Source organism: Vigna unguiculata, chromosome 2, assembly GCF_037176805.1.
Source record: "Vigna unguiculata cultivar grain cowpea cultivar isolate G323 ecotype 2 chromosome 2, ASM3717680v1, whole genome shotgun sequence".
In the NCBI taxonomy this organism is placed as follows: domain Eukaryota; kingdom Viridiplantae; phylum Streptophyta; class Magnoliopsida; order Fabales; family Fabaceae; genus Vigna; species Vigna unguiculata.
The window spans coordinates 3,465,906-3,537,994 of NC_140793.1; the positions used below are offsets into that span (position 1 = coordinate 3,465,906).

At 36.1% G+C, this 72,089-nt stretch overlaps 3 protein-coding genes and 1 non-coding gene across 4 annotated transcripts; 2 read left to right on the forward strand and 2 right to left on the reverse strand.

Moving 5' to 3' along the window:
• The first annotated feature begins 507 nt into the window (after positions 1-507).
• On the forward strand, positions 508-579 carry TRNAE-UUC (transfer RNA glutamic acid (anticodon UUC)). Its single transcript has one exon. It is a non-coding gene; the product is annotated as a tRNA-Glu (tRNA).
• Positions 580-1,918: 1,339 nt separating this feature from the next.
• Positions 1,919-13,234, reverse strand: LOC146888212 (uncharacterized). The gene is made up of 4 exons (XM_085670002.1): positions 11,587-13,234; positions 10,623-11,532; positions 5,071-5,631; positions 1,919-2,007 (listed from the first exon to the last, which is right to left on the reverse strand). The coding sequence occupies exons 1-4, from the start codon at positions 13,141-13,143 to the stop codon at positions 1,919-1,921; spliced, it is 3,117 nt and encodes a 1,038-aa protein (XP_085526128.1). The 5' UTR covers positions 13,144-13,234.
• Positions 13,235-14,512: 1,278 nt separating this feature from the next.
• LOC146888213 (uncharacterized) lies at positions 14,513-23,025 on the reverse strand. The gene is made up of 4 exons (XM_085670003.1): positions 21,378-23,025; positions 20,414-21,323; positions 14,857-15,424; positions 14,513-14,525 (listed from the first exon to the last, which is right to left on the reverse strand). The coding sequence occupies exons 1-4, from the start codon at positions 22,932-22,934 to the stop codon at positions 14,513-14,515; spliced, it is 3,048 nt and encodes a 1,015-aa protein (XP_085526129.1). The 5' UTR covers positions 22,935-23,025.
• Positions 23,026-36,422: 13,397 nt separating this feature from the next.
• Positions 36,423-37,094, forward strand: LOC146888214 (uncharacterized). Its single transcript, XM_085670004.1, has one exon. The coding sequence runs from the start codon at positions 36,423-36,425 to the stop codon at positions 37,092-37,094; it is 672 nt and encodes a 223-aa protein (XP_085526130.1).
• The last annotated feature ends 34,995 nt before the right edge of the window (positions 37,095-72,089 follow it).

Below are 72,089 nucleotides of genomic sequence, written 5' to 3' on the forward strand. Positions count from 1 at the left end.
TAACACACCATTTTTTTTAATATTTTTTATTTTTTATTTTTATTTTTTGAATTTTTTTATATATTTTATAAATAAATATTAAAAACATATTTAATCATATAAATATTTATTATTTTTTAATTTATTAATTAGTATTTTTAATTGGATAAACTAAAATAATTATTAAATTTACATGTTAAATTATTCTATTATAACTAATAATTTGAACTTAGTTTGTAAGTGTTAATGATTTAAATTACAATAGTATTGCATATTTACATCTTTATAGAAATATAATATAAAAAATTTAATCTTTTAAATTATTTTTATTTTAAAATATATAACTTTTTAAAGTGGTTACTATTTATTTTATTTTTACATGTTATAACTCTTTTTTCTCAAATTAATGAGTTTTATATATTTTTTTTCACAATTTAAATCAACTTTTTTTAAAGCATGCTTCAACTATTTATATTATACAATAATAGTAACAATGTTTGAGTGGTTACTTTTTATTTTATCAACAAATCCGTTGTCGTCTAGTGGTTAGGATATTTGGCTTTCACCTAGGAGACCCGGGTTCAATTCCCGGCAACGGAAGTAAATAAAGTTTTAAGGTTATGCTTGAATGTGAGTAGTGATAATGTAATCCTAAAATTATAGAAATTATCATGAAACATGAATTGGTTGATTTGTTTGTGCATTAACTTTGTAATGGAGTGGTTGTGGGTTCAAACCTTGTTAAGAATGAAATTAAAACTCTCTTTTTGCCAAATTTTACCTTGACTTGAATATGAAAGGGTAGAGAAAATCCTAGAGCAATGATTTCTAGGTTAGGAGGTTGTCCTTATGTGTTATGATTTTGAGTCCTGTTGTTATCATTTGATTCTTGCGTGTAATGAATTTACGTGCTCTATGTGATGTGATTTAGAGGTTTGTTTTTTTGATGTTGTTTGAACAATCTCTTATGCCTATGTATGAATATGATGAGGGTTGTGTACTATATGGTTTTTTATGATTCAATATCAAGTTTTAATGCTCTTACGCATATTAATACACATATTAATAGTATTGCATATTTACATCTTTATAGAAATATAATATAAAAAATTAATTTTTAAATTATTTTTATTTTATTTTTTATTTTAAAAAATAAAATATAAAATGGGACAGTGAGCTGGAGCGAACTGTCTTGTCTTTGGCTCGCTATTTTGGCTAATTAGATAGGTTTCACCAAAACAGACTTAAAGGTTGAATATTTCAACCGACCTGTCCTATTTTGGTCGTGACCACCCCAAAAATAATAACTTAGTTCCATCTTAAATGGACAAAATATCACTTGCATTCTTATAAAAAAAGAAAGGACAAGGAAGAAAGACAAGTATAACATGAAGTATAAATAATATGACAAGTTACAGAAATATAATGAGTACTTGCTTTAGCCAATGAATAAAGTGTTATGCAAATTAAAGGAGTTTAAAGAAATATATAACTATGATATTATAAATTTTTAAAGTGGTTACTGTTTATTTTATTCTTACATGTTATAATTCTTTTTTTTTTTCTCAAATTAATGAGTTTTATATATTTTTTTCACAATTTAAATCAACTTTTTTTAAAGCATGCTTCTACTATTTATATTATACAATAATAGTAACAATGTTTGAGTTGTTACTTTTTATTTTATTAACAAATCCGTTGTTGTCTAGTGGTTAGGATATCTAGCTTTCACCCAGGAGACCCGAGTTCAATTCCCGACAACGGAAATAAATAAAGATAACTATTTTTGTCATTGTCTCAAAGAGTAACGAGGTTTTGTTCCATTGGCTATAATGACAAATCATTTTTTCAACACACCAAATGTTGTGTCAATGATATTTCCAATTGATGAATGACAATGATTAAAGAACATAATCGCTATATATTGAGCTCTTCTTGATTACTCTTTCAAGTGGTATCTAATGCCTCTATATGGTGTAATTATGTCTCGTTTCAACATAAATCCAACATCCCCAAGGAAGTACTTTCCTACAATGATCGAATGTTATAGCCATTAAACCTAAGTTCATACCAACAAACATACTACCAAAAAATGAAACCCAAACCTGGTGGTATGATCAATGAATCCTCCCTAATTAGTCCATCCTTTAAAATTCTTGAATCGAAAGTTGTTCCCACCCACTATAAGACCTGAGAAATTTAAATAATTAAATAAATAATTATTTAATAAATGAGAGAAGTAGGAGCCTTTATGGCATTTAATGCAATTTGATATGACAAAGTATTAGCTCAAATGGTTAAAACTACTTGGTTGTGTGAGACTTGGGTTCGAGTCTTATATATGCCAATTATATGTTATTTTAATATGTGTATTTATTTAAGGTTATACTTGAACGTGAGTAGTGATAATGTAATCCTAAAATTATAGTAATTATCACAAAACATGAATTGGTTGATTTGGTTGTGCATTGACTTTGTAATGGAGTGGTTGTGGGTTCAAACCTTGTTAAGAACAAAATTAAAACTCTCTTTTTGCCTAGCTTAAGCGAGACAGGCTTGATCGCTTTGGCGAAGGCTTTTAGCCTGAGCGAGCATAGTGTAGTTTTGTGTTTTAAAGCCAGGCGGTTTGCACAAGAAAAGTCACTTGGCAGCGCTTAGGCTGTGCCAGGCAATATTGTTGCAGGCGTGGGTTTTATGTGTGTTGTTTGTACGCATTGATGCGTACTTGAACCAAGAGATGTTGTGTCATGAGTGGGTAGGTTCATAGATGGTGATGAACACGTGATGATATGAGCAGAGAGGTTTATATCTAGTTACTCTCGTCTGGGGATACGAGCGAGGTAGGTTCATATGTTCTGTGCTCACACTTGATAGATGCTATGTGCGGGGAGGTACGTAGCTGGTGGGATCACGTGTGTTGGACTACGAGCGGGTAGGTCCATAGAGTAGGACTACGAGCGAGGAGGTTCGTGGAGGCAGGACCACGAGCGGGCAGGTTCATGTGAGCATCATAAATCCTGAATCCAAGGCTAACTGTTTGTGTGTTGTGAAGGTTGAAAAGCCTTGGGGATTAAGGTCTTGGCCAAGAACTAACTAGAATTAAACAGTTGGGTGTATTGTTAATTTTATTAACTTGTTTTATTAATTATTTATAAGCTCACCCTTTCTGCTTGTGCTTGGCGATGATCGTGTAATTCTTTACACGGGAGCAGATGATACTACAGGTGATGCAGTTGAGACTTAGAGACGAAGAAAGGGGCTAGCTTAGGGTTTGAGCTAGGGATTTATTTATGCTTAGTGCTATCTTTATTGGATTTTGGAAATTGTAATGCTTTATTACTATTATTAAATAGTTTTTGGCACGTTGTATAATGTCTTAAATTTCCCGCGTTTTGGGAATAATAAAACTACGCCGTATTGATTTCAATTATTATTTGTTTGTTTAATTAAGTAATTTCCAGTAAGGATGTTACACCCACCTAGTATGTATGTGAATTTCATGTTAAAATCACATCCAAATACATTTTGAGTTGGCCAATCTTTTCTACCTCAAAATCAGGGTGCCTTCAAGTATGGTTAAAATCGACTATTATTTAGGATATATGGATCAGCCTCCATCCTTGATGGTTGAACTAAAAACTCAGACTCCAACATTAAAATTGTGTTCAACACATTGTAAAAGTTTCTACTGATAGTTTATCCGAACCGATGAAAAAAAATGATACACTTCAATTCTTGATGTTGTGTCCAATGATGTGTAAAAATTCAACAACTTGTTCTTCTACGGTTGATTGAAGTGTGATATCGCTGTCGTTGGGCGATCAAATTACCACTACTTAAGCAACTTCAGTATTGCCAGTTTGTAGTGAAGAAAATAGTTAGGGTTAAGATAACCCTGAGTCGTCTCACAACGAATACGGAATTGATCTCAAATATTTGATTCTCAAAAATGCAATTTAAAACTAGCAACTATAAAAATAGGGAGGTTTTGATATGCAAAGAAAATGACACGGAAGATTTGTAAACACAGTAATAGTAAATAGGTCAATTCCACTGCTTTTTCTAAATAAGATTCTTCATTGGTTATCTAGAGATTATTGTTAAATTAATTATTGTTGTTGATTTACAAATAAATCAATGTAAAGACTCAATTCATTTGTTGGCATCCTCACTTTTAATCAAAGTACAGTCTCAATTAAAAGTGAGAATTATTAGATTGTCCATAGTAAATTCAATCAAAGTATAGTCTCAATTAATTTTACTATGCCTAATCATGTCTATTCCTTTGTTTCTTTACCAAATAGAAAACTTAATTAATCAAAGTAAAGTCTTGACTAATTTTAGTTAAAGTAATTACCTCTAATCAAATTAAAGTCTCAATTATTGGCAAAAACTAATTTAATCAAATGAAAGTTTCTAAACAAAATCAAAGTAAAGTCTCAATTTAATTTAAAAACCTTTTAACTCATATGATTAGCATGCATGTAGATTTAAAATCATTATTTTCTATTCGATTAAGAAGCAAAGGACATAGATAAACAAAAACCACAACAATATTCAAAATAACAAAACATATAAATTCATCTAACCTCAGAATGCATTTAAGAAATTACAGTGGAATCAACCCTAAAAGCTTAGCCCTCCATGGCTTTGATGGAATACATGATGATATGAAGGAAAGAAAATAAAAGAAAGAATGAGAGATGTGGTGGAGATGGTATCTGCCAAAACCAGAGAGTTCTAAGTGTCTAAGCTGTAAGTAAAAATTGTCAGTCCTTCTGCTCTCTTAAGTCTCTTTATATAGGCTTCCACTGGACTTTGGGCTTTATCTGTCAGTTGCTAAAATCTTTTATTTTTATTTAATTAATTAGCAACTTAATTCCTGTCCAATTTCCAATTCTACCCCTCTTATTTAAGCATTTTTACAACATTGACCAGAATTGACTGCTGACTTTGACCAGTTGACCAGAGTTGACCAGTTGACCAGTTTGACTGTCCTATCAGACGCTGACACGTGGCAGTGCAGATTCTCTCTCCAGAATTAGGGTTTTTGCAGATGCAATGGAGATGGAGATGGCAATGACGGCTGACGGCGCGGCTGCTCCGGCTTCTTCTCCGGCGTGGTGGTGTTCGCTGCTGCAGCGGTGGCTGTGCAAACAGTGGAGGCGAGAACTGGTTCGTGCAGATGCAGATGCAGGCGCTGGTGGCTCGTGGTGGTCGGACGTCTTGGTTGCAGGTCTGCGGTGCTCGCGAGAAGATGGAGGTGTGGAGATTCTGCAGATTCGTGGTGGTCGCGGCTGGTAGATGCTCGCGTTCGCTGCTGCCATGGAGAAGATGGAGAGGCATGGTGGTTGCGGCGTGACGGCGCTGGTTCGCGCAGATGGTGGTGCGTGGTGGTCGGCGAGGACAGGTGAGGAAGATGGTGGCGCAAGGTGCAGATTCGTGGTGGAATTCTGCGCGAGAAGATGGTCGCGATGGCTGCTGTAATGGTGGCCGGCGAGGTGAGTTGCGGGAGAGATGGAGGAGTAAGTTGGGACGCGATGGTGTTGCGAAAAAGCTCACGGAGAAGATTACGTGATGGAGGTGGCTGGTGGCTGCCATGGCTGCTGGTGCGTCGCGGTGGCCGGAAGAGGTGAGGAGGTGCGGCGGCGGCTGCCATGGTGGTGGAAGGAGAGAAGAAAATTAGGGTTAGGGTTTCATGAGTGAGATGGAGGAGATGATGACGTGGCAGAATCTGATTGGTTAATTTGGTGAGGGTAGGATTATGACACGTGGCTTGTTCTGGTTGGCTAATTTTAAGAGGTGGGGATTGCCACATGGCATGATCTGGTTTAGTGGAGTTTAAGTGGTAGGAGGGGTGCAACTTAGTGAAAACTGGGGGTGCAGAACAGGTTTTTGTGGTCCACTTGAGGGAGGAGTGTGCAAATAAAATCTGGGGGTGCATTTAGCTCCTGATTTATTCTTTTTCAGAATTTCTTGATTTTGGACTTATTTTGTAACTTTGAATATTTTAAAATCACACTATTAATTGACCAAAAATAAATTCCAGCTGCATTAACAAACGTTAGAATATCCAATAATATTTTATGCAACTAAAATCAATTTTTACGCCACTTTTACCAAACTTACTCAATAAATCCAATAATCACAAATCCTAATTAAATCAATCTTTTAGCACAGAAAATTCAATTAAATCCCCAAATTTAAATATTAAATGAGGGCAAAAATTTGAACTCATTACACACCCACACTTATCCTTTTGCACTCCTGGGCAAAATTGAATAATTTCAAAACTTTTTTCTGAGGTCTTTTATTCCATATTTTCAGTGGATTAAAGAAATGAATACCAATGGAAACAGATCAAACTTCTAGAAATCATGTTGTCATGCATAAACAAATGGATAAAATTCTGTTTTTCACACATGAGTTAATCTTTTGAGTTTACAAGATAATCAAATATGAAAGAGAAACACTCAAGTTAAATATATATTTTCTCACCAAGATTCGCTCAAGTGTTTTGGCTTGTGTTTTCACTCAAAATACCATGCAAGTAAACACTCTCAATGCTTAGCAAGACTCTAATATTCACAGCTTTCAGATAACATGCATTCAAAAATCATGAGGACTTTTCACAGGTTATAATGAGGGCAAGGCAAAGGTAGGAAAAACTTTAGGATTTGTGTGTTTTTGAAATAGTAAGGAAGAAAAAGTTATGGAGCATAGTTTCAAAAACAATCTCTCTTCTTCTTCTTTTTTTTTTCTTTTATCCTTTGTTGCTCTTTTTCAGACAACAAATCATTTTTCATTTCAACACTCTGTCATCAACAATTATTTTCCTTTTGCCATTTTTACAACTTTGTGGGGGAAATACACACCCCCACACTTTATTCCTCAACCAATCTCAACATAATCCACTAGCTCCTTCTTTCTCCCTAAGGACAAACATGGTCTTTTTCTTTTTAAGGTTTAACAATATGCTCAAAACAAGAAAAAGAGGTTTAAGCTCAAGGGGCTACCAATGGATCAATGTTATGGTTAGCTTATTTGGCCAAGTAGCTAAAAACAAGAAATGCCTCAGTCATATCAAATCATGCATGTTCACCTAAGATGCAAAACAACAGAATCAAGCTAAACATTTGAGTACCAACAAGACATGAGCAAATCACACAAGAAAAATAGGAATGACACATGGTAGTTCATCCTTACAATAAAGCTCAAAACTCACAAGGTCAAAAACTCTTTCACAAAAGATTTATTCCAGAAACTCTCAAATCAACTCAATCAGTAAATCACAGACAACAATCCACTCATAGCACATGACTTTTATTTTTCCAGAATTATGACCGTTCCAATTAGTAAATCAAATCCAAAAATCCAATGTCAATATGTTTTATTGAAAACAGAAACTTTTTCTTTTTTTTTTTATAAAAACAAACAGAAAACAAAATTAGAAAAGGAAAAACAAAACAAATAGAAAACAAAAACAGAAAAGGGGGAAATCTCCCCACACCCCCACACTTTATCCATGCATTGTCCTCAATGTATTCAATATGTATAAAATGCAAAGAAAAAGTATGAAGTGTACTTACCTCCTCAAGGTGGAAGGTATGAGGGAGAAGTCAAGTTCATCCCATCCATCGTCTTATTCAGCATATCTTGATTTTCATTGAATATCCGAAGACGATGCCCATTAACTTTAAAAGTTCTTGCTGAAGATTCTTCCTTGATCTCCACTGCTCCATAAGGGAAGACTTCTGTAACAATGTATGGTCCTTCCCAAGTAGAACGCAACTTACCACTCATGTGACCAAGCTTGGATTTGTATAGTAACACCTTCTGGCCTACCTTGAAATCCTTTCTAGCCACAAGCTTTTGGTCATGGAACTTCTTGGTTTTCTCTTTGTAGAACTTTGAATTTTCATAGGCTGCTAGCCTAATCTCCTCTAGTTCTTGCAACTGAAGCTTTCGCTCATTTCCTGCTTCTTCCAAATCCAAGTTGCATGCTTTCACGGCCCAATAGGCCCGATGTTCAATCTCCACAGGTAGATGACAAGCCTTTCCAAAAACCACCCTGAAAGGTGACATACCTATAGGTGTTTTGTAGGCTGTCCTGGGTGCCCAAAGTGCATCATCCAATCTTGTTGCCCAATCCTTTCGACTAGGCTTCACTACTTTCTCTAGTATCTTTTTAATCTCTCTGTTAGAGATCTCTGCTTGTCCATTGGTTTGGGGGTGATATGGTGTAGCAATGCGATGTGTCACCCCATACTTCTTCAACATGTTCTCAAGTAGCCTATTACAGAAATGAGTCCCCTGGTCACTGATGATGGCTCGTGGTATCCCAAATCTGCAGAAAATGTTAGACCTGACAAAACTCATAACAACTCGAGAATCATTAGTCCTTGTAGCTATGGCTTCCACCCATTTGGAGACATAGTCTACAGCAAGCAAAATATAAGAAAACCCAAAAGAAGAAGGAAAAGGACCCATAAAATCAATACCCCAAATATCAAATACCTCACAATATAGCATGGGTTGTTGAGGCATTTCATCCCTTCTTGTAATGGATCTGGCTGCCCTTTGGCACTGCTCACAATTTTCATATACCCTCTGTGCATCTTTAAAAATAGTAGGCCAATATAATCCACAATCCAACACCTTCCTACCTGTTCTTTGTGTGCCATAATGTCCACCAAAAGGAGACGAATGACAGAACTCAAGCACATGAGGTATCTCGATATCTGGAACACACCTCCTTATGACTTGGTCACTACCAATGCGCCATAAAATTGGGTCTTCCCAGATATAGTACTTTGCCTCACTTTTTAGCTTGATTCTTTCATATTTGGAGAAGGAAGGAGGAATAGCAGAAACAACCAAATAATTAACAATGTCAGCAAACCAAGGTTCAGGAAACATACCTTTCACAGCAGTCAATGCTAGGAGGACTTCATCAGGAAAGTCATCCTTAATAGGAATGTTATCTTCTCCATTTTCAATCCTGCTAAGATGATCGGCTACCAAGTTATGTGCTCCACTTCTGTCTAGAATCTCAATGTCAAACACTTGGAGCAGTAGCATCCATCTGATCAACCTTGGTTTCGAATCTGCTTTCTTCAGAAGGAATTTTAATGCTGCATGATCAGTATAAACAATTACCTTGGAACCAAGTATATACGGTCTGAATTTGTCCAAGGCAAATACAACAGCCAATAATTCCTTCTCAGTCGTGGTGTAGTTAGCCTGCGCTGTGTCCAACGTTCTGGAAGCATAATATATCACATGTGATAGCTTCCCATCTTTTTGTGCAAGCACCGCTCCTACTGCAAAGTTTGATGCATCACACATCAGCTCGAATGGTAATGTCCAGTCAGGTGGCTGGATGATAGGAGTGGTGGTAAGCGCCTTTTTCAATGTATCAAACGCATCTTTGCACCTCTCTCCAAAGTCAAATACTACATCCTTTTGCAACAAGTTGGAGAGAGGGTTAGCTATCTTGCTGAAGTCCTTGATAAACCTTCTGTAAAATCCTGCATGTCCAAGAAAAGATCGAACCTCTTTCACAGAAGAGGGGTAAGTCAATTGTGAAATAATATCAATTTTAGCAGGATCTACAGATATACCATTCTTGGAAACAACGTGACCTAAAACTATACCTTGTTCCACCATAAAATGACATTTTTCAAAATTTAGAACAAGGTTAGTTTCTTCACATCTCTCCAAGACTCTAGCAAGATTAGACAAGCAGTGATCAAAAGATGAACCATATACACTAAAATCATCCATAAAAACCTCAATACAATGCTCCAACAAATCTGTAAAAATACTCATCATACATCGCTGAAATGTTCCAGGAGCATTGCAAAGGCCAAATGGCATTTTCCTATAAGCATATGTACCGAATGGACAAGTAGAGGTAGTTTTATGTTGATCCTCTGGGGCAATACAAATCTGAAAATACCCAGAGAATCCATCAAGAAAACAGTAATGAGACTTACCTGCCAATCGATCTAGCATCTGGTCCATGAATGGTAAAGGAAAGTGGTCCTTCCTGGTGGCATGGTTTAGTCTTCTATAATCAATACAGACCCTCCAGCTATTCTGAATACGAGTAGGTATCAACTCGTTCTTCTCATTCTTGACCACGGTGATCCCAGATTTCTTGGGGACCACATGTACAGGACTCACCCAAGTGCTGTCAGAAATGGGATATATAATACCTGCTTGTAGCAACTTGGTGACTTCTTTCTTCACAACCTCCATCAGCTGAGGATTCAGTCTCCTCTGAGGTTGCCTCACTGGCTTAGCATCCTCCTCCAAGAGTATTCTGTGCATGCAAAAAGAAGGACTAATACCAGGAATATCTGCCAAAGTCCAGCCTATTGCTCGCTTGTGATCTTTGATAACCTGCAATAGCTTTTGTTCCTGCTCGTCAGTAAGCAAGGCAAATATAATAACAGGGAGTTTCCCATCCCTCTCAAGATAAACATATTTCAAATGAGATGGTAAAGGTTTCAACTCCAAAGTGGGTGGCTGTTCCACAGATGGCAACATTTTACTGCCTAAGGTAATTTCAGCCACCTCAGCATCACACTTGGACGCCACAGAGGTATCAAATAGTGACACCGCGTCCTCAACATCACCTGTTTTGCAATTTTCTCTTTCGTCTAAAATTGAGCCCGAAACATTCGAAAAAGAAAAATCCAAAGAAGAAGAAAAACCAGATAAAACATCCAAAAGTCCAAAAGCATAATTGTTCACTACATTACTCAATAAATCAATACAAAACAAAGAATGGTCTTCAATTGGGTGCTTCATGGCTTCTAGCACGTTGAACTGCACCTTCTCATCTCCTATCTCCATAGTCAAGGATCCTGCATGCACGTCTATCTTGGTACGTGCTGTCATCATGAATGGTCTTCCCAAGATAATTGTGGTTGAACTTATTCCTTCATCATCCTTCATGTCCAAGATGTAGAAATCTGTAGGAAAAATTAACTTGTCCACACGGACAAGCACATCTTCTAGCACACCTGCAGGGTTAACTGTGCTACGGTTGGCCAACTGAATGACCACACCAGTAGACTTAAAAGGTCCCAGATGAAGTGAAGTAAAAACAGATAAAGGCATTACATTAATAGAAGCTCCTAAATCTAACATAGCATTGTCAAACTTAGTACTTCCTATAATGCAGGGAACAGAAAACATACCTGGATCCTTACACTTTTGCGGCATTCTGACTGCAGGCTTCTTGATTAAGCTAGAGACATTTCTTCCCATGTTCACTACCTCTTTGTCCATAATACGCCTTTTATGTGTACATAATTCTTTGAGAAACTTGGCGTATTTAGGAATTTCTCTCACAGCATCCAACAAAGGGATGTTTATCTCCACTTTCTTGAAAGTATTCAGGATTTCTTTGTCTAACTCCTCCATCTTTTTAGTTTTTGGTTTCAAACGGTTTGGATAGGGAGGAGGAGGAGAATAAGGAGAAGGATTTTCAGAGGAAGTATTAGGGGATACCAACCTGGAGTTATCACTGGGTGCAGGCATCTCAGATGTTGCTTGTGTTGCTTCATCTGATCTTCCTCTTTCATCATTAGGTACAACTTCATTGTCCTTATCTTCATCTTCTTGGGCATCCCCAAGACCTTGTATTTGCTTACCCGATCTTAAAGTAATAGCACTTACATTTCTCGGGTTGATTACAGTTTGTGCAGGCAAATTGCTCGAGCCTTGTTGAGACTTCATCTGATTTAACTCATTTGCCATTTGTCCAATCTGGTTCTGCAAATTTTGATTGGTTGCTTCCATCGTCTGTTTCAACTCATTGATTTGTCCCTTCATCATGTCAGCCATCATTTTCATCATTGCCTCCATGTTTGAATCACCAGAGGTTGCCGCTGGTTGTGGTTGTTGCCTTTGTTGAGGTGGAACATAGACTTGTTGGTGTTGAGGCTGTTGATTTCCCCATTTCTGGCTGGGATATTCCTTCCAATCTGGGTTGTACTTGTTGGAGGACAAATCATAGTTGTATTGCTGCCGAGGTGGTCTATTATTGCCATAGATGTTTGCAGTATATGCCTGAGGTTGTTCATTATCTAACGTCTCTGTCTCTTTTAACATAGAACAAGCCTCTGTAGGATGATTAGTAGAAGCACAAATTCCACATAAAGTAGAAGGGATAGGCTTTTTCTGTAAGTCTGTCAAGGTCCTTACCATGGCTGCTAAGTCATCCAACTTCCCTTCTAATTTCTTGTGATCTGCAACATATAAAGCTTCTACTCCATGGGTTCCCTTCAATAGAGTTATAGAATTACTCCTTGTGGAAAATTGTTGATGGTTTGACGCCATAGTTTCAATCAATTGTCTTGCATTTGTTGGCGTTTTTTCCACCAATGACCCTCCACTTGCAGCATCTATCATTTGTCTATCCATGATACTCAATCCCTCATAAAAGTATTGAATGAGGAGATGCTCGTTTATTTGGTGATGAGGACATGAAGCACACAACTTTTTGAATCTTTCCCAATACTCGTGAAGACTTTCTCTTTCTTGTTGCCTTATCCCATAAATATCTTTGCGAATAGCAGCAACTCTAGATGCTGGAAAAAACTTTTCCAGAAATAATCTTTTCAGAGTCTCCCAAGTATTGATGGATCCTGGCGGAAGGCAGTATAACCAATTCTTAGCGGCATCTTGCAATGAGAATGGAAAAGCCTTAAGCTTGATATGTTCCTCTGTCACTGTTGTAGGTCTCATGGATGAACAAACAACATGAAATTCCTTCAAGTGATGGTATGGGTCTTCTCCTGCTAATCCATGGAATTTGGGTAAAAGATGGATTAACCCAGACTTAAGCTCACATTCTCCATCTGGATATTGGATGCACATGTTTTGTGTAATTGCTGCATCCGGTGAAGCCAACTCTCTTATTGTTCTTTCTTCCATTCTATCTTCTTGAATTTCTGGTTCAGGTGATGGATCAGAAGATATGTTAATCACCAGAGGTGATTCTAGTGGTACACTTTCAGTGGTAGGTTCAGATGATGATGGTGCTCCTTCAGTAGAACACCTGAGTTCAAGTCTCCTACGTGATTTACGCAAGTTCCTTTCAAGTTCTGAATCAAGTTGATAAAATTGACCCGGATTGGCCCGAGTCATGCACTATGCAAGTCCACCTGAAAGTGTTTCCCTGTGTGTTTTTTTTTCTTCCTATTCTTGTTTTGGAGAAAGATTTCAAGAAAGAAATGAGTTAAGATGTCGTTGGGTCTACTCCCAGGAAATAGAGGTGCGTCACAATGGACAACTTAAATACCAAGTCTTTCCTAGACAGAGTTTTTCAAACTAGTCTCAAAAATTTCTTAAAAGAAATTCTTAATCAAAACAAAAATAGAACTTTGCTTGGAGTATATTAACAGAAAACTAGATACTACAAAATAACAAACTATATCAAATGTATATGCGTAAAATAAATAATAAAGAAAAATAAAAAATAAAAAATAAAATAAAATAAAATAAAATAAAATAAATAAAAACAGAATCAAAATAAAAGAAATACTAACCGTATTCCCCGGCAACGGCGCCAAATTTGATATCGCTGTCGTTGGGCGATCAAATTACCACTACTTAAGCAACTTCAGTATTGCCAGTTTGTAGTGAAGAAAATAGTTAGGGTTAAGATAACCCTGAGTCGTCTCACAACGAATACGGAATTGATCTCAAATATTTGATTCTCAAAAATGCAATTTAAAACTAGCAACTATAAAAATAGGGAGGTTTTGATATGCAAAGAAAATGACACGGAAGATTTGTAAACACAGTAATAGTAAATAGGTCAATTCCACTGCTTTTTCTAAATAAGATTCTTCATTGGTTATCTAGAGATTATTGTTAAATTAATTATTGTTGTTGATTTACAAATAAATCAATGTAAAGACTCAATTCATTTGTTGGCATCCTCACTTTTAATCAAAGTACAGTCTCAATTAAAAGTGAGAATTATTAGATTGTCCATAGTAAATTCAATCAAAGTACAGTCTCAATTAATTTTACTATGCCTAATCATGTCTATTCCTTTGTTTCTTTACCAAATAGAAAACTTAATTAATCAAAGTAAAGTCTTGACTAATTTTAGTTAAAGTAATTACCTCTAATCAAATTAAAGTCTCAATTATTGGCAAAAACTAATTTAATCAAATGAAAGTTTCTAAACAAAATCAAAGTAAAGTCTCAATTTAATTTAAAAACCTTTTAACTCATATGATTAACATGCATGTAGATTTAAAATCATTATTTTCTATTCGATTAAGAAGCAAAGGACATAGATAAACAAAAACCACAACAATATTCAAAATAACAAAACATATAAATTCATCTAACCTCAGAATCCATTTAAGAAATTACAGTGGAATCAACCCTAAAAGCTTAGCCCTCCATGGCTTTGATGGAATACATGATGATATGAAGGAAAGAAAATAAAAGAAAGAATGAGAGATGTGGTGGAGATGGTATCTGCCAAAACCAGAGAGTTCTAAGTGTCTAAGCTGTAAGTAAAAATTGTCAGTCCTTCTGCTCTCTTAAGTCTCTTTATATAGGCTTCCACTGGACTTTGGGCTTTATCTGTCAGTTGCTAAAATCTTTTATTTTTATTTAATTAATTAGCAACTTAATTCCTGTCCAATTTCCAATTCTACCCCTCTTATTTAAGCATTTTTACAAAATTGACCAGAATTGACTGCTGACTTTGACCAGTTGACCAGAGTTGACCAGTTGACCAGTTTGACTGTCCTATCAGACGCTGACACGTGGCAGTGCAGATTCTCTCTCCAGAATTAGGGTTTCTGCAGATGCAATGGAGATGGAGATGGCAATGACGGCTGACGGCGCGGCTGCTCCGGCTTCTTCTCCGGCGTGGTGGTGTTCGCTGCTGCAACGGTGGCTGTGCAAACAGTGGAGGCGAGAACTGGTTCGCGCAGATGCAGATGCAGGCGCTGGTGGCTCGCGGTGGTCGGACATCTTGGTTGCAGGTCTGCGGTGCTCGCGAGAAGATGGAGGTGTGGAGATTCTGCAGATTCGTGGTGGTCGCGGCTGGTAGATGCTCGCGTTCGCTGCTGCCATGGAAAAGATGGAGAGGCATGGTGGTTGCGGCGTGACGGCGCTGGTTCGCGCAGATGGTGGTGCGTGGTGGTCGGCGAGGACAGGTGAGGAAGATGGTGGCGCAAGGTGCAGATTCGTGGTGGAATTCTGCGCGAGAAGATGGTCGCGATGGCTGCTGTAATGGTGGCCGGCGAGGTGAGTTGCGGGAGAGATGGAGGAGTAAGTTGGGACGCGATGGTGTTGCGAAAAAGCTCACGGAGAAGATTACGTGATGGAGGTGGCTGGTGGCTGCCATGGCTGCTGGTGCGTCGTGGTGGCCGGAAGAGGTGAGGAGGTGCGGCGGCGGCTGCCATGGTGGTGGAAGGAGAGAAGAAAATTAGGGTTAGGGTTTCATGAGTGAGATGGAGGAGATGATGACGTGGCAGAATCTGATTGGTTAATTTGGTGAGGGTAGGATTATGACACGTGGCTTGTTCTGGTTGGCTAATTTTAAGAGGTGGGGATTGCCACATGGCATGATCTGGTTTAGTGGAGTTTAAGTGGTAGGAGGGGTGCAACTTAGTGAAAACTGGGGGTGCAGAACAGGTTTTTGTGGTCCACTTGAGGGAGGAGTGTGCAAATAAAATCTGGGGGTGCATTTAGCTCCTGATTTATTCTTTTTCAGAATTTCTTGATTTTGGACTTATTTTGTAACTTTGAATATTTTAAAATCACACTATTAATTGACCAAAAATAAATTCCAGCTGCATTAACAAACGTTAGAATATCCAATAATATTTTATGCAACTAAAATCAATTTTTACGCCACTTTTACCAAACTTACTCAATAAATCCAATAATCACAAATCCTAATGAAATCAATCTTTTAGCATAGAAAATTCAATTAAATCCCCAAATTTAAATATTAAATTTGGGCAAAAATTTGAACTCATTACACACCCACACTTATCCTTTTGCACTCCTGGGCAAAATTGAATAATTTCAAAACTTTTTTCTGAGGTCTTTTATTCCATATTTTCAGTGGATTAAAGAAATGAATACCAATGGAAACAGATCAAACTTCTAGAAATCATGTTGTCATGCATAAACAAATGGATAAAATTCTGTTTTTCACACATGAGTTAATCTTTTGAGTTTACAAGATAATCAAATATGAAAGAGAAACACTCAAGTTAAATATATATTTTCTCACCAAGATTCGCTCAAGTGTTTTGGCTTGTGTTTTCACTCAAAATACCCATGCAAGTAAACACTCTCAATGCTTAGCAAGACTCTAATATTCACAGCTTTCAGAAAACATGCATTCAAAAATCATGAGGACTTTTCACAGGTTATAATGAGGGCAAGGCAAAGGTAGGAAAAACTTTAGGATTTGTGTGTTTTTGAAATAGTAAGGAAGAAAAAGTTATGGAGCATAGTTTCAAAAACAATCTCTCTTCTTCTTTTTTTTTCTTTTATCCTTTGTTGCTCTTTTTCAGACAACAAATCATTTTTCATTTCAACACTCTGTCATCAACAATTATTTTCCTTTTGCCATTTTTACAACTTTGTGGGGGAAATACACACCCCCACACTTTATTCCTCAACCAATCTCAACATAATCCACTAGCTCCTTCTTTCTCCCTAAGGACAAACATGGTCTTTTTCTTTTTAAGGTTTAACAATATGCTCAAAACAAGAAAAAGAGGTTTAAGCTCAAGGGGCTACCAATGGATCAATGTTATGGTTAGCTTATTTGGCCAAGTAGCTAAAAACAAGAAATGCCTCAGTCATATCAAATCATGCATGTTCACCTAAGATGCAAAACAACAGAATCAAGCTAAACATTTGAGTACCAACAAGACATGAGCAAATCACACAAGAAAAATAGGAATGACACATGGTAGTTCATCCTTACAATAAAGCTCAAAACTCACAAGGTCAAAAACTCTTTCACAAAGGATTTATTCCAGAAACTCTCAAATCAACTCAATCAGTAAATCACAGACAACAATCCACTCATAGCACATGACTTTTATTTTTCCAGAATTATGACCGTTCCAATTAGTAAATCAAATCCAAAAATCCAATGTCAATATGTTTTATTGAAAACAGAAACTTTTTCTTTTTTTTTTTTATAAAAACAAACAGAAAACAAAATTAGAAAAGGAAAAACAAAACAAATAGAAAACAAAAACAGAAAAGGGGGAAATCTCCCCACACCCCCACACTTTATCCATGCATTGTCCTCAATGTATTCAATATGTATAAAATGCAAAGAAAAAGTATGAAGTGTACTTACCTCCTCAAGGTGGAAGGTATGAGGGAGAAGTCAAGTTCATCCCATCCATCGTCTTATTCAGCATATCTTGATTTTCATTGAATATCCGAAGACGATGCCCATTAACTTTAAAAGTTCTTGCTGAAGATTCTTCCTTGATCTCCACTGCTCCATAAGGGAAGACTTCTGTAACAATGTATGGTCCTTCCCAAGTAGAACGCAACTTACCACTCATGTGACCAAGCTTGGATTTGTATAGTAACACCTTCTGGCCTACCTTGAAATCCTTTCTAGCCACAAGCTTTTGGTCATGGAACTTCTTGGTTTTCTCTTTGTAGAACTTTGAATTTTCATAGGCTGCTAGCCTAATCTCCTCTAGTTCTTGCAACTGAAGCTTTCGCTCATTTCCTGCTTCTTCCAAATCCAAGTTGCATGCTTTCACGGCCCAATAGGCCCGATGTTCAATCTCCACAGGTAGATGACAAGCCTTTCCAAAAACCACCCTGAAAGGTGACATACCTATAGGTGTTTTGTAGGCTGTCCTGGGTGCCCAAAGTGCATCATCCAATCTTGTTGCCCAATCCTTTCGACTAGGCTTCACTACTTTCTCTAGTATCTTTTTAATCTCTCTGTTAGAGATCTCTGCTTGTCCATTGGTTTGGGGGTGATATGGTGTAGCAATGCGATGTGTCACCCCATACTTCTTCAACATGTTCTCAAGTAGCCTATTACAGAAATGAGTCCCCTGGTCACTGATGATGGCTCGTGGTATCCCAAATCTGCAGAAAATGTTAGACCTGACAAAACTCATAACAACTCGAGAATCATTAGTCCTTGTAGCTATGGCTTCCACCCATTTGGAGACATAGTCTACAGCAAGCAAAATATAAGAAAACCCAAAAGAAGAAGGAAAAGGACCCATAAAATCAATACCCCAAATATCAAATACCTCACAATATAGCATGGGTTGTTGAGGCATTTCATCCCTTCTTGTAATGGATCTGGCTGCCCTTTGGCACTGCTCACAATTTTCATATACCCTCTGTGCATCTTTAAAAATAGTAGGCCAATATAATCCACAATCCAACACCTTCCTACCTGTTCTTTGTGTGCCATAATGTCCACCAAAAGGAGACGAATGACAGAACTCAAGCACATGAGGTATCTCGATATCTGGAACACACCTCCTTATGACTTGGTCACTACCAATGCGCCATAAAATTGGGTCTTCCCAGATATAGTACTTTGCCTCACTTTTTAGCTTGATTCTTTCATATTTGGAGAAGGAAGGAGGAATAGCAGAAACAACCAAATAATTAACAATGTCAGCAAACCAAGGTTCAGGAAACATACCTTTCACAGCAGTCAATGCTAGGAGGACTTCATCAGGAAAGTCATCCTTAATAGGAATGTTATCTTCTCCATTTTCAATCCTGCTAAGATGATCGGCTACCAAGTTATGTGCTCCACTTCTGTCTAGAATCTCAATGTCAAACACTTGGAGCAGTAGCATCCATCTGATCAACCTTGGTTTCGAATCTGCTTTCTTCAGAAGGAATTTTAATGCTGCATGATCAGTATAAACAATTACCTTGGAACCAAGTATATACGGTCTGAATTTGTCCAAGGCAAATACAACAGCCAATAATTCCTTCTCAGTCGTGGTGTAGTTAGCCTGCGCTGTGTCCAACGTTCTGGAAGCATAATATATCACATGTGATAGCTTCCCATCTTTTTGTGCAAGCACCGCTCCTACTGCAAAGTTTGATGCATCACACATCAGCTCGAATGGTAATGTCCAGTCAGGTGGCTGGATGATAGGAGTGGTGGTAAGCGCCTTTTTCAATGTATCAAACGCATCTTTGCACCTCTCTCCAAAGTCAAATACTACATCCTTTTGCAACAAGTTGGAGAGAGGGTTAGCTATCTTGCTGAAGTCCTTGATAAACCTTCTGTAAAATCCTGCATGTCCAAGAAAAGATCGAACCTCTTTCACAGAAGAGGGGTAAGTCAATTGTGAAATAATATCAATTTTAGCAGGATCTACAGATATACCATTCTTGGAAACAACGTGACCTAAAACTATACCTTGTTCCACCATAAAATGACATTTTTCAAAATTTAGAACAAGGTTAGTTTCTTCACATCTCTCCAAGACTCTAGCAAGATTAGACAAGCAGTGATCAAAAGATGAACCATATACACTAAAATCATCCATAAAAACCTCAATACAATGCTCCAACAAATCTGTAAAAATACTCATCATACATCGCTGAAATGTTCCAGGAGCATTGCAAAGGCCAAATGGCATTTTCCTATAAGCATATGTACCGAATGGACAAGTAGAGGTAGTTTTATGTTGATCCTCTGGGGCAATACAAATCTGAAAATACCCAGAGAATCCATCAAGAAAACAGTAATGAGACTTACCTGCCAATCGATCTAGCATCTGGTCCATGAATGGTAAAGGAAAGTGGTCCTTCCTGGTGGCATGGTTTAGTCTTCTATAATCAATACAGACCCTCCAGCTATTCTGAATACGAGTAGGTATCAACTCGTTCTTCTCATTCTTGACCACGGTGATCCCAGATTTCTTGGGGACCACATGTACAGGACTCACCCAAGTGCTGTCAGAAATGGGATATATAATACCTGCTTGTAGCAACTTGGTGACTTCTTTCTTCACAACCTCCATCAGCTGAGGATTCAGTCTCCTCTGAGGTTGCCTCACTGGCTTAGCATCCTCCTCCAAGAGTATTCTGTGCATGCAAAAAGAAGGACTAATACCAGGAATATCTGCCAAAGTCCAGCCTATTGCTCGCTTGTGATCTTTGATAACCTGCAATAGCTTTTGTTCCTGCTCGTCAGTAAGCAAGGCAAATATAATAACAGGGAGTTTCCCATCCCTCTCAAGATAAACATATTTCAAATGAGATGGTAAAGGTTTCAACTCCAAAGTGGGTGGCTGTTCCACAGATGGCAACATTTTACTGCCTAAGGTAATTTCAGCCACCTCAGCATCACACTTGGACGCCACAGAGGTATCAAATAGTGACACCGCGTCCTCAACATCACCTGTTTTGCAATTTTCTCTTTCGTCTAAAATTGAGCCCGAAACATTCGAAAAAGAAAAATCCAAAGAAGAAGAAAAACCAGATAAAACATCCAAAAGTCCAAAAGCATAATTGTTCACTACATTACTCAATAAATCAATACAAAACAAAGAATGGTCTTCAATTGGGTGCTTCATGGCTTCTAGCACGTTGAACTGCACCTTCTCATCTCCTATCTCCATAGTCAAGGATCCTGCATGCACGTCTATCTTGGTACGTGCTGTCATCATGAATGGTCTTCCCAAGATAATTGTGGTTGAACTTATTCCTTCATCATCCTTCATGTCCAAGATGTAGAAATCTGTAGGAAAAATTAACTTGTCCACACGGACAAGCACATCTTCTAGCACACCTGCAGGGTTAACTGTGCTACGGTTGGCCAACTGAATGACCACACCAGTAGACTTAAAAGGTCCCAGATGAAGTGAAGTAAAAACAGATAAAGGCATTACATTAATAGAAGCTCCTAAATCTAACATAGCATTGTCAAACTTAGTACTTCCTATAATGCAGGGAACAGAAAACATACCTGGATCCTTACACTTTTGCGGCATTCTGACTGCAGGCTTCTTGATTAAGCTAGAGACATTTCTTCCCATGTTCACTACCTCTTTGTCCATAATACGCCTTTTATGTGTACATAATTCTTTGAGAAACTTGGCGTATTTAGGAATTTGTCTCACAGCATCCAACAAAGGGATGTTTTTCTCCACTTTCTTGAAAGTATTCAGGATTTCTTTGTCTAACTCCTCCATCTTTTTAGTTTTTGGTTTCAAACGGTTTGGATAGGGAGGAGGAGGAGAATAAGGAGAAGGATTTTCAGAGGAAGTATTAGGGGATACCAACCTGGAGTTATCACTGGGTGCAGGCATCTCAGATGTTGCTTGTGTTGCTTCATCTGATCTTCCTCTTTCATCATTAGGTACAACTTCATTGTCCTTATCTTCATCTTCTTGGGCATCCCCAAGACCTTGTATTTGCTTACCCGATCTTAAAGTAATAGCACTTACATTTCTCGGGTTGATTACAGTTTGTGCAGGCAAATTGCTCGAGCCTTGTTGAGACTTCATCTGATTTAACTCATTTGCCATTTGTCCAATCTGGTTCTGCAAATTTTGATTGGTTGCTTCCATCGTCTGTTTCAACTCATTGATTTGTCCCTTCATCATGTCAGCCATCATTTTCATCATTGCCTCCATGTTTGAATCACCAGAGGTTGCCGCTGGTTGTGGTTGTTGCCTTTGTTGAGGTGGAACATAGACTTGTTGGTGTTGAGGCTGTTGATTTCCCCATTTCTGGCTGGGATATTCCTTCCAATCTGGGTTGTACTTGTTGGAGGACAAATCATAGTTGTATTGCTGCCGAGGTGGTCTATTATTGCCATAGATGTTTGCAGCATATGCCTGAGGTTGTTCATTATCTAACGTCCCTGTCTCTTTTAACATAGAACAAGCCTCTGTAGGATGATTAGTAGAAGCACAAATTCCACATAAAGTAGAAGGGATAGGCTTTTTCTGTAAGTCTGTCAAGGTCCTTACCATGGCTGCTAAGTCATCCAACTTCCCTTCTAATTTCTTGTGATCTGCAACATATGAAGCTTCTACTCCATGGGTTCCCTTCAATAGAGTTATAGAATTACTCCTTGTGGAAAATTGTTGATGGTTTGACGCCATAGTTTCAATCAATTGTCTTGCATTTGTTGGCGTTTTGTCCACCAATGACCCTCCACTTGCAGCATCTATCATTTGTCTATCCATGATACTCAATCCCTCATAAAAGTATTGAATGAGGAGATGCTCGTTTATTTGGTGATGAGGACATGAAGCACACAACTTTTTGAATCTTTCCCAATACTCGTGAAGACTTTCTCTTTCTTGTTGCCTTATCCCATAAATATCTTTGCGAATAGCAGCAACTCTAGATGCTGGAAAAAACTTTTCCAGAAATAATCTTTTCAGAGTCTCCCAAGTATTGATGGATCCTGGCGGAAGGCAGTATAACCAATTCTTAGCGGCATCTTGCAATGAGAATGGAAAAGCCTTAAGCTTGATATGTTCCTCTGTCACTGTTGTAGGTCTCATGGATGAACAAACAACATGAAATTCCTTCAAGTGATGGTATGGGTCTTCTCCTGCTAATCCATGGAATTTGGGTAAAAGATGGATTAACCCAGACTTAAGCTCACATTCTCCATCTGGATATTGGATGCACATGTTTTGTGTAATTGCTGCATCCGGTGAAGCCAACTCTCTTATTGTTCTTTCTTCCATTCTATCTTCTTGAATTTCTGGTTCAGGTGATGGATCAGAAGATATGTTAATCACCAGAGGTGATTCTAGTGGTACACTTTCAGTGGTAGGTTCAGATGATGATGGTGCTCCTTCAGTAGAACACCTGAGTTCAAGTCTCCTACGTGATTTACGCAAGTTCCTTTCAAGTTCTGAATCAAGTTGATAAAATTGACCCGGATTGGCCCGAGTCATGCACTATGCAAGTCCACCTGAAAGTGTTTCCCTGTGTGTTTTTTTTTCTTCCTATTCTTGTTTTGGAGAAAGATTTCAAGAAAGAAATGAGTTAAGATGTCGTTGGGTCTACTCCCAAGAAAGAGAGGTGCGTCACAATGGACAACTTAAATACCAAGTCTTTCCTAGACAGAGTTTTCCAAACTAGTCTCAAAAATTTCTTAAAAGAAATTCTTAATCAAAACAAAAATAGAACTTTGCTTGGAGTATATTAACAGAAAACTAGATACTACAAAATAACAAACTATATCAAACGTATATGCGTAAAATAAATAATAAAGAAAAATAAAAAATAAAAAATAAAATAAAATAAAATAAATAAAAACAGAATCAAAATAAAAGAAATACTAACCGTATTCCCCGGCAACGGCGCCAAATTTGATATCGCTGTCGTTGGGCGATCAAATTACCACTACTTAAGCAACTTCAGTATTGCCAGTTTGTAGTGAAGAAAATAGTTAGGGTTAAGATAACCCTGAGTCGTCTCACAACGAATACGGAATTGATCTCAAATATTTGATTCTCAAAAATGCAATTTAAAACTAGCAACTATAAAAATAGGGAGGTTTTGATATGCAAAGAAAATGACACGGAAGATTTGTAAACACAGTAATAGTAAATAGGTCAATTCCACTGCTTTTTCTAAATAAGATTCTTCATTGGTTATCTAGAGATTATTGTTAAATTAATTATTGTTGTTGATTTACAAATAAATCAATGTAAAGACTCAATTCATTTGTTGGCATCCTCACTTTTAATCAAAGTACAGTCTCAATTAAAAGTGAGAATTATTAGATTGTCCATAGTAAATTCAATCAAAGTACAGTCTCAATTAATTTTACTATGCCTAATCATGTCTATTCCTTTGTTTCTTTACCAAATAGAAAACTTAATTAATCAAAGTAAAGTCTTGACTAATTTTAGTTAAAGTAATTACCTCTAATCAAATTAAAGTCTCAATTATTGGCAAAAACTAATTTAATCAAATGAAAGTTTCTAAACAAAATCAAAGTAAAGTCTCAATTTAATTTAAAAACCTTTTAACTCATATGATTAACATGCATGTAGATTTAAAATCATTATTTTCTATTCGATTAAGAAGCAAAGGACATAGATAAACAAAAACCACAACAATATTCAAAATAACAAAACATATAAATTCATCTAACCTCAGAATCCATTTAAGAAATTACAGTGGAATCAACCCTAAAAGCTTAGCCCTCCATGGCTTTGATGGAATACATGATGATATGAAGGAAAGAAAATAAAAGAAAGAATGAGAGATGTGGTGGAGATGGTATCTGCCAAAACCAGAGAGTTCTAAGTGTCTAAGCTGTAAGTAAAAATTATCAGTCCTTCTGCTCTCTTAAGTCTCTTTATATAGGCTTCCACTGGACTTTGGGCTTTATCTGTCAGTTGCTAAAATCTTTTATTTTTATTTAATTAATTAGCAACTTAATTCCTGTCCAATTTCCAATTCTACCCCTCTTATTTAAGCATTTTTACAAAATTGACCAGAATTGACTGCTGACTTTGACCAGTTGACCAGAGTTGACCAGTTGACCAGTTTGACTGTCCTATCAGACGCTGACACGTGGCAGTGCAGATTCTCTCTCCAGAATTAGGGTTTCTGCAGATGCAATGGAGATGGAGATGGCAATGACGGCTGACGGCGCGGCTGCTCCGGCTTCTTCTCCGGCGTGGTGGTGTTCGCTGCTGTAGCGGTGGCTGTGCAAACAGTGGAGGCGAGAACTGGTTCGCGCAGATGCAGATGCAGGCGCTGGTGGCTCGCGGTGGTCGGACGTCTTGGTTGCAGGTCTGCGGTGCTCGCGAGAAGATGGAGGTGTGGAGATTCTGCAGATTCGTGGTGGTCGCGGCTGGTAGATGCTCGCGTTCGCTGCTGCCATGGAGAAGATGGAGAGGCATGGTGGTTGCGGCGTGACGGCGCTGGTTCGCGCAGATGGTGGTGCGTGGTGGTCGGCGAGGACAGGTGAGGAAGATGGTGGCGCAAGGTGCAGATTCGTGGTGGAATTCTGCGCGAGAAGATGGTCGCGATGGCTGCTGTAATGGTGGCCGGCGAGGTGAGTTGCGGGAGAGATGGAGGAGTAAGTTGGGACGCGATGGTGTTGCGAAAAAGCTCACGGAGAAGATTACGTGATGGAGGTGGCTGGTGGCTGCCATGGCTGCTGGTGCGTCGCGGTGGCCGGAAGAGGTGAGGAGGTGCGGCGGCGGCTGCCATGGTGGTGGAAGGAGAGAAGAAAATTAGGGTTAGGGTTTCATGAGTGAGATGGAGGAGATGATGACGTGGCAGAATCTGATTGGTTAATTTGGTGAGGGTAGGATTATGACACGTGGCTTGTTCTGGTTGGCTAATTTTAAGAGGTGGGGATTGCCACATGGCATGATCTGGTTTAGTGGAGTTTAAGTGGTAGGAGGGGTGCAACTTAGTGAAAACTGGGGGTGCAGAACAGGTTTTTGTGGTCCATTTGAGGGAGGAGTGTGCAAATAAAATCTGGGGGTGCATTTAGCTCCTGATTTATTCTTTTTCAGAATTTCTTGATTTTGGACTTATTTTGTAACTTTGAATATTTTAAAATCACACTATTAATTGACCAAAAATAAATTCCAGCTGCATTAACAAACGTTAGAATATCCAATAATATTTTATGCAACTAAAATCAATTTTTACGCCACTTTTACCAAACTTACTCAATAAATCCAATAATCACAAATCCTAATTAAATCAATCTTTTAGCACAGAAAATTCAATTAAATCTCCAAATTTAAATATTAAATGAGGGCAAAAATTTGAACTCATCACTCAGACTCCAACATTAAAATTGTGTTCAACACATTGTAAAAGTTTCTACTGACAGTTTATCCGAACCGATGAAAAAAAATGATACACTTCAATTCTTGATGTTGTGTCCAATGATGTGTAAAAATTCAACAACTTGTTCTTCTACGGTTGATTGAAGTGCATCCTTGATTAACCTAGTTGCCCTATACTAATTATTACATTTCAGCAATATTTAATTTATAATCACAACAAACATTCATTTATGTAAACATCATCTAGAATAGTTTTTTAAACTTATAATCACGTATCAACATAATAATTAGGTTTTTATTATATATTTTTAACATAGCTAAGTTTATTTAAAATTGTGTTTCACATTCAACTTTACTTAAAATTGTTTTCAAATTTTAAATTTATATATTTTTTATTGTTACATGAACTAGTTAATTTATGAATTTTTTTCTATTAACATTATTTTCTATTAACAACTTTAAAACAATTTTAAATAAAGTTCAATGTAAAATATTAATTAAAGGAACTTAATTTGGTTAAAAATATTTACTTGAAATATCAATTTTGATAGAAATATTTGTGTATATTTATATAGAAATTAAATTTGATTTCAATTTGGAGAGGGACAAAATAGCTAATTTTTACAAAAAATTGGACTAAATTGAGACAAAAATTAAAATAAATGAACCAAATTGAGAAATTGGAAATGACATAAGTGACACGTGTCATTGTCACTGCCACATCACTCTCTCACTGCCACGTGGCACGATGACAACTTGACACGTGGCATTTTTTTATGTTTTTAAAAAAAATAAATAAAATAAAAATAAGTCAAAAAATCCAAGAACTGACATGTGACACTCCCTTTAACGGCATCTAACCAGACTTAACAGAAAGGACACATTTGAGACTTTTTAACATAAAAAGGAGATCAAATTGAGAGTTTTAAAAATATGGGTACCGAATTGAGATTTTGACTCCAAAATGGGGACCAAAGCATAATTAAACCTAATAATTATTATATATTTTAATATTCAAATATTTACATAAAAATAATTTAATATATATTAATATAATTATTTAATTATTTCTTTAGATTATAATTTTTTAAAATGACATCTATTAATTATATATAACTATAAAAATATTTTATATATATATATATATATATATATATATATATAAATTTTTCAGATAAATATAATAGTTAATATATTATTCAATTAATAAAATTATAAATGAAATTAATAAAAAAAATAACCGTGCATATAAAAAGTGAATTATTATTGTTATTATTATTATTATTAAATATTTAGTATTAGTAGCATTAATTAATATTAATATTATTATCATTACTACTATTTGAAATAATATTATAATTATTATTGTTATTATTATCTGAATTAATATTAGTAGTAATATTATTTGTTTTAATAAATTTTTAGTATTATTATATATTATTGTTATTATTAATATTATGAGTATTAATGAATATTTATTATTGTTATTATTGTTAATGAATAATTAGTATTAGTAGTATTAATTTATAGTAATATTATTATTATTATTTGAATTAATATTAGTATTAATGATTATTTAGTATTATTTTTATTATTTTATCATTATGATTATTATTCTATATAATAATTATTATTATTATTCTATATTATTACTATATTTATTATTTTGTATTATTATTATTAGTACTATTATTCTTCTATTATTATTATTATTATTATTATTATTATTATTATTATTATTATTATTATTTTGTACGAGATCATAATGTAAATTATGTCTATATTTTACTTTACCAATAATCTACGCACAAATATTTTATTTTAATATGACATATAATTCAAAAGTTTTATTATAAATTTTAATATTATTTTATTATACATCACTAATTTACTAATTTACTGTCATGTCAATTTTATAATTTCACATAAAATATATCCCAATGATTCAAAAAAAAAAAAATCTGACATGTGACATCTACCGTTCTTTGATATTAAATATTTAAATACAGTTGTCCAAAAAGGTCAAATTGACCAAAATTGATAAAAATTAATTGAACATAAAAAGAAAATGATGATCAAATTGAAAAAACAAATAGGGACCAAACATTATACAATAATATTTTTTTACTTCATATAACAAATACTATATTACTACTACTATTATTATTAATACTAGTGTAAACACAGGCGCTATCGCGCCTGCATGTACGCATTTTTCGAATTATATTTATAATTGATGATATTGTAATGTTATTAAGTTAATGAACAAAATAAAAGTATATTTATAAAAATTAAAGTGAAATGTATGGAGAAAATATGAAAAAAATAATTGTTGATGAATAGTATGAGAAAAAAGAAAAAGAAGATAAATAAATAGTTTTATAAAAACTTGTAAAATTAACCGTTAATTTTTAAAAATTTAATAAATAATTAAATTGTAAAGGGTAAAATTGAAATTATGAAATGTGGACACAAAAGAGGGAATCCCCTTTATATATAGTTATAGATGATTATTATTATTATTAGTATTTGTATTACCATTATCCAAATATTATTATTAATAGTAGTATTGTCAATATTATTATTAATGAATATGGTTTTAATAAAAATGTCAAATCACAATATATTTCATATTATATATATATATATAATATTACCTTTGTTTATAATATTTAAAGTTTAATTTTCTTTTTAATTTTATATGTTTTTTTAAATATTATTTTAAGTTGTTTGTATCCGTGAGATCCAGGAAATTCATAAAATTAATAATTAATAGAATATAAGGAATGAGGGGTTGAGACTACCTTAGGAGAGTTCTTTGATAAATCCTAAGCAAGAAACAATGGGAACCTAAGTGGTTTAGAGCACTTAATTATGTTGAAGGGACTTGGGTTCAAGTCTCGAGTATGTCATTAGTAGGTTTATTTAATTTTGTTTTATTTTGCAATTATATTGTGAATATGAAAGCATGATTTAGGTTCATACGAATGGGTAAATTAAAATGAATAATGTGATTCATTTCTTGGTTTGCATGTGGTTGAGGGGTTGGAAGCATGTGGGTTCGAGCCTTGGGTTGGAGAAAATGGACCCTCTATATTTTTTTATTTAATTTGGGCTGAACTGGTGAGAGAGAAGGGAGTGTGATAGCCAAGGAACATATTTAATTTGGGCTGAATTGGTGAGAGAGAAGGGAGTGTGATAGCCAAGAGGAACATATTTAATTTGGGCTGAACTGGTGAGAGAGAAGGGAGTGTGATAGCCAAGAGGAACAGAGAGGGGACTGAAATTTTCGTGGTCTAGAGGTAGAGAGTGAGGGAATGATTCTATGGCTTGATAGTTGCGTTTCTATCATTTTCACGTGAATTTTGTAAATTCTGGACATCTGCCCAGAAACCGCCTGGCGGCTAAGAATGCTCCGCCAGGCGACACATCCATCTTTGATCCATTTTTTGGGCTCTGTGACGAACCGCCAGGCGATGTGCACTCGAGTTGTGTGATTTTGTTGCGTTTTGATATTTTTGGGATATGGTTGGACTACTGTGTTTATATAATATAGATGATATGTTCATTGATGTGTTTGGCTGATGATGAACTGGTGTATGGGAATCTTATAGATATGGGGTTGGGTACAAACGGATGATCTCTATGTGTTATGTGCAATTGCTATCTGTGATGTATGAGAATCGGCAATATGTTAATAAGAAGCCTCAATTAGTTTGTATAAAATTGAACAGTGTTTGTTAATGTATGAATACATGTGGTCGAATTGTGATGAGAAATTGAATTGGGAAAAATTTAGGGATAATAGATTTCTGCAGAGGTGAGGGAACCTGAATGGTTCTGGAATCATTGGTGCGCCGCCCGACGGTATCTAATATACCGCCAGGCGATCCCGAGCTGCCAGCAGCGATTTGGCACGTTCAGCGGGTTGGGGTGCGTAGTGGGGAATCAAAGATTAAAGTATGGGTGTTGGGGAATGATTGTTAGTATAAAATGTGGGTACTTGTGTGATGTAAGAGTTATCAAATGGGTTGGGTTGATGCATGAGCTATATTAGGTGGACTTGAGAAAATTGAACGAGTATTCTAGCAGGACAGCTTCGGTACGATTGTATGCGTGTTCAGATTGCTGGTATGAAATCGTGCTTATATGAAATTTCTGATATACATAATTGTTAAGGTGTCAAATTAGTTTGAGATGGAGCATATGAAGGTTGGTGGTGAGTGCCGTTATAAACTATGTGTTGGAAATATTATGATATGAAAATAGTGTTCTTGGCCGTGCTCATCTTCTCCGCCTGAGCCACAATCATGTAACATGTAGCTCCAGCCTCAATTTCCCTCACCGCTTGATTAGACGAGATAAGCTCCAACCCTGCCGTATCTGAAAACACTATCCTGCGCTGTCCGCAACCAGTCCATGCCCAGAATCACATCCAGACCCTCCATCGGCAGACAAATGAAACTCAGCTTGAACCTACGGCCTGCCACCTCCATGGGGCATCCCACATATACAGAAGTGGTGGATACCTCTCCAGATGTTGGTGTCGCGACTATCAATTCGCACTCCAGCTCTCGCATATCAAGTCCGAGCCTCCCCACGCATTCATTAGACACGAATGAATGGGTGGCCCTTGAGTCAAATAACACCACCACCTCGTGGTCACACAACAAACACATGAACTACAATAAATTACCTGACTGTGTTGCCTCTATAGTCATCAAGGCGAACACACGCCCTGGTGCTCTAGGCCGATCTCCTACAGGTTTCTTGGCTGGCGCGTCTCCAGCTGGTTTTCTGTTAGGACACTAACGTGCAAAGTGCCATGTCTACTCACACACGTAGCACTTACCAGTGCCACTACCTCCACCTGTACTGCTGGCAGGTCTAGTACAGTCTCTCCTCAAGTGCTCTCCGCCACAGTTATAGCACTATAACCTCCTGGGGGTAGTCAATGGCCTGCTATAAGGTTTCTTCTGCTGACGAGTGTCTGTCACAACCTTTTGTGACCGTGCTGCTCGGCTGGGCCCCATCTCCAGCTGCTCAACTGTTTTGGCCTGCTCGACCAAAACCGGGAACTCTCTGATTCTGAGAGGTACCAAGAATCTGCGCAGCTCATGTTTTAGTCCCCCCTCGAACTTCCTAGACCTCCACTCCTCAGTGATCACTGGAGTGTAGAAACGTGCAAGATACTCGAACCTCTCAATGTATGCCTCCACAATCATGGTTCCCTGCTACAACGTGAGGAACTCTGCTTCCCGCTCATGCCTCGCACTGTTTGGGAAATATTTCTCTAGGAACCTCGTCCTGAAGGTAGCCCAGGTCACCTGCTCCTCACGGGTCTGCATCAACTACTGCATCCCTTGCCACAAGTACTCCGCGTCTGCCACCAGGAGAAATGTGACAAACAACAGCTTCTGCTCATCCATGCATTCCAACACCCGACAGATCTTCTCACACTCCCACATCCAGGCATCTGCCTCATCAGGAGTGGCCTTGCCAGAGAACTTGGTCGGCCGGTGTTTCATGAAATCCTCCATAGATACCGGCCTGGTAGGTGCCACTACAGCTTTGGGTGGCGCTGCTATTGGCTGCATCGTGTCCACCATACGATGGATCGCCTGAGCTATGTCGTCAGCTCCAACGGTGTTCCTCCTCCTCCTGTTAGCCATAGCTTGTGCGTGCCACATATTATAGTTGTTCACACACACAGCTCAAATTAGGATTTCATATCAAAAAATAAAATAATAACACAGAGAGTAAGTCACGCAAGTGTAACACGGTATGCTCACTCCCCATAGACCCCAAAAATCATTTTGAAAACCATTGCTCTGATACCAAATGTAACATCCCGTCAGGATATTACGGATTTATGAAAGAAAATAAATAAAATAAAATAATCAGCGCATTTAATAATACCTCATTTTCCCAAAGCGAGGGAAAATTTAAAATTTATTAAATGATCGAATAAAGTTTATAAACCTCCATTACAAAAAACCAAAATACCAATGTTATAAAATCACCCATCAAGGTTTACAACTGTTTTCAAGAGCAATAAATAAAACATAAGAGTTTCCCAAGTCGAACCCCTCTCCGCGACTAAGCTCCACCTGAGCCACCTGCATCATCAACATCTGCTCCTGTGTACCGCATACACGATCATCACCAAACACACACAGATAGGGTGAGCTTAGTAGATAAATCATATATATAATGCTACAAACATATATATATATATATATATATATATATATATATATATATATATCAACATGCATACGTATCACAGTAGTGAACTTAACATCCCATATTGCCCTATACTTTTATTCCTACTATCTGACCCCAGTCGGTTTATTCGTGTTCTACATCATCTAAGGATTACTTTCAAGGTGACTTGCTGCCATACCTATCAGCCACAACTGATAGAGCACGTGCGGGAAACCATACTACGGATCATACATCGTAACGCCAGGTAGAGTTCCCATATATGAACATAGTCTGTACCGTCCCAAGACTACCAAACTCGTCAGCCAACAACTGAGGAGGGCAATCTATCTGGACCCATCCGTACTGGCCACAACCAGCACACTCACACCGGTAACACTCGCCAACCCGAGCCACAACTCAAGGGTTCTTCGTGTTCATCCGCCATCCCGAGCCACAACTCAAGGAGATGCTATTCCGAGCCACAACTCAAGGAATACCACGTGCTTAACCCCTATCTCGAGCCACAACTCAAGGGATATGTTCTGAGCCACAACTCAAGAAACACCAACAACCCCACCTGTAAAGCACCACTAGACGCCTTGTAGATCACAAATACACAATCAAAGTTTCAAAGCTGCAGCAGTGCTATTCGCCTGGCGGGGGACACGTGCCGCTAGGCGCTGCCAGCTTCCAGACCGCTTGGCGGGTGTCGCATACCGCCAGGCGCACAACACCTTTAAATTTCTCTCGCAATAGCGACTGCTTGGCGGAACTGCCTCTGCCGCCAGGCGACCAAGCCTCGAGATCCCTCTGTGATTCCGCTACCGCTTAGCGGTCCAGCCCCCCACCACCAGGCGCTACCTCTTCAGACCCTACCACTGTTTTCACTACCGCCTGGCGGAATACCTCTCACCGCCAGGCGCCTCCCGTTATACAGATCCCCTATACTACTGCTACCCGCCTGGCGGGTTGGACCCCACCGCCAGGCGCCATATCAGAACCTCGTCGTGTACTGATTTATCTACACTCCACTTTGTTGTTAGTCTCCATACTTGCATTTGTACTATCCAAAACACTCATTTTAATTGAATATGAAAACACCAAAATTGGTTTATATCAGTATGAGCCATCTCATCCTATCTTGCCTGTGTATTACAATAACTAAGATTATTTAGAAATCCGCCAACAACCAAATATCACACAATCTGACCACAACATTTATTTCCGCAATCTGACCACAACATGGTTAATTCTCCCATTAAGCTCATAGAACGCCCCCTTATTTTTGGTACCCAATCTGACCAAAAAGCACTCAACCCACTACAGGTATATTTCAGTCCTAAAACTCATCTGTCAAAGTTCTCTTCTCACGGTCCACCCTATAATTACCCCATTTCATTAACCATACTTGAGTCTCCACTCTCCTAATTATGTAATCCATCTCGTAACCAAATTTCTTCACGCCAAAGCCTATTACACCCACTGCACGAATTTCCCCACATCCAGTCCGAACCAGTCCCACCAAGAACTCCAGCCTGCACCTGTTGTAACGCTGCCGCCTGGCGGTAACTGGTCCCCCCGCCAAGCGGTGTATCAGACCAGAGAACCATTATGCTCTCTTTTGCCCTTGCTAACCTTCCCAACCACTACCTATCATCCATCTCAATACAATCTCTCCCATTTCGGCACAACAAATCCAATAATTTTAGCCCTCCAATTCACTACCATTGTACCCCACAAGGATCACAACTATTACACCCCAAGAGTAACCCGCTTTCATCCCTTGACGTTAAATCACTGTTTCATTCACTTGTACCTACTAATGCGTAAAATCCACACCATACAATATCGAATTCATCTATTATTAACCATAAATAGCTTTCCCACCGATCAGATGTAGCCTAGAATTCCAGAAAACCCCAAAACAGGAAAAATGGCCCCGCGCCGCCTGGCGGTTCACCCAGCCCCGCCAGGCGCTTCATCCGCAAACCCAAAAATTAGTGTAAATCCCAAGCGTCACCTGGCGGCCGGGAGTGTGCCGCCAGGCGGTTCCCTTCCCAGAACCCCAAAATAGCACATAACAGATGAGTTGCCTGGCGGTGGTTCATCACCCGCCAGGCGGTTTCTGGAAATTTCCCAGAAACGCAGTATTTCAAGATTACAACAGTATATAGGCACCACAAATTATCATACATCACATCATAATATTGTTTGAAGCAAAAACAGCAGAGTCCAGCTCCCCTAACCTGGAATTCCTTTGCTTAAATTGACTTGTATGAGATACTCCAACGATCACCACGTCTCCCCCTTCTTGGTGTGCTCACTCAACTTCACCAGAACCTCACTCAATCCTCACTAATCTCTCTGATTCTCGTGCCCTAACTCAGGTTACTATTCTAGCTTGCCAAAACCTTCACTATGACCACTTTTTACCCTTTTAAACTTGGCTTTTAGTAGAGTTTAATTACCCAAAACGAAAATTTACCTATTGGTACTGTTAATTACCTTTTAATTGACCTTTATGATCTGTTTTTTAGCTACCCAAGGCTGCCTCTCAACTATCTAGGGTTTTTCCCAACCTTTCATATTCAATTCAAAGCCAAAAATGCTAAAAATAAAGTTTTTAGTATGATTCTCCAAGGTTTGAACCCATAACCGTGCACTTACCAAATCAATATCACACCATCATGCCAATTCATGTTTCATGCTTAACAAATCCAATTCAGACATCATATCATACCAGAACATGATTTCATAAATTAAATAATAAAACAATAGCACAAAAATTAGCATACATAGGACTCGAACCCAAGTCCTCATACACAATTAAAGTACTCTCAACCACTTGAGCTAATACTTTTCCACGTCATACCAACCATAATTTAATGTCATAATTATTTCCTCTCCCGCATTTATCAATTAATTATTTATTTAATTAATTAAATCCTACGGGTCTTACATAAAGAGGTGAGGTAATGATAATAATGACATTCAGATTATAGTATCGCATGTGCAAGTTTGGGGACTGATCCTTGTATGTTTAACTTCCAATATACACGAATGAGTACTTAAATGGGTCGATGCTTGTTAACTTGATGATTTGATGACTGTAGTATTGTAAATGCTTGTAATTAGTGATCTGGATGTGAGATTAAATGGTTGAATGTGTATGAAAATCCTTGAAAGTGTTTAAACCAGTAGGGGAGTGTCTTTACTGGTGTGGCGCCTGACGGTAGGAGAAGCTCCGCCAGACGATGAGCCACGAAACAAAGAGCATCGTGAGGAATGGCGCCCGACAGGAAGGGGAACACCGCCAGGCGGTCTGGAGCTGTTCGCTTAGCGGGTCAAAGGGCAGCGCCAGGCGGGAGCGCAATGACAAGGGTCCTTTACAGATGGATTTGCATGGACGTTTTCTTTTCTAGATAGCTTGGTCAAGGATATGTTGGATTGGTTACGAGCGGGGAGGTTCGTAACGGAGTTGTGAGATGCGTGATTGATGCGGGTGGGGAGGTCCGTAACTTTTATACTCTTGTGTGGGGATACGAGCGGGTAGGTTCGTATGTTTCGTGCTCACACTTGAGGTTACTATGAACGGGGGGGTTCATAGTAGGTGTTCACGCATGTTGGACTACGAGCGGGCAGGTTCGTAGTGTTGGACTACGGGCGGGGAGGTCCGTAGAGTTGGACCATGAGCGGGTAGGTTCGTGGGAGCATGATAATCCCTAAGGACCAAGGTTGTGGTTGAATCTTTCTCATATAGGTTATGATATTGGAAGTATATTGTGATAACAAGATCACAAAACTAAAATTAACTAAGTTAGATTGGGCGAGAGCCAATTCTTATTATCTTATTGTTTATATTGTTTTTCTTTTTCAGCTCACCCTTTCTTGTTTGTGTGTTTGTGTTTGGCGATGATCACGTGACTTGTTACGTGGGAGCAGATGTGACTTCAAGTGAGAATGCTAAAGCATAGAGACAGAGCAGGGGCTTACGATGGGAGATTTTTCCATATCTTTATTTCATGCATTTTGGAATAGACTTTATGATGTTTTCTTTATTATGAACTTGTAATAAATATGAAGTACTATGATTGGGTTATCGCAATAAAAGTTTATAATTTTTCCGCACTTGGGAACTTTATATAATGTTGGATTTCCAAAAGAAAATTCATGATTTATACTGTATCTAGTAATATCCATATGGGGTGTTACATTTGGTATCAGAGCATATGATTTCAAAATGATTTTTGGGCCTTGGGAAGTGAGCTTAACGCGATTGTGAGATTAGGGTAAATTGATTGCATTGTAGAGTTGTTGAGATATGTGTTATTGCATGGTGTGTATTGATTAATGCATTTTTTCGAGATAAATTATAATGGTGTATGATACCTATGTTCCAGAAACTAGGAAATGGTTGGTGGAAGAGGTAGAAGAATTGGTGCCAATAACTCAGCTGATGAAATTGCCTATGATATTCACCGATTAGTTGACGCTATGCAGCCGCAACAGGTAGTGCTACCACAACCGGCACCCCGACCTGTCAGCATGGATGATTTCATGAGGCACAAACCAGCTAAGTTCAATGGCAAGGCCACTCCTGATGACGCAGATACATGGATCAGGGAGTGTGAAAAGATATTCCGTGTACTGGGCTGCTCAGATGAACAAAAATTGGCCTATGCCACCTTTCTCTTGGTGAGTGATGCAGAATACTGGTGGGTTGGAATGCAGCAACAAATGGGGACCAGAGAGGAGGAAGTGAGTTGGGAGAATTTCAAAAAGAGATTCCTAGAAAAATATTTTCCAGATAGTGCTAAGCATGAGAGGGAGGCTGAGTTCTTGACCTTACAACAGGGTAATATGACTTTGCAGGCTTACGTTAACCGATTTGAATATCTGGCGAGGTTTTACACCCAGAATATCACAGAGGAATGGCGTTGTCAAAAATTTGAGAGGGGTCTACGACATGAACTGCTCAGGGTTCTGGTGCCACTCAGGATCCGAGAATTTCCCCTCTTGGTGGAACAAGCAAAAAGTGTGGAACAGTTAGAGATGGGGCCTAGTCAAGTAGTCAGACCGTAGAGGAATGTTGTGGAGGCTAGACACCAAAAGAAGCCTTATAATCGACCTCAGACGTCGTCACAAGGGTTGAAGTGTTTCTAGTGTGGGGGAGCACATTTAAAAAGAGACTGCCCCAGACTTGCTCGTAAAGCAAGGAGTAGTGGAGGAGGACGAAAGTGTTTTGTGTGTGATCAACCCGGCCACTTTGCGGACAGGTGCCCTCATAAGAAGACGGTCGTAGAGCCACGACCATAGTTGCCCTCTATAGAGAGGCCAAGAGTAGTAGGGAGAGTGTTTGTGCTGACTAGCGCCGAGGCAAACCGAGCAGGTAATCTTATACTAGATACATGTGTAATGATGGGTCAGAATGTATGGGTGCTTTTTGATTTGGGAGCTTCACATTCTTTTATTTCCAATGCATGTGTGAGGAGGTTGGGATTAGAGGTTCATGACTTGGGGCTCGAGCTAGTAGTCTCGACACTGACGTTTGGGCAAGTTACAACCAGTACTAGTTGTGATGGATGCTCGATCGAAGTGGCGGGCTGTAGGTTCAAGGTGAACCTCATCTGCTTGCCGTTGGAGGATTTGGATGTGATATTGGGGATGGACTAGCTGTCCAATCACCATGTGGTAATGGATTATGGACGGTGCAGATTGATATTCCCAGAAACTAAAGGGGTAAAATTGATTTCATCTCAAGAAGCTATGAAAGAACTGGGAGAGGGAGCTACCTGTTTCATGATGATAGCTCAGTCAGAGAAAAAGAGTAGTGAAGAGCAGATCCGTAACATATCTGTGGTGGCTGATTTTGCGGATGTGTTTCCTGACGAAGTTCCTGGATTTCCCCCAAGCAGGGATGTGGATTTCACTATCGACCTCATCCTTGGGGCAGGTCCAGGGTCTGTCGCTCCTTATAGAATGGCACCAGCTGAATTAACAGAACTCAAAAAGTAGATAGAAGTTCTGTTAGGGAAGAAATTCATCAGGCCAAGTGCATCTCCATGGGGAGCCCCAGTACTACTGGTTAAGAAGAAAGATGGGAGTTCCAGATTATGCGTCGACTACCGTTAGTTAAATAAACTGACAATTAAGAACAAGTACCCATTACCGCTGATAGATTATCTATTAGATCAGCTGCGAGGAGTTAGGGTGTTCTCAAAGATTGACTTGAGATCTGGGTATCATCAGATTTTGGTCAAGCCAGAGGACGTAAAAAAGACGACATTCCGATCTCATTATGGACATTACGAATATATCGTGATGCCGTTTGGAGTGACAAATGCTCCAGCGGTGTTCATGGATTATATGAATTGCATATTCCGACAGTGTTTGGATAAGTTTGTTGTTGTGTTTATCAATGACATCCTAATTTACTCCAAAGATTAGGATGAACACGCTGTGCACTTGAGGGTGGTGCTAGAAATTGTAAGACCCGGGAAAAATTAAATAATTAATTAAATAGTTATTTAATTAAATGCGGGTGAATAGAATCTTTAAGGTAATAAATGCAGAATGTGTGATGTGGAAAAGTACTAGCTCAAATGGTTGAGAGTACTTGATTTGTGTGAGAGGACTTGGGTTCAAATCCTATGTATGCTATTTTTGTGTGTTATTAAATTAGCATTATTTTTATGTGTATTAAACATGTTGTGGAGTTTTATAATAATTGAATTGTATTGTTTAGTATGAGATATGATATGAATTGGTTGAATGGTTTGGCATTGAAACTCTAGAGGGACCTCTAGTGTGTGCCAATTGCATGGGTGTGGGTTCAAACCTTAGAGGGACTCAAATGAAACTCTATTTTTGCCATTTTTAGGTTTGTCTTGAATTTGAAAGGTTAAAGGAAACCCTAGTAAACTTAGCAGCCAAGGATGGCTGAAAAGACAGAAGGTATTATGCAATTGAAGGGTAATCAACACTGTCATTAAACCTTAATTTCGTTTTTAACCATCAAGCATTATTAAACCTCCATTATAAGGCTCATTAGTGGTAAAAAGGGGGGTTTGGTTAGCTGGAATTAGAGGAGGTGCGTTGAGGACCAAGAGTTCAGAGAGGGACAAGTTTCTAGAGTGATAGGCGAGTTGAGTTAGGAGGGTAATTTGGGAGGAAGCCATTGGTGAACATTGGAGTTTTAAAGAAGTCAAATTTTGAGCAAGGAAAGCGTTAATCCAGGTTAGGGGAGCTGTTTATGTTGGTTTTATTTTGGATATGATAAACTATGCCATGTGTGAATGGAATTGCATTGTGTTTTTTGCGTTTTATGATGTTTTTCGTAGTTTTCTGGATTTTTCCCAGAAACCGCCTGGCAGTGTTGAAGGACCGCCAGGCGACTCATACGTTCAGGACCCAAAAACTGGGTTTTCTTCATGCACCGCCTGGCGGCAAGGTGTTACCCGCTAGGCGATATAAACTGGTTTGTCCAGTTCTTGCAGGTTTTGGGTGTTTCTGCGATGTTGGACGTCTGGGTTAATTTATATGATGCGTGTATGATTGAGCTGTTGTGTGATTACCTGTAATCGCGAAATTGGTGGAAGATTTCACGAATTTTCATGTGAGTTGGTATTTTAGGTTTCGCTTGGGTTTGGGAATGAATTGTCATAAGCGATGGTACTGAGGCGCATTGATTTGGGAATGACCTGTCAGTAAAGCAACAGGTTCGACTTGGTTGGTGCCTTGCCATGGGGCGCATTGATTTAGGGTTCTTATTGTAAATATTTTGAGAGGGGATGGATTTTATTACCTAGGATATTTAAATAATAAACAGAAGATCAAATATGTGCATGAGGTGTTTCTTACATGTTGGTAGCTGTTATGTTAGTTGGGTGTCCAAGTATATGTAAAATACTGATCAGATTGGGGTGGAATGAATAAAAGAGTGTAAGAGTTTTAGAAACCGGGGTATATTGAGTATGAGACCCAGTTTAAGGTAATTAAAAGGGAAAAGGATGGGTGTAAGAATTAATTGGGTATATGGCAATACTTTGAGTATGGAATATTCACAGAATAACTTGTATGATGATAAGTGGTAGGGATGCTATTGTTATTTGTGGCTTGTTAGGTTTGAGAGTCAAATAAGGTATGCTATGACATGATAATAATTGAGTTGGGCATGAATTAATTGAACTAAGTATGTTTTAGTTTTGGTGATATGTCTTAAATACTATAAGTGGTGTGTGGAATTAGTATTGCAAGTTGAGGTATTCAGACTTGTAAAAAGTGCCAAGAACCAGTAGCATTTCGCTACCGGTATGGCGCCTGGCGACAGGGTTGTGTCCGCCAGGCGGTGACGAAGAATTACGGGTTCTGTTTTGTCAGCGGTGCCTGGCGGTGGGAGTGTGACCGCCGGGCGGTTTTCTGTCTGTGTCCGCCTAGTAGTGTCTAGGCGGTGACAGGCGGTGTTTGTGGCTGTAAAATTTGGGTTTTACTTTGATTAGTGGACTTGAAGGACTAAGTTCACCTCTTTTATGCTTGGGCTTGACGGACTAAGTCCAATAGGGGTCTGGGATGTGCTGGAGTGGTTGAACGCATGATGGGCATGGAACTAGTTGAGTTTCCGTCGGCTACTATTGGGCGAGGAGTCCTTAGTATGGTGATTGCATGCGATGGACGCACGATGGGCAAGGAACTGTGATGTTCCTGTCGGCTACTATTGGGCGAGGAGTCCATAGTATGGTGATTGCGTGCGTGCCAGGGTCCAAGTTGAGTAAGCTTGGATGTTGTACTACAGGCGAGGAGTCTGTGGGGATGGACTATGAGCAGGATTGGCTCGTAGGGTTGGACCACGAAAGGGATAGTTTCGTGGAAGCACAGTAAAAGTCCCAGGACCTAGTTTCATGCATATGACTCATGAAGGAATATAAGATCAGGGGTGGATAATTTGTAATTAACATATATCATCAAATTTTTATTGGGATGGGTATCATATTTAATTTGTTTTTATATGCATAGCTCACCCTATCTGTGTGTGTGGCGATGATCGGATGATTTATTATCCGGGAGCAGATAATTTGACAGGTGAGCCAGGAGACGTTTGAGACTGGAGTGCGGGATCTTATGGGCTTTTGAAGACTTGAGTTTTGATGTATTTTTTTTAGTTTTGAATATTAGCCATTTTGGGCTTTTATAAGTTGTAATAACTTTGAATTGCGAACGTTTATAATGTCTTGAACTTTGCGATTTTAATTTTCCCGCGTTTTGGGAACATGTGTTTATAAATGAGGAAATTACCTATGTCGTCATATTTATTTCATTTTATTTAATTGTTTACGTCATTTTCAAAGTAATATTCCTTAGGGATGTTATAGAAATACTCAGGGAACATCAGTTGTATTGAAAATTATCCAAATGTGAGTTCTGGATGAGTGAAGTCCAATTTCTTGGGCATATAATCTCGGCTCATGGTATCGCAGTCGACCCTACAAAGATAGAAGTTGTGTTGAAATGGGAACGGCCGCAAATGGTGACAGAAGTGAGAAGTTTTCTAGGGTTGGGCGGGTACTACCAGCGGTTTATAGAAGGGTTCTCCAAAATGGTAAGTCCCTTAACGCAACTCACGCGAAAGGACAAACCCTTCTCATGGACAGAACAATGTGAGGCATGCTTTGAAGAGATGAAGAAGAGACTGACCACGGCTCCGGTATTAGCCATTCCTGATACAACTCAAGGATTTGAAGTGTACTATGATGCGTCATACCAAGGGTTAGGATGTGTATTAATGTAAGAGAAAAGGGCGGTAGCGTATGCTTCTCGACAGTTGAAGATCCACGAGAAGAATTATCCCATCCATGATCTGGAACTGGCTGCGGTAGTTTTTGCTCTTAAGACTTGGAGACATTACTTATATGGCTCCCAATTCCAAGTCTTTAATGATCATAAGAGTTTAAGGTATTTATTTGATCAGAAAGAACTTAACATGAGAAAAAGGAGGTGGATGGAGTACCTTAAAGATTACAATTTCGAGCTCCTCTATCATCCAGGCAAGGCTAATGTGGTAGCCGATTCCTTGAGCAAGAAGCGGGTACATATGTCTTCGCTGATGGTGAAAGAATTGGAACTGACAGAGAAATTACGCGATATGAATTTGGGATTACAACTGGATTCTGATCATATCTGGTGCAGTATGTTAACGGTTACAAACACCTTTCTAGAGGAGATTCGAGAAGGGCAGGTGCATGATGCCGAGTTACAACAGATTGTTGGATGGTTGGGTACAGAGAAAGGGAAGGAATTCAAGATGGGGGTTGATGGTATCTTACAATTCCGTGATCAGGTTTGTGTGCCTGGAAATTGGAGGATGAGGAGGAGGGTTCTGGATGAGGGACATAAGAGCCGCCTCAGTATCCATCCGGGTATGACGAAAATTTACAAGGACCTCAAGGAGTTATTCTGGTGGCCTGGGATGAAAACAGATGTGGCGGACTTTGTGGCAGCCTGTTTGGTGTGTCAGAAGGCTAAAATTGAACACCAAAGGCCAGGAGGTACCCTAGAACCGCTGGAGATACCCAGTGGAAGTGGGATGGTATCTCTATGGATTTTGTGACTCACCTGCCTCGATCTGTAAAAGGGTATGATGCCATTTGGGTGATAGTTGACAGACTTACCAAGTGTGCGCACTTCTTGCCAATCAATCTGAGGATGTCGATGGATAAACTTGCAGAGCTATACATTCAGGAGATCGTAAGATTACATGGAGTTCCAACAAGTATAGTGTCAGATCGTGATCCTAGATTCACCTCACGGTTCTGGCAATGTTTACAAGCAGCACTAGGAACTCAACTGAGAATGAGTTCTGCATATCATCCTCAAACGAATGGTCAATCGAAAAGAACAATTCAGTCACTAGAAGATCTGCTTCAGGCGTGTGTATTGGATCACTTAGGTGGTTGGAGTGAAGTACTCCCCTTGGTGGAATTCACATACAATAATAGTTATCACTCAAGCATTGGAATGGCGCCTTACGAGGCATTATATGGAAGAAGATGCAGAACCCCACTATGTTGGTATAAGGATGGAGAGTCAGTGACGATTGGGCCGAAGTTGATACAACAAACGACGGAGAAGGTCAAACTGATTCAGGATAGGATGCGTGCGACTCAGAGTAGACAAAAGTCGTATGCAGATAAAAAGGAGGAGGCTGTTAGAGTTTCAAGCGGAGGATCATGTGTTCCTATGGGTCACCCCGACTATAGGCATTGGGAGGGCAATCAAATCCAGGAAATTAACGCCGAAGTTTATAGGGCCATATCAGATTAACAGGAGGATCGGGCCGATAGCATATGAAATTGCGTTGCCACCACATCTAGCAAATTTTCACAATATGTTTCACGTGTCCCAGTTACGGAAATACATTGTAGATCCCACTCATGTGCTAGAGACAGATGATGTCCAGTTCAAGGATGATCTGACATTGGATGTGAGACCAGTAAGGATAGTGGACTCTTAGGTCAAGAAACTGAGAGGGAAGGAGATCCAGACGGTAAAGGTTCTTTGGGATGAGGCAACACAAGAAGCAACGTGGGAAATGGAGGAACTCATGAAGGAATCATATCCATATTTATTTCCTAGTAAGTAAAATTTTTTAGGACGAAAATTCTTTTGAGTTGGGAGTAATGTGAGATCCAGGAAATTCATAAAATTAATAATTAATAGAATATAAGGAATGAGTGGTTGAGACTACCTTAGGAGAGGTCTTTGATAAATCCTAGACAAGAAACAATGGGAACCTAAGTGGTTTAGAGCACTTAATTATGTTGAAGGGACTTGGGTTCAAGTCCCGAGCATGTCATTAGTAGATTTATTTAATTTTGTTTTAATTTGCAATTATATTGTGAATATGAAAGCATGATTTAGGTTCACACGAATGGGTAAATTGACATGAATAATGTGATTGGTTTGTTGGTTTGCATGTGGTTGAGGGGTTGGAAGCATGTGGGTTCGAGTCTTGGGTTGGAGAAAATGGACCTTTTATATTTTTTTTGTGTTTTGTTAAGTAATGGAAAATCTATAAAAACTATAGAAATTCCTTAGGAAATCAGAGAGGCGTTAGTTAGGTGCAGTAATCAAGAGTAAATGGCCATTAAAATTAAAAATATAAATTAATTTTGTTTTTTTTTATTTTTTTATTTAATTTGGGCTGAACTGGTGAGAGAGAAGGGAGTGTGATAACCAAGAGGAATAGAGAGGGGACTGGAATTTTCGTGGTCTAGAGATGGAGAGTGAGGGTTGAAGGGAGTTGAAGAAGATACCCTTAGAGGAGGCTTTGGACAACAAGCACAAATCATTAAATTGTAATTGGAGCAAGGAAAAATCGGGTAAGGGGAGCTGTTCATGATTGTTATTTGTATTTTTACAGTTCTGGAATGATTCTATGGCTTGATAGTTGCGTTTCTATCATTTTCATGTGAATTTTGTAAATTCTGGACATCTGCCCAGAAACCGCCTAACGGCTACGAATGCTCCGCCAGGCGACACATCCATCTCTGATCCATTTTCTGGGCTCTGTGACGAACCACCTGGCGGCAATAGTGAATCGCCAGGCAACGTGCACTGGAGTTGTGTGATTTTGTTGCGTTTTGATGATTTTGGGATATGGTTGGACTACTGTGTTTATATAATATAGATGATATGTTCATTGATGTGTTTGGGTGATGATGAACTAGTGTGTGGGAATCTGATAGATATGGGGTTGGGTACAAACGCATGATCTCTATAGGTTATGTGCGATTGCTATTTGTGATGTATGAGAATCGGCAATATGTTAATAAGAAGCCTCAATCAGTTTGTATAAAATTGAACAATGTGTGTTAATGCATGAATACATGTGGTCGAATTGTGATGAGAAATTGAATTGGGAAAAATTTAGGGATAATAGATTTCTGCAGAGGTGAGGGAACCTGAATGGTTCTAGAATCACTGGTGCGCCGCCCGGCGGTATCTGATATACCACCAGGGGATCCCGAGCTGCCAGCACCGGTTTGGCATGTTCAGCGGGTTGGGGTGTGCAGTGGGGAATCAAGGATTAAAGTATGGGTGTTGGGGAATGATTGTTAGTATAAAATGTGGGTACTTGTGTGATGTAAGAGTTATCAAATGGGTTGGGTTGATGCATGAGCTATATTAGGTGGACTTGAGAAAATTGAACGAGTATTCTAGCAGGACAGCTTCAGTACGATTGTATGCGTGTTCAGATTGCTGGTATGAAATCGTGCTTATATGAAATGTCTGATATACATAATTGTTAAGGTGTCAAATTAGTTTGAGATGGAGCATATGAAGGTTGGTGGTGAGTGTCGTTATAAACTATGTGTTCGAAATATTATGATATGAAAATAGTGTTCTTGTAAAGAGGTGAGGTAATGATAATAATGGCATTCAGATCATAGTATCGCATGTGCAAGTTTGGGGACTGATCCTTGTATGTTTAACTTCCAATATACACGAATGAGTACTTAAATGGGTCGATACTTGTTAACTTGATGATTTGATGACTGTAGTATTGTAAATGCTTGTAATTAGTGATCTGGATGTGAGATTAAATGGTTGAATGTGTATGAAAATCCTTGAAAGTGTTTAAACCAGTAGAGGAGTGTCTTTATTGGTGTGGCGCCTGGCGGTAGGAGAAGCTCCGCCAGGCGATGAGCCACGAAACAGAGAGCATCGTGAGGAATGGCGCCCGACGGCAAGGGGAACACCGTCAGGCGGTCTGGAGCTGTTCGCCTAGCGATTCATAGGGCAGTGCCAGGCGGGAGCGCAGTGACAGGGGTCCTTTGCAGATGGATTTGCATGGGTGTTTTCTTTTCTTGATAGCTTGGTCAAGGATATGCTGGATTGGTTACGAGCGGAGAGGTTTGTAACGGAGTTGTGAGATGCGTCATTGATGCGGGCGGGGAGGTCCGTAACTTTTGTACTCTTGTGTGGGGATACGAGCGGGTAGGTTCGTATGTTCCGTGCTCACACTTGAGGCTACTATAAGCGGGGAGGTTCATAGTAGGTGTTCACGCATGTTGGACTACGAGCGGGCAGGTTCGTAGAGTTGGACTACGGGCGGGGAGGTCCGTAGAGTTGGACCATGAGCGGGTAGGTTCGTGGGAGCATTATAATCCCTAAGGACCAAGGTTGTGGTTGAATCTTTCTCATATAGGTTATGAGATTGGAAGTATATTGTGATAACAAGATCACTAAACTAAAATTAACTAAGTTAGATTAGGCGAGGGCCAATTCTTATTATCTTATTGTTTATATTGTTTTTCTTTTTCAGTTCACCCTTTCTTGTTTGTGTGTTTGTGTTTGGCGATGATCACGTGACTTGTTACGTGGGAGCAGATGTGACTTCAGGTGAGAATGTTGAAGCATAGAGATGGAGCGGGGGCTTACGATGGGAGATTTTTCCATATCTTTATTTCATGCATTTTGCAATAGACTTTTTGATGTTTTCTTTATTATGAACTTGTAATAAAGATGAAGTACTATGATATGGTTATCGCGATAAAAGTTTATAATTTTCCCGCGCTTGGGAACTTTATATAATGTTGGATTTCCAAAATGATTTATGTTGTATCTAGTAATATCCATCTAGGGTGTTATAGTATCTATATGTGTTTCTATTCATAAATCTTAAGTTCAAACTCCACATTATATTTATTTTTTAGGGATTCATAATGTATCATGTATCTACATAAGCATTTCATTTAGATGGTATAAATTTTAATTATACAAAAATATTATTTTACTTCACATAACTAATATTATATTACTATTATTATTATTATTATTTTTATTATTATTATTATTATTATTATTATTATTATTATTATTATTATTAATATGATTGTTATTAATGAAGATTAGTATTCATAATAATAATAATAATAATAATAATAATAATAATAATAATAATATTATTATTATTATTATTATTATTATTATTATTATTATTATTATTATTATTATTGGTTTGAACGGATCCATAATGTATCCTATAATCTACATTTTATTTTAGTAATAACATGTCTATACACATTTTCTTTTAATTTATTATATAACTCAAAAGTTTAATTATAAATTTTAATTATACAACAATTTTTTTTTACTATACCTAACTAAAAATATATTATTATTATTATTAATATGATTAGTATTAAGAATTATTTATTATTATTATTATTATTTTCATCATCATTATTATTACTATTATTAGTATTATTATTTTGATCATTGTGTATGGAATTCATGATACACAATGTCTTGACTATTCTACTACTACTACTATTATTATTATTATTATTATTATTATTATTATTATTATTATTATTATTATTATTATTGTTGGAATAAATATACTATTATTTATATTATTATTATTATTAATGAATATTTATCATTATTATTATTCTTAGTAGAAATAATAATAATAATAATAAAATTATTATTAATATAATTATTATTGTTTTGTACGGGATCTCTAACCCATAATATAACTAATTTTGTTTTAGCTATATACAAATTTCATGTTATAATTAAGGTATGTATGATCTATTATATTAATTTTAAGAAATAGATATTAAGATAATACTACTTATTTATAATTAAATTTTTATTATTATAAAAATATTCACAAAATTCAAAATATTATATTTATAATCAAATACAATTATAGTACTTATTAAGATTATATAAATTATTTTTTTAAAATATAGTAAAAATTAATTATTTTTCTTAAGAAAAAAAAGACCCGTGTAGATACTAGTTTACACTAAAGCAAACCACACATTCGACTTTTGTGAATCCACATAGGCCTTTTTTTTCTTCCTCTATTAGCTAAGTTTTATTTTTTTTTATTTTTATTTTTTAAGAAATTTTCTAGTTTGAACATGTGTAAAAAATTTCATTTGGGTGTTTCTTTAATTTGTAGTATTTATAGATTTTCTAAGTATCATCGTACAAGAATTATGTTGGATAATAAAACAAACTTGTTAAAATAATGGAAATTTGACTCTAAGGTACACTAAGATGAACTTGTTAAATGTATTATTAAACATGATCTTCGTTATATGTTGAGAACGATAAGGGTAAGGAGGTAAACCAAATTTACAATCTCTATATTCTCTATATTGAATATCTAATCCAAACTAGAGATGGCAAATAAACCCGTCTCCGTGGGTATTGCCCGAACCCGTCCTCGTTTTGACGGGGAATCCCCGCATTGACTGGGTATGGGTATGGATATGGGGAATCCTCGACTTTTTCAGTTGGGTATGGGGATATACATATACCCGCCATAATACCCGTCCCCGTCATATCTCTATTCTCGTTTAAATTATTAAAATATTCACAATTAATCAACTCACCCCTATATATATATATATATATATATATATATATATATATATATATATTCTATTTTTTATTTCTTTTAATTATTTCATTTGTCATGAACCTCATTCTCATCTCCAATATATTTTTTATCTTATCATAACCTTTATGTAATTATGTTAAAATGATGTATGTTAATAAAAAAAAATTATGCCTCACATTTGAATATTTATATTACTTTTAATATTTTTATTTATTATAAATTTTCCTTTCACATGAGAATGTTTATACTCTCAATTTAAGGTAATATAAAAAAAATTCTTTACTTATTATTATTATTAATTTTTGTTTAATTTGAAGAACTCTTTTGTTTCATTAAAATAATTATTGTTATTTTTCAACCATTAGGTATATATGTTGATATTTGAAAAGTTTTCTTAGTTCTCTAAGATATTTTTCGTCTTATCATACCTTAGCTATACATTTGATTTCCTTTGTGTGATTTTTTTCGATAGTCTCTCAAATTATTTCTAAAACACACATTTGTTAGTTTTTTAATATTTTTATTTATTGTTTTTATTTTCATCATGTAGAATAATATTTCGTTATATTCTATCTAATTATTTTTTATTTTATAACTCATTATTAATCATAATGTAATTTTTTCACTTTAAATTCTATTTGAAGTGGTTAAAATTATATATATATATATATATATATATATATATATATATATATAATGATATTTAGGAATAATATATGATAATTCACTACAAGAAAAACATGAAATGGTGACTGATTTAGTCAGTAACCCATATCAGTCACTATTTTTCGTCATTGGTGGTAGTAGTTGATTTATTATCTGAATCAATGACTAAATTAGTGACCGATTCAATGATCGAAACGGTACTTGATTTAGTGACCAATTTAATTACTAATTTATTTGTAATTTAATGATAAATTTTTTGGTCACTAATGATATTTCTATTTAATTTTAACCACTTCAAACATAATTTAATAATTAGTTCTCTAAGGTATTTTTCATTTTATCATACCTTAATTATACATTTGATTTCTCTTGTGCGATTTCTTTTGATAGTCTCTCAAATTATTTCTAAAACACACATTTGTTAGTTTTTTAATATTTTTATTTATTGTTTATTTTCATCATGTAGAATAATATTTCGATATATTCTATCTAATTATTTGTTATTTTATAACTCACTATTAATCATACTGTAATTTTTTCCACTTTAATTGTATAAATAACTTTTATTTACTACAATATAAAAATTTAATGTAATTTCTATGAATATTTTTTGTCACTATCCAACATATAATGAAGTTCAAAAGATACAAAATCTATGTCAAAATTTTATTATTATGTTTATTATTTGTTCTTTGTGTCATTTTGATCAAGTGATGTATTATAACTTTTATTAGTGTATAAAAAAGAGATTCATTATAATTTAAAAAATTGAAGTAAACAAACATTTAAAATATATTTTAATTTGAATATTTGTTTTCCTTTTATTATTATGTTTATTATTTGTTCTTTGTGTCATTTTGATCAAGTGATATATTATAACTTTTATTAGTGTATAAAAAATAGATTCATTAGAATTTAAAAAATTGAAGTAAACAAACATTTAAAATATATTTTAATTTGAATATTTGTTTTCCTTTTATATTTTTTTGAAATATTTTTTAATTTTATCAACTAAGTCCATCAATGTTGTAGTTTGCAAATTTAATAAATGTTTTGGTTCACATGAAATTTTATTTGGTATTCTAATATAAAATGTAAACAATTATAATTTATTTTAAGGTATTTGACATCGAAGAAAATCCTCCTAATATTGAATATTTCATAATATTATGTTTTCTTTACCGTAATTTTTTTTCTTTTATAAAAATTAATATTGAAGTAGTTAGAACGCGGGTACGGATATGGGTACGAGATTATACCCGTTACCTGGTGGGGATGGGGATGGGAAAAAAGTTTGATACCCGTTGGGTTTGGGTATGGGGATGGGGATGAGTTTTTTATGCGGGGATGGGTATGGGATAGCGAAACCCGTCCCCGCCCCGCCCCGTTGCCATCTCTAATCCAAACCATTACATCAACTTCATTTGTAGTAACTATTGCATAAGACATGAAATCCTCTTATCAAATGACAAAAAGGTAATTGAATTTTAATAATATATTTATCACAAATTATAAATGCAAAAAAATTAAATAAGTACAATTTTTTTTATTTAGAAAACTAGTTAATGAGATAATATATCTGAAGTGGTCAATAATAAAGATTAATTATATGTTAATTATATATATATATATATATATATATATATATATATATATATATATATATATATATATATATATATATATTACATAAACATTTAACTAATTAGGTGGTATCTTTTCTAGTAAACACATGCTGAAGTATTGTAAATGTTTAGTTGTCTTGAAAGTGTTTAGGTGTTATTTTGTGGTGATTTAATTAAGGTGGTCAATGTCACATTGATATCCACTCTTCTCTACATTTTATGGATCTTTACTTTGTTTAATTACATATCCCATAAATGTGGAAAGTATCAATCAAGTTGTGTCAAGTAAGATGTAAATGTTTTAAATAAGATATCTTGTTAAACATTAAGCTTTGAACTATTTAAACAACAATAATACATTATGATTTCTTTTAACAAAAAAAATTGTAATTCTTTTTACTTCTTAATTAATAAAAAAAATCCATTAACTTGTTGACCTATCATAAATTTAGACTAGATAAAAAGAATTATTATAACCTAGTTTTAAAACATAGTTCTAAGGGACAAATATTTATGAATGTTGCCTCGAACCAAGTTTAACTCATCGCTTTTATCTTTTAAACTCATTGAGCTTGTGCTTGTTTTAGGGTTTTACTATTCATTCAAAAAGAAAAGTGAATGTTGATTATGTTTATTTGTAATAGTGAGAGTGAATTTGCGAGCGATGATTTGCAGTGAGGATATAAGTATGATCCTCACTACATTGAAGAGAGATGCTAAGAAAGATACGTCAACAACTACGAAATAACACCCCAACCCTCATTTTTAACTCTATATTTTCACCTTTTACTTTCACTATGTCGTGCACTGACCATCCCCTTTTGCATGCATTCATTACGCAAGTCTGCATGAAAGGAATCTTAGCATAGATTACTACCATATGTCTTGAGTTCTTATTGCAAAGTGTTCTTACTAACTGGAACTGGAATATCTCGCAATATATACCATGCAATACAATTCAATTGGATCTTTAAGGATTGTTTTTTTTCGTCCATATGTGTTTGTTTAGTACTTATAGGGTCGAGTACTTGCAAAAGCACTTTGACACTTAAGTTAGGTCTAGCAAATTGTGAAATGGTGAATGAAATCAATGAATGAAAAATGTGGTCATTATTAGTGACTAAATTTTGTCACCAAATATTATTTAATTATTATTATATTATATTTTATTTTATGTTGTAATTTTACTTTTCAATGTTCCTCTCATTTTTTAAACTTCCCCAAAATTTCTCAATGTAAAACTATTTCCCATTTGTAACAATGTTCCTCTCATTTGTAACAACTAATAGGTGTTATCTTTTGTAGTAAACACATGCTAAAGTATTGTAAATGTTTAGTTTTATTGAAAATGTTTAGTTGTTATTTTGTGGTGCTTTCATTGAGGTGATCAATGTCACATTGATATCCACCCTTATCTATATTTTAAGGATCTTTACTTGCTTTAATTACACATCTTATAAATGTGGAAAATATAAATAAAATAGTTTCAAGTAAAAGGTAAATGTTTTATATAATATATCATGTTATTAAATATTAAACTTTGGACTATTTGAACAACAACAATACATTATGATTTTTTTTAACACAAAAATATCCATTAACATATGGACCTAACATAAATTTAGTCTAGATAAAAAAATTATTATAACCTTGTTTTAAAACATTGAGGGACAAATATTTTAATTTTACCCATATATCCAAGTTAAGTTGGATTTGATTTCTTGTTTAGAGAGTCCAATTTATGAATGTTGCGTTGGACCAAGTTTAACTCATGTTTTATCTTTTTAACTCATTGTGCTTGTGTTTTTTTCGAGGTTTTTACTATTCATGAAAAAGAAAAGTGAATGCTGATTATGTTTATTTCTAATAATGAAAGTGGATTTGGGAGCAATGATTTGCAAAGAGGATATGAGTATGGTCCTCGCTACACTGAAGGGAGAAGCTGAGAAAGACACGTCAACAACTACGGAATAACACCACAACCCTCTTTTTTAACTCTATATTTTCACCTTTTTCTTTCATTCTGTTGTGCACTCACATTCACCTTTTGCTTTCACTATGGCATGCATTTAATACGCGAGTCTACATGAAAGGAATCTTTGCAAAGATTACTGCCATCTGTCTTGACTGCTCATTTGCAAAGTGTTCTTGTTAATTGGGACTAGACTATCTCGCAATATGGACTTGCTATCTACCCTGTAATACGATTCAAATGGATGTTTAATAATTGCTTTTACTCCTCCTTATAACATCTTGGACGAATATTACTTAATAAAAAATAATTTAAATTAAATTATCCTTTAATATTCTTTTTCAAAAGCGTGATAAATTTGAACATTTATTAAACACGCGTAAATTTAAAAATCTATAATTCAACTTAATTATTACAAATTCCAAAGTTGAACCAGAATTATGACCAATACATGATAAAAGAAATAATTTTTTTTAAATCATTCCCCGCAGCTAGCCCTCACTCCGGCTCTATGCATTAATGATGAAGGATCGTGTCGGATTTAGGGTGAAAAACGTCTCGAATGAATTTGGGTACGAACCCTAAAACAAAAAGGGGGAAATGGAGGACGTCGATTAGAGATTTTTGCGGAACGAGAGGAAATCACGCGACTTGGAGGAGATTCCAAGATAAGTGAGGAAGATCCGCCACTTTGAATCGGAGATTCAAAGATAAGGATCGGTGGTTCTGAGGAGAACCTCGAGACTTGAGAGAAAACTCAAATTTTCATATAACTCAAATCTCAATACAAATGTGTCTCACAAGGGCTTATATATTATGGGCCGAAACACCAAAAGACCCAACACAACAAAAGGTTCGATAAAGCCTAAACAAAAACATTATAGAAATTATAAAAGAGTTAATATTCTACGATCTGAAGCTAATCCGAGATCTCTTTGAAGGTCTTGGGCATGATTCCCTCAACTGCTCTGAAATCCCTATGACGATCTTGAACCACGCCTCCATCATTGCCTCCAGGTTAGAGAAAATTTGACCTAGAATTTTAGTTCTTTATTACCTACAACCAAACACATAAACATAAGTGCTGAAAGCACACAAAACCAGAATAGTCTAAAGACAGAAATAAAATGCTATATAAAAAAATGAAATTGGAATCATGGGAGAAGTCAATCTTTTATTATCAAGGTACTTGGAGATTGTCCTCCAAGATCAAAGATAAACTTGCAGAACACATCAAAGAGTTTCAACACAACTATACTATCCATAGTGAAACAAAAAGGAAAACAACCCCTAGTAATTAGAATAGAAAAAGAGTGTCCCTGAAATCCCTTAGGATTTTCATGATAGGACAAACACACAAGCAGATGATTAAAGTCGGGTTCATGTTTTGCCCATGTTGTTGTTGCCTTTTCTATCATCTTTTCTTCACCCTACTGCTTATGCCATTGCTTCTTAATGTATAAGTCTTCCGTAGGCATTAAGACAAAAGGGGAGGGGTTAGTAAGTGTTCCCAATGAAAATACAACATGATGATGTGAACGGGAACAACAATTTAATGCATTATCATCCCCCTTTAAGGATTTCATCTCAACCATGCATGTCAGGGGTATGAGGAAAGACTCCTTCTCGTGTTTCTCTCTTTGTTCTTCTTCTTCCTTTTCTTGTCACTCTTTCTTCTTTTTATCTCTTAGCTCGTTCTCTTTTATTTCTATTAGCGATTTCTTCCTTTGTTCCCTCTCCAAATTTTCTACTTGTCTTGCTTTTTCCAACATTTCCTTTAGTGTTCTTTCCGCATTCTCTCTCTCTCTCTCTCTCCCTTTGTGCTTGTTGTCCTTGTTTGACTTCGAGCTTTTTTCTAACACTCCTCTTCACCTCTTTCAAGTATACAATGTAATCTTGGAGTTCCTGAAGAATCATGTACTTGGCATTCCAATTAGGACATTGATAATTTTCATGTCCATAACCTTCACACTTGTTGTACCTAATAGCACTTGTTTTGTCTTTTGGCAATGATCGTCTATCTTCATGTTGCTCCCTTCTAAGATTCCCAAGTTTGCTATTCAACCTGATAATTCTAGACATAATGAAGTTGATATCTTCTATCAAGGTCGAAAGTGTATGGAACATTCTGGAGTGCTCAAAATTCCTAATTCCTACAGTAAAAGAGAGGGAACAAGAACTAACACAAAACACAGTAAATGGTTAACAAAATAAATGTAGATAAAGTTATCAAATGGGCCTCACCATTCCTTACGTGTTTACACTCAATTCCACTTGTGTTTCACTCTCAAAGTGTATTCACTCGCTCTCAAGTTCCTGTTCAGTTCTTCAAAGAACCTCCAATCATCCCATCAAGAATTCAATATCAAAGTGAAAGATGTAACGGATCTAAGCTCAACTCCGGAGGCCAAGGAAAGAAACTCTAAGACAAAACCAAGGAAATTTGAAAACAAACTAAAAAGCACCAAAATCAAGAAATGGCTAAACCAAAAAGGAGTAAATATGGGACAAAACTAGGACTATGACAACGAGAAAAGCACTTTTAAAGACAAGAGTAATCTAAACATTGTGTTTAGAATTACCACTGGAAATGTGAAACAAAATACTTAAGTTAAATTGTGACGATTAATTCAAACTCCCACAAGCAATACTTCCAACAATTAAGCTCAAGGTACATTGTTCCACAACACGAGAATATAAGGAAATATCAAACTCAAAGGAATATGATAGACAAAAGACTCAAGCAAAGCAAAGGTGAACAAATAATGACTCTAAATGGTAAGAATAGGTAAAGCTAAATGCAAAATCATATCAAAAAATCAACCAGAGACATGACTAAAGCACCACAATTTTGCACCGAGCAACACCCAAAACAACACCAAATATCACCTCAATTCACGCCCACACATGTTGTCCAAACAAGAGAGTTTCATGCCAAAAATAGTCATCAAACCACCTTTAATATCTCCAAAGACAACACCAATTAAATAACGACAAGGCTGCCACTTGGACCGTTTAGAAATGTTTTAAGTTAATGAATTGGCTATTGCACAGGACGTTCAGTTGGACCACAATCTTCAATGGTTGGCACCAAAGTTCACCAAGTACGTTGTTGTCAATCACTACGGGTTGTAACTGGCATGGCTTAAGCGAGTGAGGCATGGCTTAAGCGAAGGAGGCTTGCGGGATGGGAGGCTTTCGTAAAACATAACTCTGCTGCAATAAAAGTCTTGCCCAATTTCACTTCGGGATCACCAATACAAACATGTAGCATTCACCGAACCAACACCATTTACAGCTCTAGCTGTGTATATGTTGCTATAGAGTCATAACACCACGTGCCACTCAAAATTCTACTGCACCAACACGTTTCCAAAAGCAAAGAAATAAAACACTGCAACCAATGTTTGTCGCCAAACTAAATCACCTAAACACAATGGATATCTTCAATTGCATAAGCCATACCACATGGAAATTCCAATTGAATGCTGTCAATTTCATACATCCATGTTCATTGACCAGCTGCTCCATTTGTGCCAATAATGAATTGAAGAATTTGACTTTGAACCAGCTTCTAGATTGATTTGTGGACTGCTACCACCGCTTAGACTAAAATTAATTTGCACTTGAGCCAACTTTCTGCACCACAAATTCAATGCTCCACCAGCCTTGAAGAGCTGTTGCTGTGGTGAACTTCTTTAACTGCCACACATGGATCAATATCTTGCTGTCCACCAAACTTAAAAGGTTGGATTGTCTACTGTAGCGACCTAAAATTTTGCATACCACCGCTTGAAATAAATAGATATTGCTACCAAATGAAATTCTTCCAGCAAAATTTTAACTGCACTGAATGTACTAAGCAAGCTACAAAACTCAAATAAATCAATATTCGTTGCTGCACTAACACGTTCCACCGAATGAATTTAAATATGGCTACCAATTTTTGCTGCATCGAAAGCTAATTGCACTGAATGAAAAAGAAAAGTTACTGAATTTTTTTTAGCAAGCACACTGCTCATTCACCTATTTAGGGCTGTCACACCTACTTTATTCTGCACCAATGAAAGCAGCATCCATTTCCCAATATGCACCGCTTGGAACACTCTAAATTGTGCATTGAAAGAAGTCCAAGCTACTTCACCAAAGTTGCCACCGAATGGATTAGACTATTTTTTTTTTTTTGGCTTTATTGAATTGCCACCGCTTGCACCATGAGACTTGCAATGGTTGGCATTGTTGTGGTCAAAAGTTTCCTTGCATTGAATGGTTGTGGTAGTGTGGCATTTCCACCAAAGATTAGGTGCTTTTGCGACGTGTCAGTTTAGCTCCAACACGTTCCACTTGAAAAACTCAACTGCTTCCACCATGTCCAAGATTCAAACCTGGCCTGCTATATTGAACCCGCAAAGCACTAGCCAATTTGAGTGTGCTGCCACCGATGAAAGAAAGCTGATGAACAAACACTGCTGCATCGCTTGAAGCAACTCCTATTGCAGCTTTGCCACTTAAACAAACTAACGTTTAAGAAAAGCCAGATGCTTAACACATCTTCACTACAAACAACCACTTCAATAAACTGATTTGATACAAGAAGAAGCTTAGCACATCTTCTCCACGTGTTTCTCTCAGCTAAATTTGGTGTATTGATGTTCACTCAATTCTTTTCTTTGAAAACCAAAATGCATCTCTCCACTTGGCCAATCTCCACAACGCTTGTCACAACCAACCTCAAATTTACAATTTATCTTCACTGAATCAATTTCACAAACACTTGGTATGCATCGAATTCCACTAACTAATTTGTCTCCAATCGCCACATATTTAGACAAAACACCTTAAGCATGAAGTGGCTTCCAATTCTACACAAAACAAACACCAACTAGCATTAAGTAGTTAATTATATTCGCACCTCAATCACCCTCCTCAAACTACACTTTCACGGTTATAATTTTCCATTGGGGAAATTTCTCAATCAAGTGGTATGCAACCACTCCAAAGGTAATTTTGTAGCAGCACCAAAAAATGATCAACATCCAAAGGAATCTAGACAGCAACCACCACGTACGCTAACGGAAACAACACAACCCACCACCAATTGAACAACTCAAATGCAGCCTCAAGTGCTCAAAGTCGTCCACACAAGCATCGTGAGTAGAAGAAAAGACTAAGCAAGTGGACGAAAACACCAAAGGTAAATTCAAGCGCCCAGGTGCTTCAGTGAATGAGAAAGAGCGCACACGTTCAGTGGCGGAGCACTGTTGGTGCAGGGAGAGGCCATGGCCCCCCTAAAGTTTTAATATTTTTTTTAATATTATATATATTTTAATTTTTTATATATTAAAAAATATATTATAATTAAATCAAATATTTTATTTCTTTTATAAACATAATAATTAATGTTAAAAAATAATAAAATATAAAATTAAACACAATAAAAAATAAAGAATAAAAAGATTTATCAAGATATTTTTTTATTTTTTTATTTATTATGATTTGAGTTTCTCATAAATTGTTCTCATATTCCATTCTCACATGTTTTTTCTTGTTTTCGAAGAGAAAAAGATCTATTATTTTTGCTCTTATTTATCCTCTGTCCTTTTCCTTCCATTCTCATGGAAGTAATGAAGAAGGTAATTCTTTGGTCTCAATTGATAGTGAAATATTAGTTTAATAATTTATTTAATGATTCTCTTTTATATTAATTGTTTATTTCATGAATATAGAAAAAAAAGTTGTACTGTGTTTTTTTTATGACCGAATCTTAATTGTGGTTCCATTATATGTTTTGAGTTTCTCACAAATTGTTCTCATATCTCATTCTCAGTTGTTTTCTTTTATTTTTGAAGAGAAAAAAATCTATCATTTTTTCTCTTATTTCTCCTCTGCTCTCTTCCATACTTGAGGGAAAAAAAAGAAGGTAATTCTTTGGTCTCAATTGATAGTGAAATATTAGTTTAATAATTTATTTAATGAGTATGTTTTATATTAATTTTTTATTTTATGAACATAGAAGAAAAAATAGTATACTGTGTGTTTTTTTATAACTGAATTTTAGTTGTAGTTCCATTATATGTCTTGAATTTCTCACAAATTGTTCTCACCTATCTTCTTTTGTTTCCGAAGAGAAAAAGATCTATTATTTTTGCTCTCATCTTTAAGTGGTTTTCTTCCATTCTTGAAGAAATAAAGAAGAAGGTAATTCTCTCTTGTCTCACTTGATAGTAAAATATTAGTTTAATCAGCTTCTTGTATATTAATTTTTTATTTTATGAAAATAGAAAAAAAATATTGTACTTTGTGTTTTTAATAACTGGATTTTAAGTGTGGTTTGATTATTATTGAATTTTCTTTTGACAATTTTTTAGATATGTGTGATTTTTTTTAGTTATTATTATACTAAATTATGTATTTAATTTTATTTTATTAGTGACAATAATTAAATATATAAATTTTTGATGTATTATTTTGGCTCCCCCAACAATTCTCGTTAAGATCCGCCACTGCACACGTTGAATGCAAGATAACACCAGAACCCAACACGCGAAACAAATAAGAGAACAAAAAAAATCTGAGACCAATCTCAGAAGAACAATTAACTTAGCTCTGATTACCAAATGATGAAGGATCGTGTCGGATTTAGGGTGAAAAACATCTCGAACGAATTTGGGTACGGACCCTAAAACGAAAAGGGGGAAATAGAGGACGTCGATTGGGGATTTTTGCGGAATGGGAGGAAATCACGCCCCTTGGAGGAGGTTCCAAGATAAGTGAGGAAGATCCGCCACTCTAAATCGGAGATTCAAAGATAAGGATTGGTGGTTTTGAGGAAAACCTCGAGACTTGAGAGAAAACTCAAATTTTCATATAACTCAAATCTCAATACAAATGTTCCTCACAATGGCTTATATACTATGGGCCAAAACACCAAAAGGTCCAACACAACAAAATGTCCGATAAAGCCCAAACAAAAATATTATAGAAATTATAAAAGAGTTCCTATTCTACGATCTGAAGCTAATCTGAGATCTCTTTGAAGGTCTTGGGCATGATTCCATCAACTGCTCTGAAATCCTTATGACAATCATGAACCACGCCTCCATCAATTAACACCGTCACCTGCAACATCATTTGCTCCCGTGTAGCAAGTTACACGATCATCGCCAAACACAAGCTGAAAGAGTGAACTCAATATAATTAACTTGCATAAATAATTATATCATAGAACCTTCACCCAAAGCATTTGAACTATTCCAAAAACCCCTTCTGAGAACTTTTATCCTTATGCACTAACAATCATGGCCTCCACCATCTTCATCCAGATTCTACACACTTTGACAATAACCTTAAGACGACACATGCTGCCACGAGCCTACCACTCGTGGTCCAACCTCTACCAGCTTCCCACTCGCAGACCAACATGCGTGGAAATATAATGTTACGAACCACTATCTGTAACAACCAGGTGGAGCTAAACAATATGAACCACTGTTCGTATTCGCATATGATTCCCAACATCATCGGCCTACCACCCGTGAGTGACAATCAAGTGGAGCTAGCCAATATGAGCCTCTCACTTGTATGCTCACACATGATTTCTAGCATCATTAGCCTACCAGCCATGATCGCCGCCTGTTTATAATCCATTATGAGCCACCACTCGTAAATGGGTCTCAACATGTCTTATACACAAAGTCAATATCATTAAGTCGTGTAAAACTCTCAATATCATCAACCTGGCCTATATAAGATCAGTACATACTCAATCTTGGTCTTAGGGATTCCAATGCTTCCACAAACCTGCCCACTCGTGATTCAACTCTAAGAACCTCCCTGCTCGTAGTCCAACTCTATGAACTGCCCCACTCATAGTCCAACACGCGTGACCACCTACAATAAACCTCCCCGCTCATAACAACCTCAAGTGTGAGCACAAAACATATGAACATCCCCGCTCGTATCCCCACATAGGAGTAGATCAAATACGAACCTTCCCGTCCGTATTAATCATGCGTTTCCAACTCCATTACGAACCTCCTACTTGTAAAAGGATCCAAGCATAATTCCAGACCAAGACCATCACACCAATTCATGCAAAATGCACCACAAAAGTCCACTGACCCTGCATTATCGCATGGCGTAGCCTAAGTGCCGCTAGGCAAAGTCACGTTGTAGACTACCTAGCGGTTATTTAGTATCACTAGGCAGCAACTCTCAGGTTTGGCATTTGCCTGACGGTATAAATGTGTCATCAGGTGCCACTCCCTTAACAACTTCCCTGGTTAACCCTTATTGCCTGGCGATTTTCCCCGTGCCGCCAGGCGCTATATAAGTGTTGAGAAAACATTGGTTTTGCACCTTGGAACATGTCCTAATGAACCTAACACCCAAAAACATACCATTCTAGTTCATTTAGATACATATTCATTTATCTCAACATGACCCAAATGCTATATATTGCACCTCCTACGCATTAACATATTTTTACACTCACATGTATTCACCAATTACGACCATACTAATGCTTAAACCATACAATATTAATCATGCTTTTTAGGAACATAAACCAAGAACCAATAATGCCATTCAACTCATGCAAGGTCATAAGAGTATCTCAAACAAATCCCAGAATTATTCCCTTTAACCCAATCTCTCATGCCAACCTAAGCTTTAACATCAACACAAGGCATTAGTCTCATGGTAGTTTACTTAGGTCCATTTTATCTTATTTTATGCATTAGAGTTAAACCCAAAACTAGAATACTAATTACATAGCATGACATACAATGTACTCGCACACATCATACTTCCCAATCACATATGTATATTCATGCATATTCAAAATTTAGACAAGCCACCACTTGAATTCATCAATCATATTTCTTGTCCATAAAATTGAAACATAGTAACCCAATATTGCATGCACTCATACCAGATCTAAAACTCATATTAGCCAACACCTACAAAAATCCCTTTTATCCAATTATTCATGTTCACCCAAAATTTAACATAATCTTTTAGCCATAATTTCATGCATAATCATCCAATCATATTCCTATTTAATCCAAACCATCATAATATCACACATTGCACAACTGGACATCAAACAATCGACAATCAATATATATTCCCATTTTCAACCCAAAATAACCCCACTACTCCTTTTTACTCATCAAATAACCAAGGTATAACTGATTAGTTGCATATCCTAACAATTTGTAGCGAGAAACATTCAATTCGAGAAAAACAAATCAACAGAACCAACCCTGGATGCCTCTGAACCGCACAAAACGCAAAAATGGTTGAATGCAGGTCGCGCCGCCTGGCAGTTCATAACTGTCGCCAGGAAATTTATGGGCGAAACCTAGAAATTAATGCAATTTGTATGTGTCGCCTGACGGGCCAAGAACACCGCCAGGCGATTTCTAGGCAGAAACCTAGTAAACGCAAATTTCAATCCAAAACAGAAGTGGTAGGTATCCATATTCCAATATCATTAAGACAACAAATAATTTATAATTTTAAGCATGTAGGTGCAATTTCCCTTACCTGGAATTCCTGCTTCAATTGCACTCATAACGATCCTCCTGGCCCAAAGTTGATCTACCCTTTGCTTTTCCCACTTGACACTCTTTCTAACCTCTTCACTCTCTCTTTGGCTTAGTTTTCAATGCTTTCACACTTTCCTTTTGCAGTTGTAGGAAACCCTTCCTTCTACATTTCATTTTTCAGCCCTAAAATAATTTATTAAAATAGAAATACGAAAATAAAAATAAATTGCCATTGATAGGCATTACATTATGGTTTTAAGCTCATAAATGGTCCTAACCTCCCCTAAAAAAATGCATAAATGGCTTAATGCAAGTCGTGCCGCCTAGCGGTTCATAACTACTGTCAGACGATTTTTGGGCGAAACACAGAAATTAGTGCAATTTGTATGTGTCGCCTGGCGGGCCAAGAACACCGCCATGCGGTTTCTAGGCAAAAACCCAATAAACGCAAATTTCAATCCAAAACAGAAGTGATAGGCACCCATATTCCAATATCATTAAGACAACACATAATTTATAATTTTAAAAATTTTTGTGCAACTCCTTTTACATGGAATTCCTACTCCAATAGCGCTCCTAACGATCCTTTTTGCCCAGAAGTCGATCTACCCTTTGCTTTTCCCACTTGGCACTCTTTCTAACCTCCTCACTATCTCTTTGGATTAATTTTCAATTCTCTCACACTTTCCTTTTGCAATTGTACGAAACCCTTCCCATTCCCACTAACTCTCCTTCTACATATCATTTTTTAGCCTTAAAATAATTTATTAAAATAAAGTTATGAAAATAAAAATAAATTGCCATTTATAGGCATTACATGGTGGTTTTTAGCTCATCAGAATCCTAACCTCTACCTCTCTAGCTTCTCTGAAGACAACTAGGGTTATTCCCACTAACTCTCCTTCTACATTTCATTTTTTAGCCTTAAAATAATTTATTAAAATAAAAATAAATTGCCATTAATAGGCATTACATGGTGGTTTTTAGCTCATCATTTTTTGAGCCCTCTTCCAACATAGCAAAAATAAGTCCAACGTAAAAGTAATTATTTAGCACTAACCAAGTTCGAACCCTCAACCACATGTTTACCAAGCAAATGCATAACCAACAAGCCAATTCATGTTTCTTGGCATTTCATGCACACAAGGCTTTATCATTTCGTATCCAAAAACTATGCATGTATGCAAAACAATTAAATAATAAAATTAACACACTAATGGCATACACAAGACTTAAACCCAAATCCCTTCAATGTAAACAAGTCTCTCAACGACTTCAGCTAGTATTGTTCCTTATTATAAATCTCTGCATTAATTACTATAAAGATCACTTTAATTACATTTATACTAAATAAATATTTATTTATTTAATTTTTCTGGGTCCTACACTCTTGATGAGTCTATTTAGTCCTTACGGGGTCAAGTACTTGTAAACGCACTCTAACACTTTAAGTTAGGTCTAGAAATTTGTGGAATAGTGAATGAAATCAGTAATTGAAAAATGCGGTCACTATTAGAGATGGCAAATAAACTCGTCCCCGTGGGTATTGCCCGAACCCGTCCCCGTTTTGACGGGGAATCCCCGCATTGACTGGGTATGGGTATGGGTACGGGGAATTCCCGACTTTTTCAATTGGGTATGGGGATGTACATATCCCCACCATAATACCCGTCCCCGCCATATCTCTGTCTCCGTTTAAATTATTAAAATATTCACAATTAATTAACCCTATATATATATATATATATACTTTCTATTTTTTATTTCTTCTAATTATTTGGTTTGTCATGAAACTCATTCGTATCTCCCATATATTTTTTATCTTTTTATAACCTTTATGTAATTATGTTAAAAAGATGTATGTTAATTAAAAAACTTTTATGCCTCACATTTGAATGTTTCTATTATTTTTAATATTTTTATTTATTATATATTTTCCTTTCACATGAGAATGTTTATACTCTCAATTTAAGGTAATATAAAAACAATTCTTTACTTATTATTATTAATTTTTGTTTAATTTGAAGAACTTTTTTGTTTCGTTAAAATAATTTTTGTTATTTTTCAACCATTGAGTATATATGATGATATTTGAAATTTTTTCTTAGATCTCTAAGGTATTTTTCATCTTATCATACTCTTAATTATACATTTGATTTCCTTTGTGTGATTTCTTTCAATAGTTTCTCAAATTATTTCTAAGACACACATTTGCTAATTTTTTAATACTATTATTTATTGTTTATTTTCATCATGCTAAATAATATTTCGATATATTCTATCCAATTATTTTTTATTTTCTAACTCATTATTAATCATACTGTAAGTTTTTCACTTTAATTGTATAAATAACTTTTATTTACTACAATATAAAAATTTAAGGTAATTGCTATGAATATTTTTTTGTCACTATCCAACATATATTGGAGTTCAAAAGATACAAAATCTATGTTAAAATTTTATTATGTTTATTATTTGTTCTTTGTGTCATTTTGATCAAGTGATGTATTATAACTTTTATTAGTGTAAAAAAAAAGATTCATTAAAATTTAAAAAATTGAAGTAAACAAACATTTAAAATATATTTTAATTTGAATATTTGTTTTCCTTTTATTATTTTTTAAATATTTTTTTATTTTATCAACTAAGTTTCATTAATGTTTGTAGTTTGCAAATTTAATAAATGTTTTGGTTCTCATGAAATTTTATTTGGTATTCTAATCTAAAATGTAAACAATTATAATTTATTTCAAAGTATTTGATATGGAAGAAACAATCATCCTCCTGATATTGAATATTTGATAATATTATTTTTTCTTTACTGTAATTTTTTTTCTTTTATAAAAATTAATATTGAAGTAGTTAGAACACGGGTACGGGTATGAGTACGAGATTATACCCATTACTTGGTGGGGATGGGGATGGAACAAAAGTTTGATACCCATTGGGTTTGGGTATGGGTATGGGGATGGGGATGAATTTTTTTTGCAGGGATGGGTATGGGATAGCGAAACTCGTCCCCGCCCCGTTGCCATCCCTAGTCACTATTGGTGACTAAATTTTGTCACTAAATTGTTGACTATATTTTTACTTTAATTTATCAAACTCCCCCCAAAATTTCTCATTGTAAAATTTTTTCTCATTTTTGTTTCCTATCGTAAAACTTTTTCCCATTTCTATTTGTGTAACAAGCACTACACAATCTTGGTTTGTTTGCAAAGAAAGATTGATTGTTGTATTGATGAGTGTATCTTATTCTACTCAAATGGGGATAAATAATTAACATAATGCAAGTTTTGTCACAAACCTCGTTACAAGAAAAAAAAAAGTGGGTTGGGTAAACATAAACATGTTCCTATGAAAATAATGCATTATTTACCACTCATTCTTAGGCTTAGGGGATTATATGCATAAATGAGTTTTGCTCCATCTATGAGGTGACATTATGAAAATAGAAAAAAGGAAGGATGTTTGTGTCATCCATCAAATGGAGCAGCATGGAAATAGTATGATGAAACATTTCTTGATTTTTCACTTGAACTAGGAAATGTAAGATTGGGGTTATGCGATGATTGTATCACACCATATGTTCAATTAGGAAACCCATATTCTTGTTGGCCAGTGATTGTAACTCCTTATACTTTACCACCAGAATTGTCCATGACTATTCCATATTATAGTCTTTTAAATTTGATTATCCCTTGGCCAAAAAATCCAAAGGAAGAAATAGATTTATATTTGCAACCATTGATAAATGAGTTAAAACTATTATGGAATGAAGGTGTGTTAACATATGACATATCAAGCAAACAAAACTTTACCATGAAAATGCATTAATATGGACTAGGAATGATTTCCCTACATATGATATGTTGCCAGGTTGGAGTATACATTAGGAAGATTGGCATGTCCATATTGCATGAATCACAAAGTTTTTAGTTGGACAATGGTTGTAAATTTTTCTTGGTTTGATTGTCATCATTAATTTTTTCCAATGGATCAAGCATGTAGAAGAAATAAGAAGGCATTTTTGAAGAATTGAGTTGAATATTCTCAACCTCCTTTGATGTTGTATGGGGTTGATGTGTGGAAACAAGTTGCTTGTTTTCCCAGAGTAACTAAGGACAATTTTCCTGTTATGGTTGTGGTATAGCTCACAATTGGATAAAACAAAACATTTTCTGGGAATTGCCATATTGGAATTCCAACCTAAGGCATAATCTTGATGTGGTGCATATTGAAAAAAAAACTGGTTGACAATGTCTTTAATACAATGATGGATATCAAAGATAAGACCAACAGTGATATGAAGGTAAGAATGGATTTAAAAAGATGTGAAGCCTAAAGCAAATATTCTAAGAATTACACCAAATACCAAATGGAAAAGTTGTGAAGCCTAAAGCAAAGTTTGTGTTATATAAGGAACTAAAAATTTTTGTGTATAAATGGATTACTAAGTTAAAAATGCCTGATGGTTATGCCTCAAATTTGTGTAGATGGGTGAAAATAGAACAAGGAAGAACGATTGGAATGAAATGTCATGATTGCCATGTATTTATAGAAGCATCTCAATCAACAGTTATTATAGGAGTATCTCCACCTGGTGAATTACAAATTTGGTGTAAAGTTGTTGGAATTAACAAAGGTAAGGTGTATAGGCTTGGATCTGAGTCAACCAAACAATTGGGAGACAATCCTATCATGATTCTACATTTTCATATGTACAAGGTATGACAGACGAGATTGATCAGTTAAAAAAATATGTTGTTCGAAGTTCAAACTGAGAGGGATGATTTTTGTGATAGAATATTCAACAATGAGAGATAAATTCAGCAAAATAATTAAATGTTGCAGCTCTTAATGGAGAGATAAAATTTCAACCTCCTCAAATGTGAATTGAGACTTCATTCTCCTTAGTTATAATTTATCTTTTCATTTACTAATTTGTATTATTTACATTGAATCTTTATGATGTAACAACATTATCAACACATTATTATATTGAAAAACATTTATGTAAATATAGTTGTGCCCTCCCGAATGAGAAAGATCTCTAATAAACTAATGTATTTAATAGGCCAACGAATCAAGCGAAAATTCAAGTCAGAAAACACGTTTCCATAGAGCCGAGGTCATTGCAAGAATCCAAAAGGATGTCTCCACAAAGCCGAGGTCATTGTAGGAATCCAGAAGGATGTCTCCATATAGCCGGAGTCATTGCAAGAATCCAGAAGGATGTCTCCATATATTCGAGGTCATTACAAGAATCCAGAAGGATGTCTCCCTAGGACTGACGCCACTAAGGGTAGCTGGTTGATGATTCAAGATTTGTGAGGATGTCACCCTAGGACCGACCTCACTGTAGGAAGCTAAGATTGAGAGGAGAATATTCGAGAATATAAAGCAAAATCTTGGAGAAAAATCTCATCTACATTTGATGAATATAAACCAGATTTTAGGAGATATTATTGTTGTTATTTACTAATTATCTTTTGATTAGATTATTTGAGAATATTTCATTATGTATATCAACAAAAATTGTACCCGACTAGCTTATAAATAAGAGTGTTACTTCCACGGTCAAGGGGGGGATTATTTTGGCCTAAGTGAGTTATTAGCTAAGGGTAAAATACTTCTTTCTTTTTGTCTTCGGTCTAAGGTTATTTTACACCTTTTTTTACCAGAACAATAGTCTAAAGATGAAATTGTGAAACATATCATATATATATATATATATATATATGTGTGTGTGTGTGTGTGTGTGTGTGTGTGTATTTGTATGACATTTATTAGGTTTATATTATTTAAACGAAATTGAAAGTTGAATAAGGAAACATTAGTGACTAGTTTAGTGACAAAATAAATATTTTAAAATCGGTTATAGATTTCAGTCACGAATCTCGATCACAAGTACGGTCACAAATTTGGTCACTGGTTTTGGTCACTAATTTAGGTCACAGATTTTGGTCACTACTTTTGGCCACTAATTTGGTCACTGATTTCGATCACTGATTTCAATCACTGATTTCGATCATCGACATGGTTACTGATTTTAGTCACAAATTTGGTCACTATGGATCAGTGACTAACATAGTAATGATTGATTTTTTTTTTCTCACTATTTTTATCAATGACCAATTTTAGTCATTTAATGACTGAATTTTTGATCACTATTTGTGGTTTTTCTAGTAGTGGGATTCAAGAGGTAATAAATGTTGTTTTGAACTATCTCTATAAATGACTTGAGTTGCCTTATTTATAATGTTTCTTGTGGGCTTTCACCCTATCGTGGGCTTGTACTTGGCCTAATTATTATTTTGAACATTTGACACTTACAATCTTATCAAAGACGAACTCAGCAATAGCTTGGTACAATATGCATATGGTTGCCTTATCCTTCATGTGTGCTGTTTTCAAAAGCATTCAACTAAGAATTCGACCAATTTGTGGTGTTTGTTGGCACTTCGTGACTATTTTCCACCACCTCCCAATTGTCTTAGGAACCAAGAAAGACCTTCATTTGGATACTCCAATTGTCATAGTTGATCACCTTTGTCAACTTAGGCAGAGACACATTGTTTGTAAGATTGGCTATCTCACTTTCATTTTCAAAATCAAACACTTAAGCTCTATGTAGCTCCTTTTTTTTTTTCACTCAAACACTTAAGCTAACTGACATTTGATACCACTTTGTAAACAACAAACTCTCTTGTGAGAAAACTTGATTCACCTTTTGTTGTTAGTTTTGGGGTTAAATATGTTTTTGGTCTTTTAACTTTCAGTGAAAATTAGAAATAGTCCCTTTTTGAAACTTTGGATTAATTTAGTCTCCAAACTTTAGAAATGTGTATATTTAGTCATTTTATATTACAAAAAATCGTATAAATTGTTACGATTTTAATATGATAGTTATTTAAAACCGTCACTTTTTACATAATAATTTGATAGTTTTTGAATTGCCACATCTTACATGTAAAATATGGCAGTTTTAACCACCATTTTTTTTAACCGTATTTTATATATGAAATCTGACAATTTTAACCGCCTTTTTTTAAATTAATTAAATTAAAAAGATAATTTAACAATTTAACTTTAAAAGAAGTTCTTTTCGCTCTCGTGATATTGAAAAAACTCATAACACTATCTCTTCCCTCCCCATTTTTTTAGAGTGCAAAAGCGTGACTAGTTCCCTCTTCGATTTGAGACTGAGAAAAGTACAAAATATTCAAAACCAAATTAATTCAACACAATTAGTTTCAATTTAATTTTGGGTTTAAGGTAAAAGTAGCGATGCACGAACGCATCTCTCGACTATGTGGAAGCATTCGATAGGAAAGCAACATGGAATCGGACGATGATGATTGCGCCACCGTCATCTAGGTGGTTTGAGAGTGTCTGCGATCTATTTGAAGAATTGCTGCTTCAAATTCAAATGATGCAATTCGGTGTAGCTTATCCATGTGTGAAACTTGCACCCGCAAGCGCAACCAAGAGAAGTGGCTCTGTTTGGTTGAGAAGGAAGAATGGAGGCGCAAAATGCTTGGTGGCGACGGCGGCCCAATGGGAAGTGAAGAGTGAGAGCAAAACGAACCGTTTCCAGTGGAGGTATCGATAACCCTAATGGAGTTGGCTAAGGTGGGGACACTATGTACGTTAACCGAAGAGGGTTTGCCACGAGGCATTGTGGTTCGATTCGTCGTTGAACATGAACATGGCACCCTCTTGGTTCTTCTTCAATTCCAGTGACAACACTAACATCCCTTCTTCTCTTCATGTTCAAGTACCTCATTTTCCCTCTCTTTCTTTGTGTGTCTCAGTACTAATTTAACTCAACTTGGGTTTATGTGATGACGCTCAATATCTCTTCTCCGACTAAAGTCAAGTCCTTTTTTTTTCTCTGATTCCTTCAAGTCTAATTGTCTCACAACAAAATTCCCATTTTATTCTTCTATTCCTCTATTCATTTAAATCACGTTTCCTTCCTTGTCTCTTTTGGGAATTGTCAAAGTTAACGAATTTATGGAGAAACTCCCCCTATTGAATTATTGATTTCTTTCCTTTCCATAAATTATGCTATTTTCTGGTCATATACTGTTATGAGTGACTTTGTTGATGTAACAGAGATGTTTTGTTTTGTGGAATGACAATATGTTGTTTTTTTTTGAAAGGCGATATTTGTTTGTTGTGCTATGTTTTGATGTCAATTGGTTTTTGGATAAATTGAATTTGCTTGTGATCCTTATATGTTTGTTTGAAGATGAAGATGATGACGTCTTTGTGATTCTTGTGTGGTTCTATGATGGGTGTGGATGGTGAAGGTTCAAGTTGTGTGTTCTATATGGGTGCCCCTTTGCTTTGTGCGTGTTGTGTGTTTTGGAGGTTTTGGTTGGTGTAATGAATAGAGGTAAAGAAATTGAATATGAAGAGTGTGATGTGGGCGAAATTGAATCTATGACTTTGAACGATGAAGGAAATGATGAAATGCAAGTGCTGAAAGTGTGATGAATCCTCTGTAAAGGAAAGAAAATTGAAGGGGAAAGTAGATAAATAGGTGAGTGTGATGGAGAGTTTAGGAAAATGAGTTTGCCACTTTGCCAAACTTTAAAGTCAATGACAACAATTCTTTGATCAAACATTACACAGATGGGTGACAATTCTCTTGTTCTACAGATGATAGAAAAATTAATAATTGATCAGATAGTAAGTTGACACATTTTATTGAGTTTTCTTATGTTGAGATTTTTTCTGTCTACTTTTCTGGTGCTTCCTAAGCTCATTTATAAACTTTTATTCTAATATTGATTTTGTACCACAATCGAAAAAAGCCTTCTTTCGGTGATAGTGGCTCTCTCTTAAGAATGCTTGTTACAAAGGATTCAAAATCCATTAGATTTTCTGAATAAAGTGTTGCTGCTTTGGGCCATCATCTTTAGAATATTTGAGTTCAATTTGGTACCTATATTTTTGGTTTGTTCAATTTAGTATCCCAATTATCTAAAGAGATTCAATTTTGTCCTCTCCGTTAAGTTAGAGTTAACATCGTGTCCGTACAGGACACGTGTCAAGCCATGGAATTTTTAATTTTTTTAAAAAAAATTATTTTTTTTTCAAAAAATTTAAAAACTGCCACGTGTTAGTTTATCATCATGCTACGTGGCAGCTTACAATCATGACATGTGGCAGTAGTAATAGTTGTTTTCAATTTAGTACCCCAATTTTAGTACCTCAATTTTTTAAAATGATTTAATTTCGTCCTCTCCCATTTGAGACCAAATTAGTAAAATTTGAGACCAAATTAGTAAATAAACTTAATTACAACTTATATATACATGTTACAATAACTTTTTCTAATATATACATCAAATCATTTCACCTAAGTACTTAAATTATTTTATTTTTTACATTTAACCTTTGTAATTTTTTACATATCAAATTTTTTACACGTGTAAAAAATAAAATAATTTGAATATTTAGGTGTAGTGATTTAATGTATAAATTCAAAACAATTATTTTAACATGTATATATAAGTTATAATTAAACTTAGTAACTAATTTGATTTCAAATTGGAATGGACGAAATTAGATCATTTTAAAAAATTGGAGTACTAAATTGAACCAAAAATTTAAATTCGATACTAAATTGAAAACAACTATGACCATTATCACGTGTCATGATCATAAGCTGCCATGTGACACGATGATAAACTGATACGTGACAATTTTTAAATTTTTTGAAAAAAAAATATTTTTTTTTAAAAAAAATAATTTTTAAAAAAAATAAAAATTCCATGGTTTGACATTTGTCCTGTATGGACACGGTATTAGCTCTAATTTAACGGAGATGAC

Bases quoted from the DNA above. Each gene is read 5' to 3' on its own strand.
- LOC146888212 (XM_085670002.1), bottom strand. From the start codon at position 13,143: ATGACTCGGGCCAATCCGGGTCAATTTTATCAACTTGATTCAGAACTT. The intron at 11,533-11,586 runs GTACCTAATGAT...GCAACATCTGAG, and splicing joins AAGATAAGGACAATGAAGTT to ATGCCTGCACCCAGTGATAA. The intron at 5,632-10,622 runs GTGATGTTGAGG...CCACCATGGCAG, and splicing joins AAGAGAAAATTGCAAAACAG to CCGCCGCCGCACCTCCTCAC.
- LOC146888213 (XM_085670003.1), bottom strand. From the start codon at position 22,934: ATGACTCGGGCCAATCCGGGTCAATTTTATCAACTTGATTCAGAACTT. The intron at 21,324-21,377 runs GTACCTAATGAT...GCAACATCTGAG, and splicing joins AAGATAAGGACAATGAAGTT to ATGCCTGCACCCAGTGATAA. The intron at 15,425-20,413 runs GTGATGTTGAGG...CCACCATGGCAG, and splicing joins AAGAGAAAATTGCAAAACAG to CCGCCGCCGCACCTCCTCAC.
- LOC146888214 (XM_085670004.1), top strand. From the start codon at position 36,423: ATGGTTGGTGGAAGAGGTAGAAGAATTGGTGCCAATAACTCAGCTGAT.